The sequence below is a fragment of the Gastrolobium bilobum genome, unplaced genomic scaffold, assembly GCF_033153095.1.
Source record: "Gastrolobium bilobum isolate Gb01-03AN ecotype WA unplaced genomic scaffold, APGP_CSIRO_Gbil_v1 utg9959, whole genome shotgun sequence".
In the NCBI taxonomy this organism is placed as follows: Eukaryota; Viridiplantae; Streptophyta; class Magnoliopsida; order Fabales; family Fabaceae; genus Gastrolobium; species Gastrolobium bilobum.
Window position 1 is genome coordinate 529 of NW_026897658.1, and position 72,089 is coordinate 72,617.

Consider the following 72,089-nt stretch of genomic DNA (forward strand, 5'->3'; position numbering starts at 1 on the left):
GTGGTATATTCAACTAGATCATTCTAAGATATCTTGCTGGAAAGATTTGGCAGACATGTTCATGAATCAATATCGATTCAACTTGGATATTGCTCCGACTCAAGAACAGTTAGGGACCCTACAAATTTAGAATGAGGAAACTTTCAAGCAATATGCCCAAAGATGGAGGACTCTCGCAGCACAAGTCCGACCACCATTGATATTATCATAAATGTGTTCTTACTTCATAGGAACTTTGCTGACCTTATAGCTGCCGGAGATAGGATTGAAATTTTGGCTAAAGCTAGAAAATTATCCATAGAGAGTCCAACCGATCCAACGAATGAGAGCTTGGAATGAATCATGTAGAAATTTGATCCAATATTTGATGTGATTGCTTCCAAAGTTATTGTTTAGTTGTACTATTTTGAACTTATGTTTATTTACTTAAGACATCATCTTGAATGAGTATTTGCATTTTCTTTCCTCTTTCAATTTTTTTTCCATTCTTAACATTTTCTTCGAATCCAATTGCTCATTCTTTTACTTTCTACCTTGTGTCTTCATGCTAGCCTTTCAAAAAACTTTGCCACAGTGTTCTAAAAAAAAAATTGTTAAATTTCATTAATTGGTTATTGTGATCTCTTGATGAAATCAACCATTGAATCTGATGCCATAAATGAGGATGAAAAGAAAAGTAATGAGCCCAAGAAGATAATTGTGCTACTAAATCATCACGACTTAACTCCAAACAATTGTCAGATGAACGGTTCATTTGAAGTAGCATGTAAGGGTATTGAAAAAGCGTCTCAAGCATTGGTATGAAATGCTACCATACAATACCACTCTCTGTTTGCCTCTACCAATCAACACTGACAGTGACAAGAGATCCTAGGCCAAAACAATGATGGATAAAAAAGAAAAAGAAAAAAAAGAAAGCAAGAAGCTCGTTAGATCAAAGTTTCAAATGAATGGTCTAAGCAAAAACCAGGGAAAATCAAAGAAAAAAAAAACTTGTTAGGATGGAAACCTAAAAGGGCGACCTAAGCAAAAATATGGGTAAAATAGACATATGTATCCTCAGGAAACTCTTCAAGAAGACACTGGGCAGAACTTTATTTCAACGCTACACTAGGGAAAAATGACTTAGATCGGTTTAACAAGAATGTTATAATGAATGTAGCAACAGAGACATTGGTTGAATCATCAAGTGGTCACAGAATTAATTTGGTGAGAATTCAAGAAATAACACTGGGGCAAATTTTTGTGTTTCTCTCATAATCTTTCTTCTACTATTCCCTTTCCATCTTCCATAATTCGTATCATTTTCTTTCTCCTACCTTGTAATTTCAATTTTCATGTCAAATACATTCAATTTCTTTGTATTCATCAAAAAATTTCCTTTTCTACCCATGAATATTCATAAAGTTTTGTCTCAAGCAAATAAATTTATGTTGAAGAGTGCCACTTAATAATTCTTTGATGTAATCCTTCAGTTTGGTTGGATCAAAAGAACTCAGGGCAAAAAAAAAAAAAATCAAAGAAAAAAAAAATCAAAGAAAAAAAAAAAAAGGAGCTCGTTAGGCTGAAAACCCGGAAGGGCGGTTTAAGCAAAAGTTAGGGCATAAAGAAAAAATGACTGAAACTGGGGCAAAGTGTTTGAACTCACCCTTTGGCCATTAATTTGGAAATTCACATTCATGCTTCAACTTATGGATGTTGAGTTGGAATTTTTGTCAATTTAGCCGCTGAAACTAGGGAAATTTTTGGATTTGTTTGAGTCACTCAGGATATCCATAGTAAAAATAAAAAAAAAAAAAGCAGAAGGAGAAGAAAGAAAAAGGGAGAGGAAACAAAATAAGGAAAAAATATGGGTGAAAGAACAAATAAAGAGAAAAGAAGATAAAAAAATATGTGTGACATGTAAGAAAAATGGATAAATTGGATCCTACGATTGCGATGTGAACAAAGGTTTGATTGGTCATAGATTTTCCAATTTTCTATTTCATGTGGATATTCGCTTAAACCAAAAGAGAATCAAAGGAAATTGTGTTCAATAACTCCAGTGTGAATCGATCCTTTACTGGGTAAAAAAAATCCAAAATGTCAAAGTTTGAAATTTTCAAAATTTTCTGCATACATTTGCATCTCGCATCATCTTTGCATATCATAAAGGAAAAGAAAAAAGAAGAAGAGGAAATCTCCAAACTTTAAAATTATAAGGATTTTTGCATTACATGACATGCATTGCATATTACATAATCTTTCCATAAAAAAAATCAGAACTTTAAGTGCTTTTGCATTAGGTTACATGCATTGCGTCTTGCATCACCCTTATGCCTCATAAAAAAAACTCAAAGCTAGAATCCAATTAAGATTGTTTGGGTGGATATAGCTCCTCGCTTTACACCAGAAAAAAAAAGTGAAAAGGAGAATAAGGTAATCATGTCAAGCTGGAGAAGTGTGAGGCTGGTCTGAGAAAAATACTCTGGCACAGTGCAAGAAAAAATTTGGAGTTAAGCAAGGCAAATCTCCTTCAGTACATCCTGGCTATACGATGGAGTAACCTTCATCTAACTTGATCAACCAACACAAGGGAACTTTTGAAATGATCAAGTCACCAATACTGGGGAAAATTTTTGAATCTTCTCATCATGGTGTGAACATGGGTTTGATTGGATAAAACTTTCCTCGCATGAGCTTTGATCTAGGTATCTGTCAAGTCAGAGGTAAGTTTCTAAACTCGAATCTCTCAAGCAGTATGACTTTTTGCATTTATCTTCATGCATTTCAGGCTCAAAGGCCTAATCATTTTATTTCGAGTTCAAAGACTCATTGCATTTTAAACTTACGTCATTTATTTTTGAGCTTAGAGGCTCATTGCATTAAATTTTGAGGCTAAAGGCCTAACCATTTCATTCCGAGCTCAGAGTCTCATTGCATTTAATCTTCAGGCTAAAAGGCCTAACCATTTCATTCCGAGCTCAGAGGTTCATTGCTTCTACAGGCTCAAAGGCCTAACCATTTCAATTTCGAGCTCAGAGGCTCATTGCATTTAATTTTTAAGCTCAGAGGCTCATTGCATTTAATTCTCAGGCTCAGAGGCCTTGCAATTTAAATTCATGTCATTTCATTTCGAGCTTAGAGGCTCATTGCATTTAATTTTTAAGCTCAGAGGGCTTGCAATTTAAATTCATGTCATTTATTTTCGAGCTCAAAGGCTCATTACATTTAATTTTTGGACTCATAGGCCATGCATTTTTCTGTCACTTAATTTCAAGCTCAAAGGCTCATCATAATTTAGTTTACTGGCCCGGGTGCCGCACAATTTTCTTTTCTGTTCGTTTGTGAACCCATATCCAGTTGGTTACAAACATTTTATTTTCTGTGTGTCAACCCATATCCAGTTGGTTGAAGAAAAATTTTCTGTCTATGAACCTGTATCCAGTTGGTTACAAACCTTTAGTTGTCAGTCCATTTGTCAACCCATATCTAATTGGTTGCATAAGTCTCTTTATTTTTTCTCTTGCCAAACCATATCCAGTTGGTTGCACTTTTGTTTCCCTCTTGTCAACCCATATCCAGTTGGTTGCAGAAATCTTTTTATTTTCTCGTTGTCAACCCAAATCCAGTTGGTTATTGATTTTATGTTGTGTCCGTTTGTCAACCCAAATCCAGTTGGTTACAAACATTTTCTTATCTATTTGAGATCCCATATCCAGTTGATTTCAAATATTTCTTTTCAACCCAATTTGTCAACCCGTATCAAGTTGGTTACAAAACTTTTCTTTTCTAGTTGTCAGTCTTTATCCAGTTGGTCCCATATTTCCTTTTTCATACCGGGATGAATTCAAGCATTTAATCTCCCGGCTTCATGTCTTCTATTTTCGAGCTCAGAGGCTCACTGTATTTAATTTTTAGATTGCATCTCATCTATATATGTTTTTTGTTGTTCTTGGACAAAATTAGGATTCATGTCTTTATTTGTTTCTTACAATAATAATATGCCAATTGTTATTTGACCTAGTAAGAAACAAATAGAGAGGGGCAACTGTGAACACCCAATTTTGTCCTAAACATTTAAAAATAACACAAAAAAGACAAAAAAAATTGTCCTTCAATAAAAAAAAAGGAAGAGAGCAATGAAAAAATGGAAAAGGGAAGGAGGACCATTTCAGAAAAAAATAACAACTTTGAGTAGAAACTGTTCCAGCCACGATATATCCTTCATCCACCGTCCGATCGAGCTGAAACTTTTTTAGCAAAATCTTGACTCATTTCACATCATATTCAACAGTGGATTTGTTGATTGGAGGCCTGTACCATTCCTAGAAAATTCAAAACCGGAACAGGTTTCCTAGGCGATTTCTACTGCAAGCAGCGTTTTTGGGAGGACCGTTTCTCTCAAACGAACCGTCCGATCGTCCTCAAATTTGGTTAGCGTGTTCTTCGTATATTATACTTCAATCTGACGAGACCGATTTTCAAACGGAGCTTCCTAGCATCACATATGAATTTCGAAAGTTGGGCTATTAGATTTGTTAGAACTGATGCAATTTCGGGCAGCCGTATTGCAGGGATCGTTTCTCTCAAATGAACCGTATGATCTTCCTCAAATTTGGTCGGCATGTTCCTCGCATATGATACTTCAATGTGACCGGAGTGAGTTTCAAGCTAATCTCTCTGGTGGGAATATGGTGGTCGCAAAATGGCTATCCACATTGAAAAAAATCACTATTCTTAATAAGTCCCACATTGCCTATCTCTCATCCCTTCTTCCTCCCTTTCCCCTATATAAGGAGCTTTTCCCCCTTCCTTCAAGGACACCAAAAAAATTGGAGAAAAACCAAGTAAAAAAAACATAAGACACTTGGGCTTGTTTTAAAACTAAGCTACTGTTGTAGTAAAAAAAATTTAGTTACTAATTTTCCTTTTTAGGAAAATTGGAGAGGTTCTCTACAACTTGGCTCCATACACCAAGTTTTGATCGTCTTTGAGGTAAGTCCATTTACTTACCATTTACTTTAATTAATAATTTTCTTTGCATGCTTTAATGTTCTTGATTTTTTTATTTTCTTATGCTTTTCATGTTTTGTTAGAAATTTTCTTATATAGCTTAGAAATTATATTGGAAAATAATTTAGGCATGATGCTTTGTTAATCTCATAATCTTTTTGATTTATTTTAGCTATTGTCTTTAATTGTTCATTTTTGCACCGTTTTTTTATTTAAAAAAAACAAAAAAAAAATATAAAAGAATAAATATATCAATTTTATTTTTATCTACGGAATGATTTGTAACGTTGATGTATGGTCTTCCATCCTCAAGTGTTGTAATATCATATGGATATACGTATAGCCATGCTATCTTATATCGTGTGCAATGTGGATTTATTTAAAATAACAATGATAATAATATTAAATAAATATTTTTAATATCTTGGCAATGATCTACAATGTTGATGTATGGTTTTCTATCCTCAAGTGTTGTAGTATCATATGGGTTTCGTATAGCTATGCTATCTTAAACCTTGTGCAAATGTGGATTCTTTTTTTCTAAAATAACATCTTCCAAGATCAAAAAGATTAAAGTTTACTTATTTAATATTTTTATCCTAAAGTTCCCAATATCCTAGCAACGACGTACAATGTTGATGTATGGTCTACCATCCTCAAGTGTTGTAAGCTTTGTAAGAATTTACGTGTAGTCTTGCTACCTTAAATTTTGAGCTATGATGGATTCTTTTTCAAAAATTAATAATCTTTCTTAAAATCATCTTCTTTCAAGATTAAAATTAACTAACAAATAAATATTTTCTACAGAACGACGTAGCTTTGAGTTCCTCATTGCAGCAGAGGATACGTCGGAGCGGATTTTCTCCGTCAAGTTAAAAAATAATATTTATAAATTTTGTTTTCTTTTATTGTAAATAATTGTAACATCTTGCTTTATTTGAGTTAAACAAATATTCAAAATTATTAAAAATTTGTACGACTAATTTAAGGTAACCATTTTTTGAAACGGATGTGTCAGGGGTGCAGTGGGATTAAGTTTCCATCCTTCTCTGTGCATAATCAGACTCCCGAACCTTTGATCTAAAATTTTAAAAGACCAGTTTGCAATAAAAGGTTTTCCAATTTTTCCAAAGTAAATAAAATTGGTGGCGACTTCATTGTTTTAATTATTTAAATTTTGGGTCGTTACAGTAGGACTAAGTCTTCTATGCAGTCTTCTATGTCGAAGCTTCGTTTAATAACTTTTAAGTTATAGCGCGCTGTGATTCTTTGCTTTAATGCTGCCTCCTTGACATGAGCAATTTCGCACATTTCATTAATTGCATCTACGTTATGCAGTAATGCCTGCGAATTTCTTTCTTCATTTGTGTACATTCTTCTCCATAATGGTTCTCCAATTTCAACCGAAATCATGGCTTCACTACAATAAACCATGCGGAACGGGGTTTCCCCAGTAGTTGAATATGGGGTAGTTTTGTAACCCCACAACACATAGTCTAATTGATCTGGCCAATCTCCTTTAGTTGCTTCTAATCTTCTTTCCAATCCTCGTTTCAGGACTCTGTTTGCAGCTTCTGCCAACCCGTTCGTTTATGGATGTTCAACAGAAGTGTATTTGTGTTTGATGTGCAAATCTTGAAGTATTTGATTGAATTCTTTATCCACAAACTGCGTACCATTATCAGTTATAATGGTATGAGGGACGCCAAATCTACATATGATTTTCTGATAAAAGAATCGGCGAATTTTATTGGCCATTATTGTGGCTAAAGCTTCTGCCTCGATCCATTTGGAGAAATAGTCTATCGCCACCAGTAACCATTTCACTCCTCCGACTGCAATCGGGAATGGTCCTAATATATCCATGCCTCATTGGTAGAACGGCCAAGGGGATATCATTGAAGACAACTCCTCTGGGGGAGCATGGTGCAAATCTGCGTGCTCTTGACATTTGACACAATGCCGCACGTGTTGCTTAGAATCTTCTTCCATACTAGGCCAAAAATATCCTGCGCGAAGCAGCTTTCTGGATAAGGATTTTCCTCCCATGTAGTGTCCACCAATCCCTTCATGAACTTCAGAGATCACATATCGAGCTTGTTGGGGATCTAGGAATTCAAGCAATGGGGAAGAAAATCCTTTCTTATACAGTCGATTATTGATGATAGTATAGAATGAAGCCTTGCGCGCTAGTTCCTTTGCCGCACGCGGTTCTGGTGGTATCACTCCTTTAGTCAAGTAGTTCCAAATTGGTGTCATCCAAGTTTCTTCATCATCTGGCGGCATCATATCATCATCGATCATGGATCGCGCACTCTGAGATGGACGGGTTTTTCGTTAGTGGCGGCCATTATGATGCTAGGATTAGGGACGCTTTGCTGGATGACTGATCTATTGTTTCCCGGTCCCTTTGTGCTGGCTAATTTGGATAAAATATCTGCTCGCGAATTTTGTTCTCTGGGGATGTGCTCCATTTTGAAGCTTCCAAAATCTGTTAACAATAACCGCACCTTTTTGAAATATTTTACCATTAAGGCCTCTTTTGCCCGGTAATTCCCTTGTACTTGCGCAACCACTAGTTGCGAATCACTTTTGAGGATTATTCTTGTTGCCCCCAAGTCTTTTGCCATTGCGAGTCCAGCTAAGACCGCTTCATATTCAGCTTGGTTGTTAGAAGCTTTAAATCCAAAGTGGATAGAATGTTCCACTGTTATGCCTTGAGGGCTTTCCACAATAACTCCTGCGCCACTTCCTTTAACATTTGAAGATCCATCGACGAAAATAGTCCAATCTTCATTTGCCCTAGCCTGTTGTAAGTTCGTCATTTCAACGAGGAAATCGGCTAACACCTGAGCTTTGATTATCTGACGCGATTCATAAACGATATCGTATTCAGATAATTCTATTGACCAAGAAATCATTCGTCCGGCCAGATCAGGTTGCCTTGAAACTTGTCAAAGGGGCTGATTTGTTCGAACCTTGATAGTGTGCCCATGGGAGTAATGTCGCAAACGTCGCGATGTTAGAATAAGCGCGAAAGCCACTTTTTCTATCTGTTGATAGCGCAACTCTGGTCCTTGGAGGGCTTTGTTGATAAAGTAGATTGGTTGTTGTTCTTGGGAATCCTTGCGCAATAAGACGGTGCTAATGGTCTCGTTGCTGACTGAGAGGTATAAAACCAAAGGTTCATCTGGTTAAGGTTTCACTAAGACAGAAGGTTTGGCGAGATGTTCTTTGATGGCCGTAAACCCTGCTTCGCACTCAGGAGTCCAATTAAAATCTGTTTGTTTTCGCAACAATTTAAACATTGGTAACGATTTTTGTGCTGAAGCTGGAAGGAATCGGGTTAAGGCAGTTATTCTTCCGGTCAATTGCTGCAACTCCTTTATATTGCGCGGGCTTGTCATATTGAGGACGGCTTACATTTATCAGGATTGGCCTCTATACCGCGATGTGTTAGCATGAATCCTAGGAATTTTCCAGCAGGAACTCCAAACGCGCATTTGGCTGGGTTAAGCCGTAGTCTAAACTTGTGAGTTTGTTAGAATACATGCTCTAAATCTTGAGGGAGTTGTGAAGTAGTCATTGTTTTGACAATCATATCATCAATGTATACTTCAAGCATTTGGCCAATCTGTTGGCTGAAGATTTTATTCATCATACGTTGATACGTGGCTCCAGCGTTCTTAAGGCCAAATGGCATCATATTATAACAATAAGTGACCTTTTCTGTAATAAAGGTTGTGGCTTCCTCGTCTGGTTTAAACATGGGAATCTGGTTGTACCAAATAAGCATTATTGCAAAATCGGCAAGTATACCGGTCGTTCCAAGTAATAAAGTGATAAGTAGAGTATCGTTCCCACGAGGATTAATGCACCAATTACTAGTTTAACTATTCCCCTTAAGTTGGAAAATAAAGTTGGTTTGAGTTGTGGAGAGAATTGATTTTGGAATTTAAAAACAAAATTTAAAATAAAATAACATTTAAAAATAGAATTTAAAAACAATTAATTTCTAACGCATGCAAGAAAAGATCAAGAACGCGAGAAAGTATTGATGAAAAATTTATAAAAAGGATGTAGTCAGGATGCACTTCACCTCTGATCCTCCCTTATATTCTTATATTGTATTTTATAATTAATTAATCATTTGCTCAGACAATTCATTATTTCCCTATAAAATAGTTGAACCCTAATGTCTTATTGATTTCAACCCTTTAATCCAAATAGAATCCTAATGTCTTAGTAATCCCTCTTGAATTAAGCATTAAGCAAATGAATTATAAGTCTGCAATTTATGTAAGCCTATGTCTAGATTATACACAAATTGTTATTCTACCCTTGTCCAGATTAAAACCCCAATACGTCTATTGTGAATTCTTACCCTCAAAGCCCTATAATTTAAAGTGATCAGTTCTAAACAGGATATGAAAAATTAAACCAGGTAGAATAAAACAAACTAACTAATTAACTTAAAAAATATCAATACATAAAATATAAAGAATTCACATTGGGTCTGTGATCCCAACTACAAAAACAAACTAGTCAGACATAGCTGGCTTAAACAAATTAAAATAAAAGAATTCATAAAAGAAATAAAGAAGAAGAAGAAGAATCAATGATCTCCGGTCTTCAACTCCGTCGGAATCCTGATCTCCAGCGTGAGCTTCCAAGAATTCTCTCCAGCCAAAGATGTTTTTCTCTGAGGTCTGAGTCTCTATTATAGAGTTTATGACCTTGTGTAGAAATCTTGATTGAATCTTTGTCGTAAATCTCTGTCTAATCTTCCGCTGATGCAGAAAAAGATTTAATACTGATTGTCCGCACCTCCCACGCTGATAGCGTTTGAGTTTTCACATTTCTGGAAGCTCACACAACGAGCGTGGTTCCCACGCTGTGAGCGTGGGTTGTGGCGCAACTAGCGTGAGTTTCACGTTGTGAGCGTGGATGTCTCTGGCTGATTTTTGCTTCCGGCGCTACTAGCGTGAGTTTCACGCTAGTAGCGTGGGACTTCGATTTCTTACTTCCAAATTTGGCTCCTTATTGTCCTGTTTTTCCTACAAAATCGAAAGAAAATCAGTTGTACAATCTTTGATTGAGATTTTAACAAATCAACAGTAAATATTGCCTTTTTATTCAAGATTAATCAATATTCTTTCTCTTTTTGACCTAGATTTATATATATGCTGGAGGCATATCAAGCATCCATAAAGGATAGAATCTGATATCCCGCGGAGTTATCGACCAATTTGTCAATGGTGGGGAGAGGATAAAAATCCTTTGGGCAAAATTTATTAACGTCTGTGTAATCCGTACACATGCGCAACTTCTCGTTGGCTTTTTTGACCAAGATGACGTTAGAAAGCCAGGTAGAGTAAGTGATTTCTCTAATCACTCTTGCATCAAGCAGTTTTGTTACTTCAATTTTGACCACCTGTTGTTTTTCTGGGGATATTTTGCGCTTCTTCTGCGCGATGGGTTTAGCCTTTGGATCCAAGGTCAAATGGTGGCATATTACATCAGGGTCTATTCCTGGCATGTCAGCTGCTGTCCATGCAAAGAGGTCTTTATTCTTGAGCAGCACCGCCACCAATGCCTTTTTTTCTACTTATGGTAGATGTCGTCCAATCTTAGTAACATTTTCGGGTAACGGTCCAATTTGGAGACTTTCTAATTCGCCAACAGGTTGGGGGCATGTATCGCGCAGATCCTCGCGCATGTCAAGATCAGTCATGTTGACCGATGCTTTTCCTTTCCCGTCACGCTGGGTTGGAGTTTTTGCTCGCAGGCTGGTATTGTAACAGCTACGCGCTGTTTTTTGATCGCCCCTAATGGCAACTACCGCACCAGACGAATCGCGAAATTTCATTAGAAGATGGGGCATAGAAATGATTGCCCTTAACGCGGCAATGGTTGGTCTTCCTAAGATAACGTTATATGCAGATGCATATTCAATGATATAGAACCGTACTTTGATAGTACGAGCCAGAGGCATGATTCCAAAGGTTACCCACATTTCAATGGTACCTTTGGGTTGTACACACTCTCCAGCAAAACCAATTAAATCTGAACATCCAGGGATTAGATGTTCTTCTGGGATGTGCATCGCGCGGAAAGCATCCCAGAAAATAATATCGGCAGAACTGCCATTATCAATCATAATACGTTTTACCTGGAGATTAGCCATGCAAGCTGAGATTACTAATGGGTCATCGTGGTCTGGAATGATGTCTCCATAATCATCATTGTCAAAACTTATAGCCTGCCTTTGGACACAAGAAATGGAGGGGCGAGCATGATCGTGCATTGTCATTACGGATTTTAAATGCTTTTTGTGTTGGGAACTAGTCGCGCCTCCTCCTGTTGTTCCGCCGGCGATGGTGGCCAACACGCCTGCCGCATTATTGGGTAACTGAAGTGGTTGTTGTTTCACGGTACGCTGTCTATTTTGTGGTGGAATTCCTTGGCGTCTGTCAGTAGGATCATCCCACGCGTTCCTACGATCATTATTTCGGGCAGAATTGTAATCCCTCCTGGGATATGCCCTTTGTTGATTAGGATTTTGATCGCGATCTGGACTTCTATCGCGTCTTTTTTGTGCCTTGTATTCTCTGTAGCTGGAGATAAATTCCTGGAGTTTCCCAGCTCTTATAAGTGTTTCAATGGTATTTTTCAAATCGAAACATTCATCAGTTGTATGCCCTGTATCATTGTGGAACTCGCAAAATTTGGTATCATCGCATTGTACTCCTTTTTTCATTGGGGAAGATTTGTTAATGCGCACATAACCCGTTTGAAATACCTCTTTAAAAATTCGTCTCTAGGATGTGTTCAAAGGAGTGTAATTGTCATATCTTTTCCATTTTCTTTTTTCACGGAACTTTCGTTGAACATTCTTTTGGGCATCTCTTTCAAAGTTGTTCATGTCTGCTTTGGTATTGGAAATTTCACGTGACCGCTTGTAATCTTCCAGATTAATAAATTTTTCTGATCGCGCACGCAATTCTTCAATGGTACATGGTCGCTGTTTGGCTAACGAGATAGAGAAAGGGCCTTCCAATAGTCCTTCAGTAATGAGATGTAGGGAGACTTGTGGATCCAAGTCTTTGACTAGGAGTGCTTCATCAAAGAATCTGTTGAGGTAATCGCGCAATGTTTTGTTTGGTCCTTGTCGCACCGTTTTCAACGCATGCGTGGATTTGTATTGTGTTTTGCTTGTTGCAAACCGTATAAGAAATTGGTTGGTTAAATCCTCCCAACTTTGTACTGAATTGGATGATAGCGCAGAATACCACCTAAGTGTTGTCTCCTTTAAGGTTGTTGGGAACAACTGATATGCTATCGGGTCAGCTACATCTTGTGCCATCATGTTGGTATGGAATTATTCCAAATGTTCCTGCGGATCTCCTTTCCCGTTTTACTTTTCAGTTGTAATCTTGACATCTCTAGGGATTGGGATGTTCATTATACATGGAGTAAACAGGTGGAGAATTCGAGAAACTGTCCTAGAATTCCCATGAGAATTCTCGTTAGTATCCTTCATTTCTTCGCCTTTTTTGTTTTTGTGACCCGAAGGTCCAGGGTCGCCCGTAGAATGTTCCTGCACCGGCTCACTGTCACCAGAATTTTCAAGATTTCTTTCATTCTCAGGCTCTTTTTCTTTTTCTTTTTCTTTTCCTTGATTTCTTTCTTTAGCCTTTTGTACTTTTTTGAATCAAGCTAGATATCGATTTTGTTGGACAATTTTTTTATTCTGTTGTGTGATAAGGTCCAGCAAGTGCTGGTTCATCGGTGGGTTATCTAAATGGATGGAAAGTGGTGCCACCGACGAAGCTGATTTTTCGCGAGAAGCTAGAGTCTCCTTCCGCTTTCCTTTGGAGCCATTCTAGGACTTGCTTCTGGTATCAACCATGTTTTTAAATTGAGAGAAGAGTGGGTTCTAAATGATAGATTCTCCACAGACGGCACCAATGATCAGACCAAATACGATATGGGCTAGCCAATATGTATATGGCCAAATCACACACGGTTGAGACGGGGATGATGTTCTTTGTCTTGGGCTTGGAGTAGTTGTGAATCAGTATGTTTTTGTCCTTTGCTAGCACAGTGAGTCCAGATGGGGGTACCTGCGAAGACACTCTGATGCTTAAGCCAGTATCAGAGGCAAGTGTATGTATGTGAATAATGAAATAGATAGATGTACCTGGGTGTGTACCCTCTGCTTATATAACAGTTGTGATGCCGCCTTCATAAGGCGGTATGGCTTCTGATTGGCCATGTTTGGGCTGCAGGTAAGACTAGGACCTAAGTAGCCTTATCTCCTTAGTATCAGGTTATCCCTTAGTATCAGGTTATCTTGATAAAGTCGTGGTGAGCTGATGTTGTCCTCTGTTTATTAGTTCAAAGGCGCGGTGAGCTTGCCTTGGTTCTTAAGTTAGCTTCCTTATTTCTGGATCTTATATCAAAGAGCGGTTTCATGCGCGATAGGAACATCGCGTCTTGCCATGCACAATGGAGACATCGTGTCTTACCTTGCGCGCGATGTTGACCATCGCGCTTTGCTCTGGACCCTTCATAAGATTGGGCTTCCTTGTATGTTATTGGGCCTCTAATGGGCCTACTATATCTTATCCAGATCGAATTATATTAATTTTTTCAACGCTCTAATATAAAGGCCTGCTTATATGAGTTATATAATTCAAATGTTAAGCCTACTGCTACACAATTCAAAAGCTAAGACGGTGAAACAATTCAAATCCTAAACTATAGAGGCTTATTTTACTATTATACAATTTAAATTCAAATACAAAAAATTTATTAATGTTACAGATGTAACAATTATCAATGATACAATTGTAAATTTGTAATCGTCATCAATGTTGCAATCATAATCACCATTAATACTACAATCGTAATCATCATCAATAATATAATTGTAACACATTAATGTTACAATCGTAACACCTTTACTCATGAAAATCGTGTAACCCCTCTCTGCTGGACTTGTGTCTCGTACTTGGACACCACAGATTTCCCATGTTCAAGCTGTGAGCCAAAACCTATAGCCATTCCATATAGTGTGAAGCTTAATGGTGCGAATCGTTTCTTTGGTCACAGGTTGTTGAGACTTTTGTCGCAAGCCAAGGTATATTGGGCTATTTAGCTGGAAAAACTCCACACCCTTTTATAGATGATGCTTCATATAAGGAATGGAACGTGGAAAATGCTATTGTTAAAGGTTAGCTCATCGGTAGCATGGAAAACAATGTAATAAATTTGTCTACCCACGGCGACAAATAGCATAAACTACTCCCATGATATATAACTTCATGCTTTTCACACACCATAGAAAAGAAGCGTAACTTTTACCATGGTCATAAATGAAGAAATAACTTCTTGAAGATATAATAGAATGTTGATTTTTCCCTTTTTACCACTTTTTTAAGTACAATAATGATGAAAATGATGTATTATAGTATGGGTAGAGTAATTACCACATCCTAAATTTACAGAACATTGTAAGATGCTTCCATCAAACACCTTTATTCATAATGCATGCCTAAAAGCATTAGTCATTTCATTACAAATTTAATGAGTATCAATTTTTTTTTTTTTTGAATTACATCCGGGTATCCTCACAGTCGATAGCCATGAGACTAATCCCTCGCCCCGGGTCAGCGCACAAAGCGGTAAAGAGCTGACCACAGAATGCTTTCCATTCACAAGAGTTGGGGTTCGAACCCCCAACCACTTGCTTAAGAGACGAGATGTTGAACCATCACGCCCACTCACGTGGTTTGAGTATCTATTTGAATACATAGGAGTATTCAAATACATACATATGACTGTCCAAAATATCAAAGATAACTCCTCAATATATTAACCAATAAAATTTAAATATTTCTGTAAATATTATACCATCAAACATCATATAAAACAGGTTATATTTACAAAAAATTTTGTTTATAAACTCTTACAAATTGTACTATATATTTTGAGGAGTATGTACTCCCTGGAGTACATAGTGTAATTTGTAAACAAAAAATTTATAAATATAACATATCTCATAAAACATTATATACATATGATAAGGGATACAAATTTTTTAACGATTATAATATTAGAGTATTACTAATAAAATTATCTCTAAGACTAAAATTATATTGTCGCTCATCACTCATGACTTGTGTTCAAGTATAAGAATCTCCTATTAATAAATTATCTTTAAGTCTCTTGCAAATGCTCATTGAGCCAACAACTTGCCTTAGCCCTAAAATTAATGGGACAACCATCCATCTACCTAAATTTTCTTTCAACGAAATAAAAAAATAAATTCAAAGCTCACTAAGAATATACAATTAGTAAATGACAACTGAATATGGTATTAGTAACCCCTACCCCCCTTTAAAAAAATAAAAAATTTGTGATTTACTTTTTTATCACTTAACTCCTAGGATGTGTTTGGTTGAGGTTTTCTTTTGGAATACATGAGGAAGTGTGAGTGGATATCCCAAAGTACCATGTTTGGTACAAGTTCATAAAAAAAAATTCTATGAAAGAATTTTGCATAGGAAACCATATGTTAGTTGATTTTGTGCTCAAACTCACTGCTTCAAAATTCTATTTGAGGTGTGGTATTTGGGAAAACTGGGGAAGTAAAAAACTAAACGTGAAAATTGTGACCAAAGTGACCCTGCATATGTGTAAACTGAGTGACCCATTCTCATCTACAGATCTGGAGATATGATTGTCCACCGCCAGAAGCTTGGGGTTTTGGCGGGGGAGGACGATGGTGGAAGTTGCGAAAATACAGAAGATAAAAAAAATCAAGTTGTAAGGAGACACCTATCACGTAATCATGAATTTGTTTATGTCAGTGTATTCCGCAAGAGAGTAGATTTCATCTTCATTATCCAATTGATTCATCAATACTTCTGGTTTCCACCATTTTTGGTGGTTAAGAAAATCTTTCTCTGAGAAAGGGTTTCACAAAGATAAAGACAGAAGTATGGTTGATGGAACATTGGCTTGTTGGAGGAGAGATGTCATAGCAAGCTATTGAGATTCAAAAAGTAAAAAGGGTTACTTTTGTAATTTTATATCACTTTCCTATCAATATTTTATCATCAACCAAATATAGACTTACAAAACTTTAGTCAATCCGGTAATATTTCGTCCAACGAAACAACTTTTTTTCAACTTTAGCAGCAAACTTACTTTCTCACAATTTCCCTAGTAAAAAAAATTTCTTCTCTACCAAACACCCTCCTATACTTTTTTCTTATCAATTACTCATTGTGGTTTTTTTCCACCTAAGTTCACCTTTACCACTGTTTATAATTGAGCTAACTTGCCCATTTCACCTTTTATGGATTACACAAGTGATAAAAAAATAAATCATAGGGGAGCTTATGAACTTGCAACTATCTAAACTCCTCCCTACTAGGTTCAGCTCAACTTAAACCAATTCACTTTTAAAAAAAGTATCCCAAAGTATGAGCTTTCCATTGGACGCAAGAAATATCCTAATAACAAATGACGAAGAAAAGTAATTTACAATTGCAAATATATTGAAAAAAATAATGTTTCAAATAATGGAGAATGGAAGAGACATTTACAAAGGTAATGCATGTTTAGAATTCCAAATCTGAGTTAAACTGACCTATTTTCAAGAGGAAACATTGTTTTTAATTGATAAATGTCAATGGAAGACCAATAGTGCCTCCATCATACAACACCAAGGCGAAGCCTGCATCATAACTTGCTGCAGCCAACTTAAAATTTCAAGTAAATGACCTGTAAAGACTTAAATTATTTTTGGACTCTCTTAGCTATTGTTAGACTTTGTTCTTCTTCCTTTGCACTTTTATACGAAGCAATGGCTTTTATTAAAATGACATGTGTTTTCCTTTCCTACTTTTTTGGAAGACTTATAAAAAGAGAACCTACAAGGTGTTACGTATATTTTTCGTCAATATAGACACAAAAAGTATTTGATAAAAGAGTAAAATGGGCAAATTAGCTCAATTACAAACACTGTTAAAGCCTAAAGGTGAACTTGGATCAAAAAAAATTACAAAGAAATAATTGATAAAAAAAAAATATAGAGGTCTAAGTGATAAAAGAGTAAAACAAGGGTTTATGTATTTTTCCCAAAAAATTATTGGATATGCAAAGCGAGTGGGGGACATAGGCACCTCATAGTGAATTGTAGGAAGAGAGGCGTCAAATTATTAGGGAGCAAGCGCACTTAAAAAAGACAATAGACACCGCTATATTACTATTAGAAATTATTGAATATGCAAAGCGAGTGGTGACATGGGCACCTATTAGGAAGGAAGCACATTTTAAAAAGACACTAGACACCACTCCACTAGCCAACCAACTAAAGGTGCTTTCTTTACTGGGCTAGGCGAAAAAAGAACAAATCAAGGTTAGTTGAGGTTATTATCAGGGGCAACGACTAGGCACCACCAGCAACTACAAAAATATCATTGACGAATGGCTATGTACTGGTCTTTTTATAAAAAAGAAAATCATTTTGGCTTCTCGGTTTGCAACTGTAGGTTCCTTTCACTTATTTCTGTTAAGGTCATATATAGCAAGAAAAAAAACATATACCCTTCAAAGATTCAAAGATTTGGAAATGGCAATAAATTATGCTTCTTTCTTCTTTCATTACTTGTTGAAATCCCTAACCTATAACTACGTGTCATTTAATTTCTAGATACAACAAAAGCTCAACGCTTTAGTTTCATGACTCCCGCATAAAAAATTAAAAAAAGATATAGAAAAGAGCGCAATCAGTACTTGCTTACAGAAGACAACAGAAAAATAATCCATGACATCTATGATTCAAAAAGACAAATAAAAAAACACGGTTAGGAAGCAAGCATCATTATTTGGAGCGCCCTTCACCAACATGTTTCTCGTTTTCCAAATACTTGGACCTGCAAGGCCACAAAAGGAAGGTGACAGTATCAGGCTCAATGCCTCACCAGCCATGCAAATGGTTTCTGAACGTCACATTGCATCCAGTCTTCGTCACGTTCACCACGTAATCCTCATCAACCCAGATCATCCAAGTAAGAGCCACATCTGGACACCCAAAATATGCGCCACCTGTAGTAACCAGTTCATGTTCTACATTTTACCTGTATATACAGTGTACAATGAATTTATAGGTAGTATGGTTACATGATTACATTACTGAAGTACAAATTATCCCAAACTCTTAGTAGGTTCTGTTTTCAACATTGGACACTGAGCATGGCTGGTTTGCCAGGGTTCAAGATTTTTTTAAAGATCAGATAGCAGAAAGTTTTGCAAGGCAAAACTAGATTAGACTTTCAGCCTAATAATGATGGCCCCAGATGTCTCATTTAGTTACTGATCCACCTCCTTTTTCGGGCAGGTCGCTCTTGTTTGACCTTTGAATCCACTGGATTTTCAGTTTTGGCAGAAGGCAGTGGTTCACTCTCTAACTTCTTGATAACCTGGGCCTCTTTCTCACTTGGCATGGGAAGCTTGAAACGCTCACTACGCTTCTTCAACCTCTCAACTGTGTCAAGGTGCCGATCCCCCAATTCTTTTGAATCAGCATCCCTACTCTCCGTATCTACAGAATCCCTTCCTTCAGCTGACAAGAGATGTTGGTTCTCAACATCAACTGTCTTAGCAGATTCATCCACAGGTTTCCCAGCTTCTATAGACCCATCATTATTATCCTTATCAATGTCTTTGAACTTCAGGGAAGAAGAGGACTTGCTGATACTAAAATCTCTTTCCTTATGGCTGGTCCAGCGTTCCAATTTAGTACGTCCTCTGTGAGAATCTTGCGGTTCATCATCTGAGGACATGCCGTCTCTCTGTTTTTTGGACAAGCGATGCCCTGGAATTTCATGCTCAGGACGTTCTTCGTTACCAGATCCTTTCAAGCCCTTCATAAATAGAAACTAACTATTATATAAAACAAAACCTATTATCTAATGATAATTTTCCAACATCAGTAAGAGCTTGCACATTGAAGAGAACTCCACAATCACTTTTTGTTCAGAGGGGATGGGGGCAGACAAAAGCAAATTGCAGTTAAAATATAATTCCAAGGCTTACTGCTAATGAAAAAACAAGCTCCAGAGAAATAAGAAACAATAATTCATTTTTCCCAGTATACAAAGTCTCAACCAGAACCCTGCTAAGAACATTAACACATATGTCAAATGCAATAAATCATTAAGGAAATTCAAAAGTGAGCCTAAGGTACAATTGTAGACAAAATAACAAAACCTCAGCCTTATCCTACTGCGTGAAATCGGATATATGGATCAAATGATACCGTTTGATTCTTATAAAAAATCCAATTTTCAATAAATCAATTTAGGGCGAGGTCATTTTCACGGTATCTCTTAAAAAGTGGTTACCCACAGGTAACAACCTAGAATTAACAATTAAATCATTACTACTCCATGTTAAAAAGATTCAAAAACATTTTACACTCCCGTCAAATACATCTTTGAGGAAGGGCGAGGATCTCTAACTGTGACTAAATCCTGACTCGAGATTTGTTTCATAGCCGGCTTAAAGAGTTGAAGCTGGTGAGGATACCCAAGGGGTCAACCTCCTAAAAGAGGTAATTAGAGTCGGTATAAAAAAAATATATTATACGCCGGTTGCCAACTCGCTAACACAACCCCCCCTCTTTTATCAATAATAACCATATTAATAATAATACCCAAGAAAATAATATTACTAATAATAATAATGACAATAAACTAAAGGAGAGTAAGCTAGTAAGTGATAACCCGATTATGCTGAGACACAAGATAACCATAACAACATCGTTTCTTCCAATCACCACTCACTTGGATGATATTTCCGATGCAATCAAATAATGTCACAACAACAATAAACTCTCATTCAAAGCATCATAGATAAGTAACAGGAGATTACCTTATAATTTTAAGATAATAGCTTGCAATAAGCTATCAAGATACTTAAGAGTAGGTCCCATATTGCAGCATGTTATAAATTCCTATTAACATTTGCCGGATTTATTAAACCTCATCATACATTCTTTAAAGAACCACTGAACTACTTTCAAGACAAAAAGGACAAAATCGTGCCTCAAAAGGGCATACCTTCTAATTTCAACCTCCTCCCAATATATGAAGTTGGGGAAAGAGGAATAATGAAAATGTGTCGTTAGTCATTAATGATCAAGCCTTCCTTGCCATACTTTATGTGGCTTGAGACAACACTTCATATATTACCAGCCACTAAATTGCAAAACAAAACTCACCATAATTCTAGACATTCATGATTCGAAGAGGCACATATGGAGAATGCTTAATTTCATGTAAAAAGACTATTTTACACTCCAGATAGAGTTTCACTTTTTACATGTAGGCATAAAGCATACCTTCTCATTGGTTGGACCACTTTGATTTTCTTGACTTCTCTTGGACAGGCCTAAACTATGAAGTTCACTAACATCAGGTTCTTTGCTTCTCCTCAAGCCCTCTTTATGCTTTCTATCATGCATTCTTGGATTATCTGAAGCATTAGCAACACGATCACTACGACTAGTTGACCTTTCCTGCCTTGATCGCCTTTCCTCACTAGTATAATGATTTCCCTGGGAATAAGTATCATCACGCCCCTTATGATGTGGACTTTCATCCCGAATTCGGTCTCTCCTCTTCAATTGTTCATTGTGTCGCATTGCTTCTCTAGATTGGTATTCCTTTTCAGAAACTTTATGTTCATCTTTAGCCCTAACATGGCCAATCCATACTTTATCTTCAACTCCTCGTCCACTTCTTACAGAACTCCGTCCTTCTTCTCTTTCACGCTTGGGTAGGTGCTCTTCATGGGATTGTTTCATCCGATGCCACTCCTCCCTATCTCTCTGCCTATCACCCCTATCCCTCAGATGCCAGGCCTCATCTTTCTGCCGATTAGCGTATTGATCATCAAGGTTATTTCTACTTCTTTGTAGATCATCTCTCTTCCGTGGATCCAATACTTCATCTCTTTCTCGCTTGCGTCGACTAGCATTTTCTCTATAGCCATGCAGAGTTTCTTCTTTGTCAATATGCTCCCTCCTAGGATATTCCTCATCTTTCCTCCTCTTGCTATGGTAATCCTCCACCGCTTCGTACCTAATCCTCAAGCCCTCAGCTCTTTCCCTGTGTCTTGACCCAACATCCTTATCATAAGGAACCCTATAGCTACCATTATCCAACTGTTTCCTAGAATGAAGGCTATCTTCTCTGTCATTTCTCTCATTTTCTCGAACCTTAGCCCTATCCCTCTTCCTAGGCTCATCATTTCTAACCCTTCTGCTATAGAGATCATCATCTCTTCGTGCCCAATCCATGTCAGCCCTTTCTTTTTGCCTATCAAATCCATCAGTATTTGTGTGCAATTGATGAGCTGAGATAGGATGCCGATCCTTGTGAGGATATGAACCCTCTCTACCTTTAAGCACCATGCGATTTCTTTCAGGTTCTTGCTTTCCATCATGCTCTCTTCTATACAATCCCTGCTCATTTTCATCAGGGTGCAGTCTGCTGCTACCCAGATGTGCTGATTGGGGATCCTGAACTACTTCTTCCTCAAAACCCTCCTGCCGCTTCTGGTTATCCCTGCTGCTTGCTGATCTTGCTTTGCTGTTATCACTGCTTCTTGCAGCTTTTGAGTCCTCCCAATCATCAACTTCATCAAGCAAAGGTTGCTCAACTCGAGATGTTAATTTCTGTCTTTTTGCTATCCCATCCTCAAGGATATCTATTTTGTCTACTGTATTTAAATCAATTTCCTCCTTTTCCAATCTGGGACTTTCATCAGCTGTCCCAGTTTCCTCAAGCTCAGTATCTTTGTCCTCCACACTAAACTCCTTCACATCCTTAATGACAGGAGATGACAAAAGTGCACTATTTCTACCTCCCATGCTTTCAACTGACTCTTCTTTTTGGCTGTCATCAGTTGTCAATTCTCGAACAGGAGTAATAGGAGGAGACTGACCACGCACTCTTTTTTGCATCTGCCTGTAAATACGAAAGCAAATATGGTATTCATAAATTGAAGATCAAAATTACCAAGCCTATTATATTCAGACAACAGTTTACTAAAAAAATGCAACCAAAATACACACACACACACACACACACACAAATATATATATATATATATATATATATATATATATAGGGCAGGATAAATTCACACCGATGTAAAAATAAGAAGTCTTACTCAATCTTAGCCATTAATTTACTTGCATCTAACAACTCACATATCTAATAAATCAATGCCGTTAGACATAAATAGGATCAACAACTAAAATTAAAAGTGTAACTTACACTATATATATATATATATATATATATATATATATATATATACAGACATACACACACACACACACACACACACACACACATACATATCTGTGTGTGTGTTTTCTGAATAAATGATAATTTTAACTACACCAATGGATGTACACATGAAAATATTCCTTCAAGCAAGAAATGTAAGTATCTGATAAGAGGGATACTCTTTTTTTTTACTCTAATATAATTTTGAAACAAGAAAATCAGCTTTTCACCTATGGTTGACATCTGATGGTACCGAACTATGTAACAGTAAAAGAAAGCAAACAGAAAAGGAAGAAATACTCTTTATAACTTCAATAATTTGCTAATCTGATACCAAATTGATGGTACTGAGCTATGTAACAGTAAAAGACAGCAAACAGAAAAGGAAGAAATACTGTTTTATTTTTTTGAAGAAATACTATTTATAACTTCAATAATTTGCCAAAGAAATACCCATTGACAATACCAGCAACAATACAAGAAAAGAGCAACAACAGCACCTCATAACCCATTACACAGACTCAACAACAGGACAATGGTAGTGCTGAATAAAAATGCAGAAATACACAATGACAGTAATAAAAAAGACACAACAGTGGCACAAGGACTCTTAAAGACAAATTACAGACTCCATGATTCCTTCAGCTCCCTGATTATCCATCTTCCAACCGCAAGAACCCAGGACCCCAGCTACTGAGCACCACATTCAGCTGCTACCCCACTCCCACAATATGAATATTCTCTCCCCCTCACACCATTCCCCTCATTTTTTTATTCCCTCACCATCCGTGTCTCCTCCCACTAATTTCCCAACATCCCCCTCTCCATTCACCACTTGCCATGTGTCATTCCCTCTAACTAACTGCTCTTTTATATATTTCTTCCTTTTCTGCCCTTCTAAACTTTCAGTATGTTTCCCTTCAGTATTCTCAGCTCTTCTTTTGTATACTATTTTATAAGGTTCCAGCTCCTTGGGCCCAGCTCCTTAGGCCCATCAACATCTTAGTGATTGCATAATCTTTATCTTAGATTCAGCCTTCTTTTTCTCCAAGAAAAGATATGTTGAATATGTTTCATTATGATCTACATCATGTTCATAATTCCTTCTCAAACAACTCAAATTCAACTGATTAATGACAAAGTAAATGAATTCAAGGCAAAATTACTGTGACCTATTATCAGCCATACTCATGCTGTCCTGATTTAGGAAATCGTTTACCAATTATAACAACCCTTAACATGAATTAATTGACTAATTAATATTGATATTTAAATCTCCCCTAGTTCATGGAGCATTATGCATACAAACTAAATACGTAAAGACTCACAGGTGGGATAAATTTCCAAGTCTTAAATTTAATCAGCATTCACTGATTTGTGGATTCCTATCAAATGAAACAAACATGATGGAACAAAAGTACAACAGAGGTGAAAACACAAACATACAGATACAAGCTGACATTGTAAAATTATTTTCTTAGGGAACAATCACTACTGAGTACCTTTCCTCACGAGAGGAGCTGAAATTGCCACCAAAGGACCTAGGATTTTTGCCCCTTGAACCAGTGTAGTTGATTGGTTCTTCCTGTGGGAAGAACAAATTCTGATCTCCGTTAGGTATGTTAGCAGGGTTGGAATTCATAAATGGCATTCTTCTTCCTGCAAGCTCTTTCTTTCGACCATTATAATCCTGTGGAAAACCATCAAAACACTCCGGCTCCAACCTTGGAATTTCATCTCCAACTACATGATCTTCTATAAAATCCTCTTTCCGAGGTTCTCCACCCTCTGGTTGATCTTGGACACCGATTCCTGCAGATGAATCATCATCTTCTGTATCCTGTAAAACAATCTGTTCACAAAAACACTTAGTAGTGCATATACTGCATATACAGGATGCACAATCAAAGGGTTATTTGATGAACACATGCTTTATATGAGAAAATCATCAAATACCTCAATGACTGCATCTGAATCACGGATTCGAGGAGGACGGGTATCAACGGAAGGAAGACGTTCGCCATAGCCACCTTCCACCTGTATTGCTCTACCAGTTGGCTGGTAGGAAAAGAATTTATTTGAGCTTGGAGACAGAATTACAGAAGGGCAAAGTATCTACCACAAACATGTTATAGTATATTGACCAGCAGCAAGTAGGCCAACAAGCAAAAAGAAAGCACACATCTAGATCCAACATCAGAGAAAACGTCTTTAAAGCTGGAAACACAAATACATTTTGAATAATTTTTAAAAAAAATGGTATCTAGACAGATACATACTAGTGGTGGACGCAAACGTCCAGAACCTTTCATGACATCACTTTGTCCAACATCTGACTTCATAGAATTTGCATTTTCAACAGGAACATCATGTATACCAGTAGCTGCAGCTAATTCAGGGGGCAAATCTGGGTCATACTCCTGGAATGAAACCAAATAGATGATTAACATTATAAAAAAAATCAGTGCAACAAAACACTTCAGAGAGGGCATTGATTTGTAAATAAATTCAAAATACACAAGCTCCTCTACCTGCTCTGTTCGACCACTCTCATAAACACGGATCTTACTTTGCATTGTAGACTCCAGGCGTAGTTGCTCCTAAAATGTCAATTGCAAGGGTTTTTTTAGTCTATGCTAAATTTCTGGAGAATATTGAAATTTGAAAGTTAATAATATTACCAGCTGTTTGCAATAATCTTTCCAGCTGTCCTCATTCAAACCAAAGTTGAAAAAATCTGATGCATCAACATTTGGATATTTCCATGGTTTCTCCTCAAAACTCTCAACATCAACATCAAATATAGTCCTGAAAATAATTTGCAGGTTTATGTAAGCACCAACTGAGTGACACACATCAACAAAAGCATCAAAATAATGGAAATAAAAGTATCCTGCGTCAGAGATGCACTTGTGTTGTAAGATTCTAAATTGAATAAATTGGCACGTGATGACAAGCTCTATAAATTATAAATATAAAATCTTATTCATCAGCAAGGTATTTGTCAGTGAAAATGCTCATAAAAAAGAAAGCACATTGCTACATTAATGAAGTGTAGGAGTTAGCAGTTTTATTCATATACCACCAAGGAGATAAACCACAAAACAGAACAAATACAAGTTGTTGGAAATAGTGGTAGTGAATCAGTGATTAATATATCTTTGGAAAGATTAGATTCATAGGAAATTGTTTAATTCTTGATTATTGCTCTTGTAAATATAAGATGTATTCATTTATTCTTTTGTGTATATGACTATATTCATATTAGAAAGCTGAGTGCTACTCACTGATGCATTTCACATCCTTTCCTAGTCTATTTTCAAGTCAAGTTAACAATGAAATTCCAAGAAAAGTAAATAATGAACTTGACGCAAACGGTAGCCTTGACAACTATTTTTTACACAATACTAGAGATGGTCTAAAAGTAATTGACATAACATATTTGCAGTTTATATTATTAAATCAAAATTACCTAAAAGTCGGACAGGTTCTAACAATCCAAAGGCAAAGGAAAAAAGACATGCTGAATCTAGCCTCTTTCCACTCATTAATCATTTCTTAAGAATTCCAAACACTTCTCTCCTAAATTACAGTGCTACTCAACCACTCAAAAAATGCCTTCCAAATTAAGCAAATGATAGCAGTCACTTCAAACACAAATAAAGACAAAATAAAATTTAGTTCATGAACATTTAAACATTACTTGTGAGAAGGAAGTGTGAATTCCAATCCACTACCAAAACCCCGGCCTGCTGCACTGCTTCCCCAACCAGGTAGTCCAGGACCAGCATGAAAACCTTTTTGCATGGCAGCACCTCCTTTTATTCCAGGTGGTCTCCAGTCCCCTCTGCCACGACCGACCATGTTAGCAACTGGACGAATCTGACCAGGAGGTCCTCCTGGAGCAGAAGTAGTAGCTCCAGGCATTGGTGCCGCACCGGGCCTAACATACTATACAACAATAAAAACAAATCATTAGATCTTTTCCATTTCAATAAGCCACAATTCATCATATATTTATAAGCAAACCAAGGAAAGAACTATCATGAACCTATAACAAATGAAAGATTCAACTGTCTCGAAAAAATACAACTAGGTTCTCGTCTTCATTAAAAAATTTAGATCTAAGATCAAAATTAGTCTCAGTAAAACTCCAGAGAAGTAAATGCATTCGTGCAGGTAAAGATGAAAGCACTTCGCTTGAAATGCGTAGGTTCAATTCAAGCTGTCAGCAAATCCCCTAGGTAGGCAATCTATAAATACAACTATAAGCCCTCATCAAGGCTTGAGGCATGCCCTAGCCTTTGAATGGGGTAGCCTGCTCTCCCCCTAAACCTTTTTATAGTAATCAGCAAAAATTAGGTTATCTGATTACTAATATACAAAGGTTTGATGAACACCGAAGCCACTTTTTTGTTCATGATACACAGATAATAGAAATACATAAAAGCAACAATTGTTAATGAGGCTCCACCACAGCAGTAGGTGGCCATGCTAAACAATGAAACCAGTTGAAGAGAGTATACACCTTCCCCTGGAATTGAACATTTTCCAGATTCAAACATAATTAAAGGTTGCCAAGAAGGCACAATACCTGAAAGTAGGCCATGAGTAATTTCATAATCAAGAATAATATTCTTGACAGATGTAAAACTCATCAAACGAGGAAAACTGCTTGTATTCAACAAAAACATCAAGTAGTTATCCATATATTTTAGCATTTTTCTATTGCCTAGCCATTAAACTTAAAACAGAATCCAAAATCATCTACTATCTGTCTCCATTAGTACAAGATAGAGGGTACATACAATGATTATTAATGCTATTGCTTTGTATATTATAAACAACAACAAATTTACAACCAACTTCTTCACCAAAAATTATCTCTATATATATAACATGGTATATATGATGAGGTCACAAGTCTGTAGAAAGAACTTATTTAAGAATAAGTTATGAGGCATCTTTACATATCAGTTTGTCTTCAAAATTCAATGATCTTTACTTTTCAAGCATTCAACACAATTGTTTAAGTGGCATCAATAATTAATGGAGGCATTTTCTTGCTCTTTTTCTATCCTTTTTCACTATGGTTGTGGGTTATAAATTAGATGTAAAACTTACAAGTAACTTATTACATTTAGTAGAGGCACCATATTCAATTTTCACAGCTTTTCTCAAATGACATCAGCAAAAAGTATCAAGCAGTTTCAATTCACCACAAAGTTAAAAAAAATTAAAAGGTGTACCATAAAATAATATTAATTGGTAAAACTGCTCCACTCCACTCTAAGAAGAAGCATTCATTTGTTTGGTTAATAAAAAAAATGAAAGAAACCCATAAATAAAAATTTCAAATTGGTTTATATTTAATACAGTAACCTGCACCAACAAACCTTGGGTCTAGCAACAGCCTTTTGTACACCTATCCCTTCTCACTCCCTAAGGAAACTTAAGAACAAGGGTGTGTGGAAAGGTAAAGATTAAGTCTCCACTCAAGACTCACCAAATGCAGAGGCACGTGATTACCAAAGATCAGAGAACACACTAACTCTATCATTGCACTTACACATATATCATGCCATGATTCTACACTGATTTTTTTATTTTATTTTTGGTTCAACATTTGTAGACAACCACCTCTTGCATCCTTGCTACATCACATCCTCTGGTTGCCCTTTAATACTTCTTGTTTACAACAAAAAAAGGGAGTCAAAGATCCAACTTCCATGTGTAAACACCAAACAAAAATTTCTCCCACACCGTACATAACATTGTCACTGCATGACATCTTCATATGACAACAAACATTTTGGTCCTTGAGCCCAAGCCTTTGCTAGTATACCAAGAAAACGAGTAGAAAGTGCATGACTCCATGCACAAATTATTAAAAAGTGTACATACATTAAATTTAAATGCTTTCCATGCGTGTAAGCCCTGCTAAAAAAATTTCAATGACAGAAGACACCAGAAGTAAAAGAGGATCAGGTAGCCCAACCGGAATCACGCACATCTTAGCCTCCCGATTACCATTAACACATCATTATCAAAGTTGGATTGGTTGCTATTTGTCACGGCCATTTAGTTTTATTTTCCATCTTTTCACAACAAAGGCGTAAGAAAGAAATATAAACCCAGATAATTTAAATCATCAAATTTCATTTGATCAAACTCCAATATCAAGGTTTACAGTTACAAGGCAAAACATGTACACTTCATTCAATTCATACTATAAAAAGAAACCCCAAATACAAGTAATGCCCTTTCAAGACACTGACCTTAAACGGGGAATGAAATGGGTGATACCCATGATTGCCATACCCACTTTTAGGCACCAAGGACACACCGCCACCGCCAGCAGCACATTTCGCCGTTTCTGCAGCATCCTTCCTCTCACCATCCACAGGCAGTGTTGTATTCTCGCCCCACTCTTGCTCCTCCACACCCTGATTCGGATCACCACCTGCCACAATAACAAGTCCACCATCTTCATCTTCCTCATCATCATCATCCACCATCCCACCCCTTTCCATTGCCATGTGGTTGTTGTCATTCAACACTATCTGCAAATCATCGTCACTGTCACTATCCCAATCATCGCCCTCACCTCCGTTGTCACCACCTTCATCCACCCTCAGCGAAACTCCGGCTGCCGCGTCACTTGATAACCCCGGAATAACCGGCTCTGAACCGATGTCGTTGCCGGCATCGTCCTCAATATCAAATTTCACCTCTCTGTCCACCAGATCAACGCCCTTGACCTCAACTTCGCCGCCATCGTCCACGGCAACCCGTTCCGTCGAAGCCCTATCCGCGAATTCTGCATCAAGAACCCTAGCCCCGTCTCCATCAGCTGATTCTTCATCTTTATGGACTCGCGGGTCGCCAGAAGCATCTTCGCCGCCGCCGTCGATCACGGCATCAACGGCGACGGCAGCAGGGATGGATTCGCGGCGGTCGGGAGGAGTGATTTGATCGGGCGCAGAGGAATCAGAGTGGGGAGCGGCGTAGGAGATCTGTGGGGCGTTGAGATTGAGATTGAGATCGATGAAAGAGGGTGCAGGTGAAGATTGGTGGGGTTGAGGCGCAGAGGATAACGATGATGAAGAAGCAAAGGGTCGGAGAACGTCTGTGTACAAATCTCCGAACTCATCGTCCTCTTCCATAGTTTAGTTTTGGGACAAGCAAGGGGCAAGAGAGAGACGTGTGTTTCTTTGAAGAGGGTTTTGTATTGAGGTTTGGCAAAGAGTTCCACAGCCGATCTTGTCTTTTATTAGCTTAGGTTATTATACCACCATTTTAGTTCTCTTACGGTGCACCTAAAATTATTCACTTACTTAGATTTGTTTGGCATGTGAAAATTGGGGAAAAAATTTGAATTAATATCATTTTAAAATATTTTATCTAATTAATACAGTAAGTTGTACAAATATTTGATGCATAATTAAGTGTGCATATGGTACGTGAGCAATTACCATGTAGCAAGCTTCTATGCTCAACTAATTGTGCAATCAAATGAGTGTGTAACTTACTAGATTTTGCCATGTAATATTATTGTAGTTGTTTGTAACATCTATGAACCGATTGCAAGTTTAAACACATTTTGATATGAATACAAAAAAAGATTATGATGATTATAGAAGAGAACCTGGGACGATCCCAACGGTGTCACGTGGCAAAATCCAATTAATTGTTACTTAGGTTTTGTTCTGGATGGCCCAACAACACACCGGCCCAAAGGTCCAAGCCCAACCTCAACTCCCTATCCACGTCAGTCCTACCAACTGTCAACCCCCAATGTGATGATACTCCTAAGGAGAAGCACCAAAATGTCCCACCTTGGAACCTTAACCCCCAAAGGTGGCCACCGTAGATACCATAAGAGAAAACTGCCTTTTGCCCCACGCTGACGTCGCCAGGCGCAGGGGGCGCAGTGCTGCTATCATAGCAGCGTCTGCCACGCCCAGCACTGCCACCCTTAGCAAATCCCAAGGAGGGTTGACCCCCTCCTCACCAACCCACACCAGATTCAATTCATCTTCCCTTATAAATAGCCTCTTGGGCACACCATGAAGGTATCTTATGTATCGTTATTCTGCCCATTTACATTGAGTCACAGATCCACACACCTAACCCCATTGTTGATTGCTTGCTTATACTTGGAATAGTGCCTCTTAGCTTGGTCTCTACCTGTGCTAAGGGTATCATCCATACAGTAACTCCATCCCCAAAGGGTACATAGTGGACTTATAGATCCCAACGGTACATTGGTGCCGTCTATGGGAATCGAACCCACGATTATGTATCCTCTTGAGCAGAGCAGCGGCTGTCAACGACAAGGGCGACCTCTTGGATACCCAAGATTCGGCCAATAACCACTTTCGTGCAATTCAAGATTTCCTGGCGATTGATTCGTTCTGGCACCACCATCTTAGGTCGTCTGAGGTTAGGAAAGATGGAGTCAAGGTCCCTTTCCGAAAACTTGAGTGCCCTGCCGACTGGGATCTCAGCAGGAGAAGGAACCTCCTGCGCACCCGCCGCTGCCAAAAGCCCCTCACCACCAAGAGGACTAGTCACCATGGTCCCACCGTCGCCAGAATCCTCAAGAAAGCCACCCGAGACGTGGCAGTCGCTATCTGTTAGCTGCCGTGACTCGTGTACCTCAAGGCGTGGCCTCTTCGAAGCCCCAGGCTGGACTAAGCTTGGGTCTCCTCCCCTTTTTAGCCCTGAGCCTCCATGCCCAGGCGACACTCCGAATGTCGACTCGCTCGCTGACGAACCTCCCACCACATTCGCAGTATCTTTGATTATAGGGCCAGTCGCCCTCCTTTCTAACTCGCCAGCAGGAATGTCAGCTGCAGATCGGATCTTCTTCCGGCGGTGGTGAAATTCTTTCTTTTTCCCTCTGTCCACATCTTTTCTCTTCAAGGCAGGACTAGGCGCTACCTGATTAGCCACACCTTGTGCAACCCTAACCTTGGCAGCCGCCTGACGAGCCAGTCTCAAAGTATCCATCGACAAGCTCTCAACTGCAAGATGGGAAAAACACAAGTGTTAGTAAAGACAGTTTATACTCACAACCTAGCCATAACTGGTACGAATCACCACCACACCTCCATAACACAACACGTTCTTTGTAGGCCACCGATCAAGGCCTCTCTTAACCTCCACAAACCAGTCCACTACAATGCTTCTTCAGGAGACAAGGCTTCGCGCCCAAATGAATATTGACTGGCGGGAGTCTCATAATGGGCCTTGGTTCAATATAGCTCAAACCAAATTTTTCTACTCTCCCAGTCAACAAAGAAAGGCAATTCCCCCTCGCCAATACTAGTTGAATCTAGAAAATGTCCCCCTCCAGTTCTTATATGAATTGGCGTACTGAGCAAATATCGACCCCAATCCTGTCCCCGCCTTCAGCGAAACCCAGCCAAGCTTTTTCAACGAGGGCGTCACCTAGAAGCAATAAAAGAACAGCCGCACAGAGCACACCTACCCAAAGTATCAACATATCTTTTCAAAGACCCGAACAAACGCCCAAGCATTAGGGTCCAGTTGAGAAGGCGCAACCCGCAGATGGGCTAACACCCCCATCTCGAACTACGATAGCGGAAGCCTAACTTTCTGATCTATAAAGTGAGTCTTGTACACCATGAACCGCCAACGAGGGATCTCCCTATGGCTAGGCTTGTCACAAACTCGGCCATCGCCCCCAACTGCAATGCTTTTCCATTTCGCCTCTTCTTCGGCACTGTTATTGAAATCAAAATTCCCTTCTGATTGATAAACCTGGTCCAAAATAGCTGCACTAGTATACAAAGAGGAAGAAGATGCCACCATTGGGTCTACCCAATCCCTCGCCAAGAAGCGTTCGTGATCTTGTGTAACCGCCATTAGTCAAGAGAATACCCACAAATCAAACCTGGGAGCGACAAACACATAGTCAATCACCAAACACTTCAACCGACGCCAAGAAGATCAACAAAGAGTCGAACTCCAAATCCTCCATATCACCCCACTCCTACTCCCCGGGCACCAGCATTCCCTTACCAATCATTCAATCAAAAAAAAACTCAAACATAAGAAACTTACCAGAAGAGTCAGAGGTTTCCGAAGAGCTTGATGTGTAAAAATCTGAATAGCTTATAGAGGAAGGCCACCACACAGACGGTATCTTATACAGCCCCATGTCTTCATAAATGGCGTCCCACACGCCATACCTTATAAGCCTACCATCCTCTGGGTGGTATCCACCTAAACGATTATCAGTGGATTCGTCATATTTACGGCGATGGAAAGGCTGGGAAATGTTGGGAATATGGCCACGAGATGTGCACAAGGCGACCGAAGATGTAGCACTCAGACGGGTTGTCCTTAAAGGGTGAGGCTTGTAATAATACTCTAATGGACGGTTATGCGGTAAGCGATTAATAGAGGATAAAGGTCGAACAAGTCGCCCTGCCCCAAAATCTGAACGCCGCGAGACATGACGGCGCGAACCGGTCCTCTGATCATAAGAACGACCAGACGACCTAGAATGACTGCGTCATGAAGGGCGAGTGACACGAGCTGTCGAATTCGCGCAAATTAAAAATTATTTTTTATTAGGGTTCAGAAAATTTGTCGTAAAGTGGAAACCCTAAGTCGTCTCTCAAGGAAATTGTTTTGGTAAAAATCGCTTATGATGACAGAAAATTAAAAGGGGGTTTTGGATTTTGATTGAATAATTAAAAAGGCAGAATATAAATTTGGAATAAAAATTCGTAATTAAAAATTAACCAATCTAAGGTTAGGGTTCCATGGACGTCTTTCCTCGGATAAAAAGATATCAGAATCGTGATTGATCGTCAATCGAATCAGAATCCTTATTTCCAATTGACAACCCTTTCTAAGCGATTGCTTAGCATTTGATCAAATACGGTGCTTCTACTCATACAATCGCAGAGTATCATCCCGTTTGATTTAAGGTCATAGGGTCAATCAATCTAACCATCAAATCTGATGATTAATCATTTTCCATAATTGCAATCGCGAACCTCTGATTGAATATCCACGATCGCACGATATCAATCTGAGTTGGGAAGGGAAACGAAACTGATTTAAAATAAAGCGCAGACCCTCAAGACTAATCCATGGAATCCGTTACCCTTAGGTTGATTAAAAGGTTCTTAGCCTTGCATGACTAAGGTAAACATGATTAAAATAAAATAAAAAGAAGAAAAAGAAAAAGATGAAGAACGCGAAGAACGCTCCAGAGAAAGTGCTTTGATCCCAAAATATGAAAATTCAGAATCAATTCAATGTTTCCTACTCTTCCGCCATATACGCCTACCCAAAGCGGGTTAGGGTTCAGTTCTGACCGGCCCATATGTCTAAAATACGAAATAAAATAAATAAAATAAAATAAAACTTCAGCAAAACGTGTCCGACTTGGGGCAAGAAATCGACTAGCTTCCTATCCGAATTGGGCTTCGAGCTCTTCATAATAATTGTAGCCCTCTGTGTTATCTGAAAAACCCAACAAGAACGGAGTCAATCCGACAATTGTGGACCAAGATATGGCCAAATTACAGAAGTGACGTAAAGCTGAAAAATTCTGACGAAAATAAATTAAACCCAATCAAAAACTAAAAATGTAAATTAACTCAAAATATCATTATTTTATTCAAATAAATCCTAAAAATACAAATCAAGAGTAACAAATAAGTGTAATAAAATATGAGTTATCAAATTCTCCCACACTTATCTTTTTGCACTCCTGGGCAAAAACTAGAATAGAAAAAGAAAACAAAGAAATAAGAAAAGAGTGAAGATCAACATATCCTTCCTAATAATTAGTAAGTATACAAAAGATAACAAAAATCACAAGTCTTGAACAGATAAAACAACCAGGACAAAAATTCCTTAATCTCAAATCACAAGATCTGCCAATTTCAACTGCAACTGCTAACTACACAAAAATGGTTCCTCACAGGATGCTCTCAATTTTCTCTCAAGTGTATCAGTTAATTCAGTATATCACTCAAATCAACTCTAGAAAATTATCCTACCATAGGCTTGCTCAAATTCTACTTTTCCACTGCTAATAACACATGCATGCACAAATCAAGAGGGCTTTATACAAGGTTGTAATGGGGCTGAGGTAAAGGTATGGATGAATATGGAAGAAGAAACTAAACACCCCAGAATTTTACAAAGAGCAAAAGTTAAGAACTAAACTAAGAACATGAAACAAAGATACTGAAAAGATAAACAATTTTTTTTTTTAGTTTTTTTTTTAGTTTTTTTGTTTTGTTTTTTTTGTTTTTTTTTGTTTTTTTTTTTTTGAAGTAAAACCACATAAGTACAACCACATATGTCACCCCCCACACTTAAACTTTTGTCTGTCTCGGGCAAACCCCCACACTTAAACACAACACACAGTGAAACCAATGCTCAGTAAAACTCCAAGGTGTGGAGTAATTGGTTTTTCACTTAGACTTGTAATGCGGCTTAAGAAATAACGGATATAAAGGCTCAAAAGGGCTCACCAAGGGATAATAATATAAGGGATGGCTATCTGGCTAAAGTGGGTAAAGAAAGAAAGAATGCCTCAATCATATTCATGCATGCAAGTGAAAAATGCAGTTTCAAAAAGAATCAGAGCAAGTTCTAGAGGACAACAATCAAGAGCAGAATCACACAAGAAAGAAAAACTGGCCTACAGATTAAGACCATGTCTACAGGCTCAAAAACCTCACAAGGGTATACCAAATCATGCAATCAGCAGCACAATATCAAGCAACGAGTAATGCAATCCAAGAATCAAGAACCGAGCCTAAGCAGAAATTTCTATCAAACCCTGTGATTTAAGTATATCCATGTACCACTTAATAATTACCAGAAAGAAAAGGAAAATCTACCTATGAAAAATCATAAACTAAAAGAAAGAAAGGAAAAGAAAAATAAAAATGCAAATAACAGAAAGAAAAGAAAAAGAAGGAAGAGAACTCCCTGAACTCGCTAAGGAGAATAAGCAACATTAAGCAGACTCTCAAACTATTCTGAGCTCTTGCTGGAACCAGTTCATTTTTCTGATTTGCCACTACAGTCACTCCAGACTTCTTGGGAACCACTTGAAATGGGCTGACCCACCAGCTATCTGAAATGGGATAAATGATGTTGGCCTGTATCGGCAATGTCAGAAGCTTTTCCTCCCGCTCAGGTAGAAGGGTCTTGGCCACTATCACAGGTAACTGCTCATTTTCCTCCAAATATGCATACTTCAGATGGTCAGGTAGATCCTTCACTTCCAACTTAGGTGGCTGCTCAATGGATGGGAGAGGTGTAATTGGTGGTGCAAATTCTGCAGAAAACAAATCAGCAGTTATGTCTGTAAACAAATTCTCAGAAGCGGAATTAGGATCATCAATAATATCAGCGGGCAATTCAGATAATGCAGATTCACACTCAGAATCAGATTTATCAATCAGTGCATCATTAAAACTAGAAAGATATGATGTTATTTCAGCACACATAATGCTCTCTTGACTATCACCACAACCACAGAAATCAGAATCATGAGTAGATGAAAAATCAGGAAAATCAGCAAGGAATTCAGCAGAAACATCCTCAACAACTTCATCTATCACATCAATGCAGAAAACAGAATGCTCTTCCCTAGGATGTTTCATGGCATCAAATATATTAAAATGCACAATGCTATCACTAAACTCCATGGAAAGAGTACCAGAATGAACATCTATCTTGGTCCTAGTTGTTCTCATGAAAGGCCTACCAAGTATGATTGGTGATCTATTAGTAGCAGTCTCACTCCCCATTTCTAAAATGTAGAAGTCAGCAAGAAAAATCAGATTATTAACCCTGACCAATACATCCTCAATCAAACCAGATGGGTGAATACTACTCCTGTTAGCTAATGTAACCACAATACTAGTAGCACACAAAGGACCAAGACCAAGAGACTTATAAATAGATGCAGGCATAACATTAATGGAAGCTCCTAAGTCTAGCATGCAATCATGAAAAACAGAATTGCCAATCACACAAGGGATAGTAAATGTCCCTGGATCTTGACACTTTTTAGGCATAGGCTGGATGAGTGCCGATACATTCTGACTCAGGTTAACCTGCTCATCTCCCTTCAGTCTCCTCTTGTTGGTGCACAGCTCCTTTAGAAACTTGGCATATCTCGGAATCTGCAGTATTGCATCCAGAAGAGGGATGTTCACCTCAACTTTCCGGAAGGTGTCAAGTATCTCTTTATCTTGAGCCTTTGCTGACTGCTTCTTTGACTGAGTGGCTCTCTGAGGGAATGGCATAGGGATATGAAAATCAGATGTATCAGTGCTCTGCTTCTTGGAGCTAGTGTCACCTCCCTTAGATGACTCAACAGTAGTGTGGTTTGGCTCCTCCATTTGCTTTCTCGACCGCAGAGTAATAGCACTCTCACATTTCCGCTTCCTTTTGGATTTGGAACTGTTTGGGATGGAAGGGAGCTGCCACTTGCTTGTTGATTTTGACTTATTGACGTTACAAGTTGGCCAATCTGTGTTTGTAGATTCTGGATGGAAGACTCAGTAATCTGCTGGAACTGCAGATTGTTAGTTGCCATCTGCTTCACTAAATCCTCCAAAGAAGGGCCATTGCTACTAGCTTGCTGCTGCACTGGTGGCTGTTGCATTTGCTGCTGCTGCATTGGCTGTAGAGGTGCAAATTGTTGAAAATTTTTCCTCTGTTGTGAAGGTACAAACTGCTGCCTCTGCTGGAATAGTGCACTTTGCTAATTCTGCTGGAATGGTGGACTTTGCTGATTCTGGCTCCATTTGAGATTGGGATGATTTTTCCAGCCAGGATTATATGTATTAGAGAAGGGATTGTTTTGTTGCTGCTGCTGGTACTGTGGCTTTCCAGGAAAAACTGCAGCAACAGACTGATCAACTTGGAAATTGGTGTCTGGAAAAGAAGGACAAGCAGCTGTAGGGTGAAAAATTGGATTCATAGCAAACAAAAGCAAAAATAAATCTATAAAAAAATACTAAATGAAGTCAGAATGATATGAGACTAACTCTTCTAAACTCTAAATGACCCTACGGACTCAAAAATCAAATAAACTTTTTTCGAAAAATAAAATAAAATATTAAACGAACGAATTCGGAAAAACTAGGGCTTGATTTGTGGGGCATAACCCCACGATTTTTGACAGGGATAATCGTCTTCTTCAGGTCACTGATTTTCAGAGCGATCAGAGCAAGTTGAACAAGTTCAGAAATACCCAATACGTCCTGAAACGACAAAGAAATAGCAAAAACGGTTAGTAAACGACAGAATTTGGCAAAATTAAGGGTTACCTCACATCCTGTTAGGGTGTGATTTATGCTCAGAAGGTCGAATTCCTTTGGGAATAGATCTTCCGGAGCCAATCTCTCAAACTAAAATTTTACCGATTTCCCCAAATTTGCCCAAAACTGCCCAAAACGTAAACCATAATGCAGAAAACGCAAAAACTGAGAAAAGATGCGTCTGCAGAATCAAATTCCGATGCAGAATCAAAGGTGCAAAAATCGGAATCAGAAACACAAATGAGCGCAAACACATAAACAAGGACAGATGCACAAAAATAAATGAACTTTTTTTTTTGATTTTCTTTAAGGAAAAACAAAAATTAAAGAAAAAGAAGATGATCAAGAATCAGAAAACGATATAGACCGATGCAATTTCCACGGCAACGACGCCAAATTTGACACGAGCTGTCGAACTCGCGCAAATTAAAAATTATTTTTTATTAGGGTTCAGAGAATTTGTAGTAAAGTGGAAACCCTAAGTCGTCTCTCAAGGAAATTGTTTTGGTAAAAATCGCTTATGATGACAGAAAATTAAAAGGGGGTTTTGGATTTTGATTGAATAATTAAAAAGGCAGAATATAAATTTGGAATAAAAATTCGTAATTAAAAATTAACCAACCTAAGGTTAAGGTTCCATGGACGTCTTTCCTCAGATAAAAAGATATCAGAATCGTGATTGATCGTCAATTGAATCAGAATCCTTATTTCCAATTGACAACCCTTTCTAAGCGATCGCTTAACATTTGATCAAATACGGTGCTTCTACTCATACAATCGCAGAGTAACAGCCCGTTTGATTTAAGGTCGTAAGGTCAATTAATCTAACCATCAAATCTGATGCTTAATCCCTTTCCATAATCGCAATCGCGAACCTCATATTGAATATCCACGATCGAACGATATCAATCTGAGTTGGAAAGGGAAACGAAACTGATTTAAAATAAAGCGCAGACTAGGGCCGGCAAAATGGGCTGAGCCCGCCGGGCTGGCCCGCCCCGCCATCCAAATGGGGCGGGCTGGGTTGAGTCTTTCAACCCACCAGCCCGCCAAACCCGCCCCGCCAAACCCGCCAGCCCATATGGGTCAGCCCGCCACGGGGCGGGCTAGCCCGCCAAGTCATTTTTTTTTTTTTTTTAGGTTACCCAATTGTTATGTAGCTCCGTATCTTAGATTTCTCTGCTTGCAAGTGGCTTTTTTGAATTGTTGTGGACTGCTCATACAACACTTTGTTACTTGTTTTGTTATTCTATTTTATCCTGATATGATTTTATTTTTTTATTATTATTTTTGGATTGAAAGATGCATATTTATATGCAGATTATTAAACACTGATCTTCTTGGTTTCATAAGCACATTAGGATTTTATACAGATTTTTGTATGCTTTTATGCAGATTTTTTTATGTGATTTTATGCAGAATTTAATTTTTTGTATTTTATTTTTTTATTTTTTTTATTTTAGGCGGGCTGGCCCGTAGCCCTCCAGCCCACTCATAAAACGGGCCGGGTTACTCAATTCAACCCATTTTGTCAAAACGGGCCGGGGCGGGCCAGCCCATTTTGTGCGGGCTAGCGGCGGGCCGGGGCGGGCTGGCCCATATTGCCAGCCCTAGCGCAGACTCTCAAGACTAATCCATGGAATCTGTTACTCTTAGGTTGATTAAAAGGTTCTTAGCCTCGCATGACTAAGGTAAACATGATTAAAATAAAATAAAAAGAAGAAGAAGAAAAAGATGAAGAACGCGAAGAATGCTCCAAAGAAAGTGCTTTGATCCCAAAATACGAAAATTCAAAATCAATCCAATGTTTCCTACTCTGCCGTCATATACCCCTACCCAAAGTGGGTTAGGGTTCAGTTCTGACCGGCCCATATGTCTAAAATACGAAATAAAATAAAACTTCAACAAAACGTGTCCGACTTGGCGCAAGAAATCGACTAGCTTCCAATCCGAATTGGGGTTCGAGCTCTGCATAAGAATCGTATCCCTCTGTGTTATCTGAAAAACCCAATAAGAACGGAGTCAATCCGACAACTGTGGACCAAGATATGGCCAAAATACAGAAGTAACGTAAAGCTGAAAAATTCTGACGAAAATAAATTAAACCCAATCAAAAACTAAAAATGTAAATTAACTCAAAACATCATTATTTTATTCAATTAAATCCTAAAAATACAAATCAAGAGTAACAAATAAGTGTAATAAAATATGAGTTATCAGCGAGACCCAACTCCTTCACCAGACCCACCAGATCGTCGCCTTCTAGACCCAGCAGGCAGGCGCCTACCAGATCTAGAAGCATTCTCACCAGCCACCACCTGGCGCCCACCATTGTGACGGGAACCAGACGCCTCACCAGAATAAGGAATCACAGGTCCCAAAGCCTTCTCCGGCAAGAGATGTTGAATCTCCTCTTCACTGAAACCGAGAAGCTCAGGTATCTTACCATGGGGTAACTTCGAAACCCCAGGAACTAAAGCAGAGTGTGGGGGGAACACTACTACTTTCCCCACCACGACTACCAAGGTATTCCTGCATAGCCGGACCCACTGTACAACCATCAAGCACGTCGAAAGCCTCATCAAACTCTTCCTCCTTAACATCCAACTCCGACAAGACCAAACCAGTCAAGTCTGTTAACTTGACCATCACAGGAAAAAGTAGAAGAGAAGCAAAGCCAAAGAAATTTAAAGGAATATCAAAGCTAAGATCCAGAAACATTGTACCTGAGATATGCGCTGAAATGGAAGAAAGGAAGACCGACACGAGCACTTTTACAGAGAAAACACAAATAAGGAGGGCAGGAACACAAAGAGCCTGAGATTTATGAAGAAGGTCCTCAGGGTGGGAAGAACCTCCTTTAAATAAGGAGAGAAGGATCAGGATGGCGTACACGTGTAACACCCCACCATTTCAACTGCAGGATAGCGCAACCGTCAGATAATGGGCGGTTGTGATGAGGGGCCTGATGGTAATTACAGGGGGACAAGACACCCCTCACGTCGCATTAGTGCGCTGTGCTCAATGATGGTTGAGTGTCTGCCGTTATTTGCAATGATGGAGGCACCCATCATTACTGCTCCTCGAAAATCGGAAAGCCACCTTTCGTGTCAGAAGAGGCGAAAGGCCCAAAATACCCCCCGCAGGACAACGCGGCCAATCAAAGAGACAAATGGTATAAAACCCTACCTCAAAGCACTTTAAAAGCCTCAAATACTTACCAAGTCACCAAGATACTGGATATCACGCCTACGTCAACCCCCTATATCGCCAGCCAGGCGTCGCCCAAACCCATTCACCTTGGCGTCACCCAAGCCCGTTTACCTTGACACCAAGCTACGCTTGCTACCAAGCTGGGGTGCTCCTGTTCTGGATGGCCCAACAACATAGCGACCCAAAGGTCTAAGCCCAACCTCAACTCCCTATCCACGTCAGCCCTACCAACTGTCAACCCTCCCAACCCCCAACGTGATGACACTTCCAAGGAGAAGCACCAAAATGTCCCACCTTAGGACCCTAACCCCCAAAGGTGACCGCCGCAGATACCATAAGAGGAAACTGCCCTTTGCCCCACGCTGACGTCGCCAGGCGCAGGGTTGCAGTGCTGCTATCATAGCAGCGTCTGCCACGTCCAGCACTGCCACCCTTGGCAGATCCCAAGGAGGGTTGACCCCCTCCTCACCAACCCACACCAGATTCACATCATCTTCCCCTATAAATAGCATCTTGGGCACACCATGAAGGTATCTTATGTATCATTATTCTACCCATTTATATTGAGTCACACATCCACACACCTAACCCCATTGTTGATTGCTTTCTAATACTTGGAATAGTGCCTCTTAGCTTGGTCTCTACCTGTGCTAAGGGTATCATCCATACAGTGACTCCATCCCCAAAGGGAACATAGTGGTCTTATAGATCCCAACGGTACGGGTTTGTTTGTAACAACTAATTGCAAACCAAACCAAATATGTGCGCAACTCACTAACATTTGCCATGAAGTATTGAATGTACCACATACACAACTAGTCGCACAAGAGGGAGGTGAATTGCGTGTTACTTCTAATGCAAGAACAATTCAAATTTCAACATTTTTCAGCACAACTTCAACCAAAACGAAATTTATAGATTATAAACCTTTTTCCCAATATAAAACAAAATTAAAACAATTCTAATAACATAAATTTCAAAGGTAATATAGCGGAATCAAAATTGAATGGGAAAATATAGAAAATTAATATTTAGGGCAACCATTTTCAAGAAATCATGCAAGAACAAATTTAAATAAAAAACTTATGATTCTCAACTCTCAAACACATTCAATATAACATATACAAAGAATCAAAACAAAATTAATTGATTAAAATCAAAAGAGAGAAGGGTTTAGGAAAAATCATATTGTGATGTATCCTTATTCACTTTCTAACCACGTGAGAGCTACATTCAGACTAAGGTCGATCCATTCACTATTATCAAGCTTCAAACGGGTGCTTGAAGAAACTTTTTTACAACTAGAATTTTACAAGTACATGACCAAACCTTTGATCACACCCAACCTAACACCTTAGAATCACTCCAATTGTCTCACTAACAATTATAGCAGCCAGATTCGTTTAAACAGATATAGAGTCACCTCTTTACGTTCAAACAAAAAAGAAAGAACAGAAAAAGATTGAGAAACGAGAGAGTAATTGAGCTTTTTCTAAAGGATGTGCAAAACTAAGCCACTACGAGTTCAATTCTGAGTTTTCTTTGAATATAAGTTTTCCAGTGTTAATTCTTATGTATAGAACCCTAATGACATGTATTTATAGGTGCCCCAATGAGTTAATAGTCATTTATGTCCGTTAGAAATCAAAATATTTGAAGTACTTCGAGTTTAAGTCATTTATAAGTGAAAGTATTCGATTACTTTTCGGAGAGTATTCAAATACTTGTTCAAACCCAAAAAGTATTTGATTACTGTTCATTAAGTATTCGATTACTTGTTCAAGACAGAAAGTATTCGATTACTTTGCAAAAAGTATTCAATTACTTTTATGCAAAAATCAATTTTCATGTTGATTTTTTAATCTCAATGCATCTAATTGATTTCCAATGACTTCTAACTGATTTCTAGTGATATCTAACATATATATATGATCATGTCTCATACTTATATAACAACTCTTGATGTGTGTGTGATCTTGTATGCATGATCAAAGTGAAAATGTGTCACTTGTATGAGTATATGGTTTAATTATGCATTTCCTAAGATAAAGCTCAATAAACTCATTCCTATAAGTTCTATGACTCTAAATAAATATAACAAACAGTAAGTCTTTGAGTCTTCTTTGTCTTCATTGTTTGAGTCTTTTAGTACTTCTTTTGAACTTTTAACTTTGACTTTGCTAAAACGAGTGTTCTTTTCTACTTTGCTCTTTGTTATAGGCTTCTTGTACCATTTAGGACTTGTTGTCTTGCCTTGTATTGAGAGCATCCATATTGAGTTATGTTGGACTTTTGTAGGTGCTTTGTTATAATCAAAACTTTAATATCATTGTCTTTGTGATCTATGGTTCAACAATCTCCCCCTCTTTTATGATGATAAACACTTAATTGAGATATATAGTTAGTAGCATTAGAAATCAAAATCAAACTCCCCCTACCAATATGCTACCCCATAATAGGATACAAAAAGTCAACAATTCCAATAAAAGTCAACATTTTTTCCCTTTTGTAAAATAATAAGGAAACATAAAAATAATCAAAATTTCTCAATTCCAACATATTTCTCTCCATTTTGGCAATATCAAAATATGCAAAAATATGAATATATCATATAGCATTAAAAAGTCAACTTAAAGTCAAACTAGTTTCATATTTATCAAGATTTTGCATCAAACTTATGAAGTACATCCAAAAATGATTTTATGTCATGTATAAAACTGTTTTTGACTTATTTTCCAAAAAAATTCAGTAATTATAAGAATGATGTTGAATAACAAATATGAATATAATAGCATTTCAAAGACATTTGAATATCGATAGCATCAAATTAGTAACTAGTAATCATCAAAACTTCGTATAAACAGAATCAAAACATCAAAATAAGGTATTAGAGCAATAAAAAACATCAAAGATATACCATATATACAAATATTAATCATCAAACTATAAGAATCAAGAGATTGGATTTAACAATTCTAGTTCCACTTTTAATTTCTCAAATTGATCTCTAGATAATGGTTTAGTAAATATATCCGCTAATTGAGCATGTGATTCCGCAAATTCCATATTGGCATCTCCTTTAAGAACATGGTCTCTAATGAAATGATGCCTAATATCAATATGCTTTGTTCTAGGGTGCATGATAGGATTCTTTATCAAATTAATTGCACTAGTGTTATCACATTTAATTAGAATGTGAGTGAGGGACAAACCATAGTCTTGAAGTTATTGCTTCATCCATAAAGCTTGAGCAACACAACTTTTGGCGGCTACATATTCCGCTTCGGTTGACAAAGCAACACTCATTTGCTTTTTACTATGCCAAGAGACTAGAGCATTCCCAAACAAATGACAAATACCACTTGTACTCTTCTTATCCAACTTGCAATCGAAAAATCAGAATCGGAATAACCAATTAAAGTAGGTGGGAATCCCTTGGGATACCACAAACCAACATGTGTAGTGCCTACTAAGTATCTCAAAATCTTTTTAACTACATTTAAATGTGACTCTCTAGGACAACATTGATATATAGCATATAAGCAAACACAAAACATAATATTTGGTTTAATAGCGATCAAATATAATAAAGAGTCAATCATACCTTTATACTTTGTTACCTCAACCAGTGTACCATCTTCATCCTTGTGAATTGAGATTAAAGTTCTCATTGGAGTGTCTATCGGTTTGGCTTAATCCATCCCAAAGCGCTTGAGTAACTATTTGCAATATTTCCCTTGGTTGATGAATATGCCTTCTTTTTCTTGCTTTATTTGCAATCCAAGAAAATAATTGAGTTCTCCCATCATAAACATCTCAAACTAACTTTGCATCATTTTATCAAACTCTTCACAAAGAAATTCATTAGTAGAACCAAAAATAATATCGTCAACATAAATTTGAACAAGTAAAGTATGATCATGCTTTCTTTTAATGACCAATTTAGTGTCTACTTTACCTCTACAAAATTCATTATTAAGTAGAAATTTGCTCAATCTTTCATACCAAGCTCTTGGAGCTTGCGTTAAACCGTTTAAATCCTTTTTCAATCGAAAACATGATTAGGAAAGTCAAACCTCTCAAAATTGGGTGGTTGATGAACATATACCTCCTCTTAAATAAAACCATTTAAAAACGCATATTTGACATCCATTGGTATAACTTGAAATCATATATACTAGCATATGCAAGTAGCATTCTAATAGCTTCAAGTCTTGCAACAGGTGCATAGGTTTCATCATAGTCAATTCCTTCTTCTTGATTGTAACCTTTTGCTACTAGTCTTGTCTTGTTCCTTATGATTACACTATTTTCATCAAGTTTGTTTCTAAATACCCACTTAGTGCCAATCATTTGATGATCTTCCGATTTAGGGACAAGTTCCCAAACATTATTTCTTGTAAATTTACTTAGCTCATCTTTCATTGCAAGCATCCAATTTTTATCTTGAATAGCTTCCTCAATTGTCTTGGGTTCAACATGAGATACAAAAGATAGATGATTGCAAGAATTCCTTAATGAATTTCTTGTAGAAACTTCCTTTGATAGATCTCCAATTATATCATAGGGAGTGACTTTGAATACTTCCAATCCTTTGGTAGCTCTTGTTTCTCACTTTGTTGATTACCTTATCATCAATATTTTCCTTTTCCTTGTTGCTAGTATTTTTATCTTCCAAAGTATCTACGATATCATCATCACTAGACTTTCTTTGCAAGAAAGAGTTAGTTTCATCAAGAACAACATGAATAGATTCTTCAATAGACATGGTTCTTTTATAATAAATTCTATAAGCTTTGTTAATAAGAGAATAACCAAGAAATATATCTTCATCGACTTTAGGATCAAACTTACCTAGTTTATCCTTACCATTATTCAAAACATAACATTTGCAACCAAACACATGAAAATATACAATGTTAGTCTTTCTACCTTTGTAAAGTTCATAGGGGATTTTCTTAAGGATATGCCTAATTAGTGTACGATTAATTAAATAAGAAGCGGTACTTACCGCATCGGCCCAAAAGTACTTAGAAAGATTGCTTTCACTAATCATAGTTCTAGCAAGTTCTTCTAAAACTCTATTCTTTCTCTCTACAACTTGGCAATATCGTTGCAGCTACTGTCGTCACCATTACCGCTACCATCGTTGTAGCTACTGTCATCACCATCGCCGCCGCCACCACCGTCGTCATCATTGCCACCGTCATCGTTGCAACCACTGCCATCACCACCACCACCACTACTATCACCACGCCACTGTCACCGCCTCCACCACCATCGTCGCAGCCACAACATTCACCACCACCACTATTATTGGAATGAAAATAGAACATGTTGTAAAACATATTTTTTTTTCTCAGAAACTGTTCCAAGGCACAAAAATAGAAAAGAATTGTTTCTTTTCAGAAATAATGCTAGGGAATATAATTGTTGTCATGCACACCTTTAGATGTTTGTATTTTCCGAAATACATAGTTGAGTTTATAAATAAAATTTTTGTAAACATAACATTTTTCTATAATATATATTGAAAATTCATGATGAAATATGATAGCATGTAATATGGGTTGACAGGTGGTTTTCGGGCCAATACAAATATGAATATCGTCACTACGAGCATTACACAAATAATTATTTATATCAAAACTCTCGACACTAACTCAAATCATTCAGGACACGAATTGACACGACATAATACAAATAATCCATCAATTTTACTCTTTTGAAAAAATTACTTAAATAACCTTAAATTAATAAATAAATATGGGATAAATAAGTAATTATATTATTATTAGTTCACTTTTTGGTCAACATGAATACAAATACGAGTTAACATTAACACGAAAAATCCGTCTCATGTTTGTGGTGAAAATAGTTATCTCTACCATCTATTATATAAAGGAAAAAAAGATATGTTTACGAGCATTGATTGAGATACGCGTAAATGAAAAAGATATAACGAGTCTCGTTGTAACGTTTTTTGTCCTTTGAATTTAAAAGCCTAGGCAACCAATTGAAAAACAACAACATTCTCTCTATATATTCAATTTGGCAATATTAGTGCCTACGGTATAGAAAAGCACCTAGTCCGCATCCTCAATTCAAAGGCGCCTAGGTTTGGGAATAAATACAATCGGTACTTTGTCTTCCTGGGTAAGCAATTTTGGAAAATTTTATTGATACGCCTCCTAAACTCATGCTTTTCATTTTTTTCATACTTTTCACAATGCAGTGAGCGTGTTGCCATAAGGTCAGGAATTTTCACAACCTATCTTATTAAACAGTGCGGTGAGCGTGTTTGCTTTAAGACCAGGAATTATCCTTACCATTAATGTACAAAACTGTGGGACAGTGACCAAAGTAATATCTTTGTACAAAAAAATTACTAGACGTGGCCAACAGTAAATTTTGCTAAAATGCCACGCGACATAATTCGTAGCGAATTATGCCACGTCAGAATGCACAGAACCAAAAATAACACATGTCAAATTTTGAGAAATTCGCTACATAGGGTAGCAAATTTCTCAAAATTTGACATGCGGCATTTTTGATTCTGACGTGGTATATTTCGCTACACTGTGTAGCGAATTACTTGCATGCATAATTCGCTACACTGTGTAACGAATTATGCCGCGTGACATTTTGGCAAAATTTACTATTAATGTGGTAGTTTAATAATTTTTTTGTCCAAACGTGACAAAATAGTCACTGTTCCCGTGTCGTGTTGTTGTTAACTTTACGTCATTAAAAGAATTTGGATAAGATAAAAATAAAAACTGCTTCAATAATTCTTCACCGCCTATTTTCATAATTATTTATTTATTTATTTTTCTAAATAATGCTACCCTTTTGGTTGTGTTCGATCCAGGTCCAAAACAAGTTGTTTCCAAGAGAAAGATCTAAATTGATTTAACTCGTGTGCGCAGAAATATCTAATAATCCAGCAACATTATTAGCTTAAAGTAGCTGATACAATGGTATGTATATACAATATAATAAAACACTCGTGTGAACTAATGTCAAATGCATTCTATAGTACAAACTAAGATATTATCACACAAGAGGCTAGAAGAAAATTGAAGGGTTAGAGACCAAGATTGCAACTAGGGAGAGACCAAGATTAGCAGCATATCTCCAGGCACCTGAAGGAGGTGGTGGTGTAGGTGCAGCACCAGGATTAGTTCTATCCTCATTAACCACTGGAGGAAGAGGTGGATCAACAACGTTTGCAACCTCAAGAGGTGGAAGTGGTGCTTCTGCTGGTGGCAGTAAATGAGGTGGAACAGTATTTTTTAGTCCACCAGGTTCAGCTGGTAAGATGGCAGGCACATTGTTGGGAATGCTACATGGGCTTCCTGCATATTAGAGAAAAGATAACCAACCACATTACCTTTTCATGGGAAAATTAAGATCTTCTATGACTCGTACAAAGGGCAAACTTTAGTGCACAAGACTTCCCAACTTATAAGGATAGAGGTGGTGGTCAATTCCTATGAACGGGGGTCATAAGGAATAACTTTACCTCTGCTCCAAAAAGCTCGCCCTCATACGATATGAATGAAATCATAGTTGCCTGGACTAACTAAGAAAAGCGAAGAGATTGAATTACTTACTCATATATCTGCTAACAGTGGCTGGAAAATCTGTCACTATTCCATCAACCTTGGCAGAATGGATGTAAGTAGATATCTCTACATTAGGGTCTGACCAGTAATCAAATGCCAAGGATATGTACTCATTTCTAATACTACGGACAAATACTGTTAGGTTTGCATCTTTCAACTCTTTAACAATATTTGTCATTCCTGTTAACAAGGAACCAGATACTTTAACAACTGAGGTTTTTGGAAGATTCACTGCTTCTGCATACTTCTTAATTTCATCCACAGTCTGACTTGGTGCATCCCCTATTTTATCTTCAATTAACAACACCCTTTTGTAAGATGGGATATCCTTATACTTGGATAGCACAGAGCTATCATCGGATTGGACCAGAACTTGTTGTGTGACTTGCTTGTCAAAGGTGGCATTGCTTAAGGCAGTGCTTACAGCACCAACTATGTCAAGTCCTTTCTTTGATGCAAGATAAGCAGCATTCTGTGAGGCAAATAAGGAGAATTAGCATTGGTAAAAAGTTTTCAAAGTCAATTACTATAGGGAATTGGAAATGCATCCTGCTTACCTTTATGTTAACCAAAATACCAGTAACTGCCTTTGTCTTGGCCAACTCCAAAAATTCAGAGAGCGTTACAAATTTACCACTATTCTTTTTTGCTGGGTTTCTTTGAAAGTCTTTTCCATCAGGGTTAGCAATTTGAGCTGAAACAGAAAGTTACCATAAGTTCATTGTGCAAATATTAAAGGCAAGATTAGTATGTGAATTTTTGTAAGTCCTGTGGAAGCATTACGTTGCAAGGTCTGAATCTCATTCCATGTGAGGTCGAAGGAGAAGATTCCGCTTTTTGGTTGAACTTCTGGAACATTGGAAGTTCGAGACATGAATTTAGTCATTGCTGTGGTATCTCCTATCAGGTCTGCGGTATTTGAGCAGAATGCAATTCCATCTTTTGTCATTTGAACTGAGCAATCTATAATGTCAGCTCCATCATCTATTGCTTGCTGATATGCAAGATCAGTGGAACCCGGATAAACACCACTTGCTCCATTGTTGCCTATGATCAAAGCTTGTCCTGCAAAAGCAAATGTATTTATTGTTCTGTTTTTGCACGTCTAGTAAATGGTTCAACTGTTAAGAACATTTCAACAATAATACTTTTACCTTGTTTTGGCAGGGTATTGTTGTGTACAAAGCATGCTGGAAAAACAATAAATTCATCAGAATATGTCTTGGGTTCAAAATAACTACTTACTTCTTTCAGATTAGTGTCGTGAGTGAGGGGATTTTGCAATTTGGAAAGTGTTAATAAAAGAAAGGTATGAAGATTGAAAATTTACCTAAAGCATTTGATGCTGTTGGAGCAAAATCAGTAACAAAACCATCAACAGTATCCCCATTCTCTATAAATTTTAAGTACTCGGCTGTAGAATCATAGTTATAACTATAACTTGAAAAGAAGTCATTAGCAAAACCAGAAGCATACACTTCTAGTCCTAGTTTGTGAGCATCAGTTACTAGTGTTGTGGGAGGCCCTAGATATTTGTCTGCTTTAACTGGCCATATGTATTCTTTTGGTACCATTATGCCTGATGCAAATGCCTTGATTGCCGCAAGATCCTTCACAATGGTACCATATGGTTGCTTGGTTGTTGGTTCAACATCATTTGCATGAAGAAGTTGAAAGACAACCTTAGTTGCCTTGTTCACTTTCCCATTGATGCTCCTTAAAACACCAATCTCTGGAGATGAAACAAAGTCTATTTGATAAAGTTTCAATATTTCTAGCACATTATCAACTAACTTTACTCCGTGTTCATTATAGAATGCTTCATACTGCAACAGACCAATCAATTACAACATAACAAAATGTTAGAGAAAGAATGATGTCAAGAAGCTTTAGGATTTTCAATTTTCACAGCACACATATGCTATGGATCTTAACATTCATATGATGAGATAGAAAGAGAGAGAGAGAGAACCTGAACGTTCAACCAGAACATTGGTGGGGATTTATCTCTTAGTAGGGCATCAACATTAAGTACTGGGGACATGCCATCATAAAAACTAGGTCGAGAAAAAATGGCCTGATTCACTGTAACAAAATAAAAATATCAATTTTATTCATCTTACTATCCATAACTGTGTTATGTATGGTGGTAGTGTGCCTAACTAGTTCTGAATTTTGTAGTTCGTTGGCTTTAAGATTGTTATCTATGAAGGATGAATAATGTGCTGAAGAGTCTTTTTACATGCATCAATAATCCTCACATTATTTTCTTTTCTTTTGTAGCTCATAATGGCTTACTTTTTCATTGTGTATACACGTTTTTGGTTATGCATATCCAAAATATAATTGGTTCTATAAACAAGTTATGGTTTTCTATCACTATAAAAAAATGGTTTGAATTGATATAAAAAACTTATTCCAAATCTTCTGTTTCAAGCAATTAATTGACTATGTTGGGAATAGAACCCATGTACCATGATTAATGTGCTAGTAACATGTATCAGTCTCTAAATTTATCATATCATGTGAAAGATTTTAGTCATTCATTCATAGATTAAAGGTCAACAATTAAAGTGATAATTTATACTTTTTTTTCATTTTACTCATTTTGCCTGAAACTATGTAAAGCAACCATCTCAATCCAACAAATAAATCTTTAGTGCATCAGATGCACCGAAGATTCAGTACATTCGCCCATTCATTTTATGACACGTGGACAAAAAATATCACATCATCTACTTTTTTTCAAATGATGTGATGTTTTCGGTCCACTTGTCACAAAATGAATGGATAGATATACTGTCACAAAATGAATGGATAGATATACTGAGTCCAATGCATTTGATGCACTAAAGATTTATTCCAACTCAATAGCTTAAGCCGGTAATTGAACACCCGTCAATAGTTTTTATATTTCTCTAACATATATCTCTCTAACAATTGACCTATGAATGAATTAATGAGATCTATTCACCATTGGCTATTAAAGACCAATGCAGTTGATAGCCATAGTTGTTAACGTACATAATTATTTTAGATATTGGCTCAAGACTCACATGACACATTGTGGTCAATCTCAGCACCAGTGTAATCCACAGCAAAGTGTCCTTGCACATCTTGTCCGTTAATATTGTAGGTTTTCTCTTTTGGGTCGAACATTGCTATAGTTGTTGCATTGTCAAGTTTAGCTCCAGTCAAACAATAGGCACCAGCATCTTTTGTCATCTGAAGATTGCAGAGAAAAATGCTAATGTCCTTTGTTATAGTAACTGCGTCTGCACTGCCTTCTGGGAAGAGACCCGAGAACCCCCCACGAGCTATTATAAGGGGCTCGTTGCCTACAAGTGATGATAAAGAATCACCATCACCAAGAACATTGTCATAACCAAAAGAATAAACAAGTTTAGGGAAACAAAAATCACATTATTACCAACCGCTTAATGTTGACCATTTTTTGGCAGGGGCAGGAGCATGTGCAGGTTTCTTTGCTAATGTTGCATGGATCAACAAGGAAACAAGAAAGAAGCTTCTGATCATGTTGTTTTTTTCCTGCCAGAGTTTAAATTCAAAGTTAGTATAAAGTAAACAAAATAGAAACACAAAGAACACATGAAGCAAGCTATTCCCCTGGCTAATTGTTTGGAAAAACTATTGCTTGTTATCTTCATGCCTTTTAACGTTATTTTGGCATTAAATTCCTTTGTATCGTTTTCATTGCTTATATAGTGGTTACTAAAGATTTGTTTTTCATTACCTGTAAAATTTTCACTAGGATGGTGGACATCTAATAATACCACGTTCTTCCTTGTATAAAAAATAAATAAATAATTAAATAAAAATAAACTGAATACTAAAATCATAACAATCCAATTCTTTTTTCCAATAAAATACATATATAATCCTTATTACTCATTCTACAAATTCTTTTTTTTTTTTTTTTTTGAAATCACTACAGTGAAATCTGGAAACAAGATAGTTGATGGTGCTTCACTTTTATAATTATCTAACAAAAGCTCAAATCTTGAATTTAAGGAAAAAATAAAATGAAAAGAGAGATAGAATAACTTTTGAGTCACAATTTGAGCATGCATTTGATTGATGCCAACACCCTTATACCACAATGGAAATTATAAAGAAAAAATGTTATCAAATGTCACATGCATGCGTACCCAAAAATCCACATCCATACCCTGATCTATTGGATGGATGAAACAGACATTCCCTGTGAAGTTTCTATGAAAACCCTCAAGGGAATGTGATTAAAAGAAAAGGAATGAAAAGTAAAGGAGAGAGTAGAAAGGGAGTAACGCAAACTAATTGCAATTGGGGTGTAGCGTTAATAACAAAATGGAGTTTTTAATATTTACTTCCACACATTTTCCCGTATGAATAGCTGGTCATCAATTCCTCTCTAAAAGGACAACCAATTAATAATAATGTCATTTTTGAATTTTAAATTTATTTATTATGCTAATTTCGGTTAATCTTCATTAGTTTTTCAAACTGAAATTGTTTGTAATTTATATTTATTTATTATGCTAATTTCTGTTAATCTTCATTAATTTTTCAAACTGAAACTTTTTGTAACTGATTTTTTATTTTTTATTTTTTATTTGGTAATCTAACTGATTTTGTATCTTAATAACGCCTCGTACACAGAAACAAATATAGGACAACGCGTCAATTTTATTTTTTCTTTTAACTCAGCAACGCATCAGCTTTAACAGAAATCAAATTCTTTGTTTTTTTTTTTCCCTCTGTTATTAAGTATGTTCCTTAGGCAAATCTCACGCTAACTCACACCATAAATCTAATATTTACACATGTATTTTTGTATGTTATTTTATTTTATTTTATTTTTGGTATCTTACTTTCAAGATTTGGTCTTTTACTTATGTGAAGCTCTCATGTGATCGTTAATTTATATTGTTATTGGTAGAATCAACCTCGAAAATATATGCTGAGTTGAAAATATTTTTTCAAGAATCTATTAAAAATTGCATCTTATCATAAAACATTTTTCAATTCAATGAAGTTTAAAAAAAAAAAAATTAAAAAATGATTAATCTTCTTCCTTTAAAAATTATAAAAAAATAATATATTTTTATTGTGAATTAGGCTACTAGTTAATGAAATTTGAATTTTAAGCAGGGTTACTTTGTTGTTTTAATAAAAAGAGATTTGGGATGGACAGTGATCCCACCTTGCTGCAAATTGAAGTAGCTGTCAACAAAATCAAACTTGGCTTCTCGACTTTGTTTTTAGGAGAAAAAGAGAGAAAAGACTTTCGAATCATATTAAAAAAATTCTTATCCAATATTTTAAGATTTTTGGTTGGAATAAATTTTTACATGATATCATAGTTTTAGTGATTACAAGGTTACAATTCGATCCTCATCTCTCATTTGAGAAATTAAATAAGTATAAAGTAATCTAAAAAAAAAAAAAAATTGGCTTATACAATATCCACATATTTGAGGAGTATGATAGAAAATAATATAAATCATTAAAAGATTCAAAATCTTAAAATTTTGAGGTGAAGTGGAACATAGCTTCAACACACAACTATTATTCTAGCAAGGCTCGCAGGCCAGCGCTGAAGGATGTCATTTTTGCATTTGACAAAGATTGAAAGGGATTGCACTCATGGAGCAAGAGTGAGGAGAGCAAAAATGGAAAGAGGGATCACATTCCAAGCTTTAGATTTCTGAGACCCTATGAAGATTGAAGACAAATCCACAAAGCAAGCTCTGCCAAGAGATCTTTCCCCTATAAGTGTAAGGTGAGGCCAACGCTTTGAAAGTGGGTTGGCAGAAATTAAAAATGATTAAGAAGGTGTTGCAAAATCAGAAGGGGTTTTTTGATTTGAGTGAAAGGAGAAAGATCAATTTGGGTGGTCTTTTCAAAATTGTGAGGAGTGAAATTTTCTATTTGTATTTGAGAGAATTTGCTGTATATAATCAAATCATTGCTGGAAAAGGATTACAGTTTGTTTCTCAAAGTCATCGAGGAAATCTTCTATTAGGTAAAAAAATAAATTAGATATAGTTTTGTGGGGTAGTATATTGTAATAACCAATTAGTGTTACTACCAATCAATTTTACCGTTAGATCGATTATATTGATCCAATGGTTATATTTATTTTCATCTTTTTATGGTTATGATTTTTCATATTTAATGTGAAAGAATTAAATATGGGATGAGAAATCATAACCATACAAAGGTGAAAATAAATATAAATTATTAAATATGAGAAATCATAACCATACAAAGATGGAAATAAATATAACCGTTGGATTAACATATATAATCGATCTAACGGTGAAATTAATTGGTAGTAACATTGGTAATAACACTAATTGGTTGTTACTTGTTACAATATCATTCCCCTAGTTTTGTTTCTTTTATTTTATTATTTTATTTATTATTATTAGGGTTTTATAATTCTCATTTAACATGAGAATTCAAATTTTCCTACACACACTTCGATTTCCGTGCTGACATGGGTCTTACATATAATTTTTTCTAACACATGGGTCCCACATGCTTTTTATTTCTACAACATGAGAATTGAATTCTCATTTAACATGAGAAAATCAAACCCCTTATTATTATTATTATTATTATTATTAGATGTTGTCCAAAAAGGATATGTATTAAGGGTAGCCAGCATCTGGTTGTGTTTTTCTTTTCTTCGCTTTTTTCCCCCCTTAATTATCTTCCATATTATTATCTCTTTGATAAAAAGTCTTAGGTAGTGTTTGGTTAAGGAGAAATTTTTTAATACTAGGGAAATGTAAATACTAGGGATCTGCATGAAAAGTGAGTTAGATAGAAAAGTTTTAAAAAAGTTGTTTGGTTGGGCAAAATTTTACCAGGAAAATTGAATTAAATTTCTGAATGTGTGTTTGGTTGAAGATAAAATATTGATAGAAAAACTTAAAGAAATTACAAAACTATCCTTGTAAAAACACCTTGGTTTTATTACAACCTTCGATAATGTGTCTCTGTCTTCATTTATCCGATTTCTCAGAGCAATCCCACTTGTTCAAGCGGCTCTCTCAACAGTGCAGAAACCAGTTTTTTGCCTGTCTTCATGATTTGCTAGGCAAAGCTCTTTGATGGGAAAATCTACCCAAAAGCTTCAACCAAACGTGGTTTCATCAGATACCCACATGCATTTAGCCAGCAAAATTTTCACTTTCCTCAGACCAAACACTACCTTAATGACTGTTAGAGGCAACATGTACTTAGTTTAATACTTGGGCTTATCGGTTTGATTTTGTTGCATTAAGTAACATAATAAACTTACTAGTTTAGAACCATTTTTGTTAACTCACATTTGTGCTAACTCACATTTGTGCAGTCCTTATTTAATAGTTTGTTTGAATGAATCACACTTGAAGGGTAAAGTAATCTTTTGAAATTTTATCTTTTTGCCACGTGGCTTTAACATATTTGTGATAGGTGGTTCAAATGAAATAGCCTGTGTTTTCTAGAGATCAAATGAAACGCTTGCTAATTTATGGTCTTTAGTTGAATTTTAGCATTTGGACATCTGGTTAAATAAAATACATGCTCCATGTTTTGATGCAATTTGTACATGATTAATTAGCTTGTGCGCGCCACATTTGCTGGCAGCATCCAAATCATGGATGGACGAAAGTTAACGTAGATGGCTCTAGTATTCATGAAGGGAAGAGCTCGAGCTTCGGTGGAGTCATCAGAGATGAGACTGGCAAGTGGATTCTGGGGTTCTGTGGGAGGCTGGGTCATGGTACCTCCCTAACGGCAGAGCTCGGAGGATTCTTGGAAGGGATTCTTCAGGCCAAAAAATTGCAACTTCAAAACGTTTGGATAGAGGGAGATTCATTGGTGGCTATCAATCTTATCAACAAAGGTTGTCAGGAAAACCACCCCCTTCGTCGAATCGTCAATAGAATTCGGCACCTTATTGAGCAAGACTGCAACATTGTCATCTCACATACTTTTAGAGAGGGGAATATAATAGCTGATTGGCTAGCTTCCTTTGCCCATCATTGTAACGATTGGGAACTCATTTTTTTGTTGATCCTCCAGTAGGATGCCTTACTCTCTTAGCTAGAGACTCTTTGGGCATTACTTGGCCCCGTTTCTGTAATATGTAGTTCTTATTTTCCCTCAGTTTTCAAAAAAAAAAAAAGTTATCTTGTGCGCATATTGTATGTTATACGCTTTGTCCAGTTTTTTTTGGATCAGCCTCTTTATAGAAATATGAGTTTATTTACTGCAATGCTTTTCCTTCCAATAATAATGTATAACTCGTTTTCTGAAATGATATTTTTTTAAAAAAAGAATTAAAGTAAGAGTCTTATGTACATATTTGTAAGCTAATGTCTTTCAACCTTTTTTTAATACTGTAATTTCCTTCTACCTCTAGCATAGCTTCTATAATTCTTATTTTTCAGTACCATGTAATTTGCTGTGTTTCCATTTGGAACAGTCAAACTTCAACTTGATTCTCTTTTCAGTGTTCACTTATTGTCCCTAATGTTATGGGATCGTAACACATTAACACTAAAGAACACTAAAATACTTTTGAACTAAAAGGAATTCTTGTTTGTGGCTATATTCTTGTGGATATGACCTGGGCGACTTAATTTTATTTTTTTTGATAGACAAAAGGGCTAAAAGCCCAAAAAACAAAGAAAACCAAAAAGAAACTACCCAGGGAGTGCCACAACATGCTCCCTTCCTACCAAAGCAAGATCACCCAGATATAACTTATGCACACCAAGCGAAGGTTGACTAAAGAAGCACTGATCAGCTTGCTTAGCAGAATCTAATATAAAGTTAGCTAACCAGTCTGCACACGAGTCGCCTTTCCTGAAATTGTGATGGAGAAGAACCTGCCAATCCTTTCCAATCGACGTCCGTATACGAGAAACCAGCTGCACCTCATGGACTGCTGCACCACTTTTGGTGAGCACAGTAATTGCCAAAAGCGAATCACTTCCTAAAATAATTTTCCTGTAACCATTGCTCCAAGCCCTCTCCAAGCCCCTTAGAATACCCCATAATTCAGCTTTAAATAAAGAACAGAAACCCAACTTATAAGCAAATCCATCCAACCAAATACCTTGAGAGTTCCTAATCACACCACCACAAGCTGCCAAGCCAGGATTACCACGGGAAGCTCCATCTGTATTTACCTTTACAAAACCATCTTCAGGAAAGGTCCAAGATACAAGGACGTTGCTGATGAGGGACCATGATTATAAGACTTTTGATTTGTAACAGCAATATCAACATCTGAAACAAATTTTTTAATTATTTATGTTTTACTCCCAACCGGAGGCACATCTTCTCCATGATTCAACATGTTCCTCCAGCTCCAAATCTTCCAGGAAGTAACCAAGAAAGTAGTCAGCCATTTATCGTGGCTAGTATCCATAAAATCAACACTAAAATTAATAGCAATCCATTGAACAATCGAAGAATTAAAGAAAATAGCGCTGTAATTAGTTGGAATAAGACAATCCCAAACTACTTTAGCCCTGTGACAATCCCGCAAAGCATGAATAGTAGTTTCAGGTTCTCCAATTCCACAAGAACACATACCATCACCATCATTCCAAATAGACATATTACTATTTGTTAGAAGTCTCTGATGGAGTAACTTCCATATGAAAATTTTTATTCTTTGAGGACCCTTCCAAGTCCAAAGCCTACTCCAAATCTTCTTAATAGCATCATCAATGACTTCATTATTAGACAGATAATCATATAGAGCACTCACAGAAACAGAATAGGACTTTTGAATCCCCCAAATCTTTTTATCAGGACCGTCATTGACTATAGGAGGTAAAACACTTCGGATAATATCAACAATATTCAAAGGTAACCAACTATTCAGCTTAGAAAAAACCCACTCGCCTGATATACTTACAACATCAACAACCTTTACGTTTTCTAGCCGTTGAATATCCTCATTTTCAGCAAAATCGTCCAATTTACAGGAACCTGGAAGCCAAACATCCTTCCAAAACCTAACCCCCTCGCCATTGCCAAGTTCTATTCCATATTATTCTCCATAACATGCCACAATCTGCAAACATTTTTCCACAAACTGGAATCATTATTTTTGGCAACAAAGAGAGAATTTGACCTTGAACCAACCTTGTATTTGGCTTGGAGCACTTGCACCTAAAGTTGCTTTGGTTCTGAATAAATTTTCCAGGCTTTTTTTTTCTTCAGAAAAACATCATTCATCCTAACTAAATTTTTCAACCCCAGACCACCATGAAGTTTAGGAGATGTGACTACATTCCAGTTAATCGAATGATGTCTACGGGCATTAATTTTATCTCCCCAAATGAAATTTCTTTGCATCTTCTCTATGTTCTCACACACCAACAAAGAGAGTTTACAACTTTGCATCTGATAGGAAGGAATTGCAGCCAAAACAAATTGTGAAAGAGTGATCCTTCCTGCTTGAGAAAGGCATTGTTGCTCCCAACTACTAAGCTTGCTCTTAACTTTTTCCACCAGCTCACAATATAAATGCTTAGAGACTCTACCTTGCCTCATCATAGCTCCAAGATACCTTCCTACATTGTTAACACGCTTAAAACCACTGATTTGAACAACTTTATCCATGATCTCCTTAGATGTATTCTTTGAAAAATAAACATAAGTTTTTTCCACACCTAGTTTTTGACCAGACATCTCCTCAAAAATCTTAAGGCACTTGAAAAGAGTTTGAATTTGATCTTCAGAGGCTTCTATAAACAACATAAGATCATCTGCAAAAGCAAGGTGAGAAATCTTCGGACCACCTTTTCCAACATACATAGGCTTCCACAAACCCCCATTTACAGCAGTTGTAATAATAGCCAGAACAAAAAGATATGGTGACAAAGGATCCCCCTGCCTCAAACCTCTTGTAGGAATAAAATCTTCAGTTTTGGCCTCCATTCTAGAGAACATTAATCCCAGTAGACGAGATGCATTGCATGATAATATTGACAAAAGACTCAGGAAGGTGAAGTTCATCTAAAGTTTTGCGCATGAATTTCCAACTCAACCTATCATAAGCCTTCACAAGATTAATTTTAATTACCATATAAGCCTTCTTTCCTCTCATCTTGCTCATAGAATGAACAAATTCTTGGACAATTGTAATATTATATTGAATTTTTCTATTTGGAACAAAACTTACCTGATAAGGAGACACCACCTTTTCCAATATATGCTTTAGTAGACCCACAATAATTTTTGAAAAAATCTTATAGACAACCGAACAGAGAGAAATCAGACGAAATTGAGAGATGAATTCAGGTTTCTTAACCTTTGGAATTAAAACCAGAAGAGTTGAATCAACCTCAGCAATTGAAGCTGGGTTAGACCACATGTTCTTCATAGCAGAGCAAACTTGAACTTTCAATCTATCTGATGTGCCTCTGGCATGTGATGTTTTCCAAGCCAAAAATAATAAGAAATCAGTCATAAAAGAGCATTTCTTGTATATTAATTACTTTTATTAGATACATTTCCTATTTCAGTTTTTTTTCATCTTTTATATCATTTTTCCACGTTAAAGCAAGGAGAAATAGGAAATTTGAGAAAAATTGAAAAAGGAAGGTGGCGCTACCCGCGCCACTTTGGCGCTGTTGTAACGCCGGAAGCAGTACAAAGACCAGAAAGTTGGCGCGGGAGCCGCGCCAGTTTGGCGCTACCCGCGCGAGAAACCAACAAAGGCCAAGATGTTGGCGCTAGACCCACGCCAGAATGGCGCTACCCGCGCAGATTTCAGCGTGGAGGCAATTTCAAACTTTAAAGGACGCTACGAAGGTTCTTTAGGTTACTTTTGACGATGGAGCAGAACAAGGATTCGTGAAGGAGGAGAAGAGCAGAGGATTGTTCTTAGTTTCTCATTGTAATTACATTCTTTCATCTTTATCTTTTATAATTTTATGTCAGCCATGTCTATGGCTGGCTAATCTTTTTTATTGTAGTTAGGGTCACAAACCCTATGTGAACCCTTGTTACGACGGATTGGTTTATAATTCTTCATTTATATAATTGTCTTTATCTCTACCCTGTGCGTATTTTATATCTTCTTTGTTAGACTTGATCAATCTAATAGTTGATGATAGTTTGAGGGTTAGAACCCTAGATAGGAATATTGGGGTTTTGATCTTGAAAGAGGGTAGGATAACAATTTATATGCATGCTAGGAATAGATGTGTATTTAATTGCGGATGCTTAAATTATTGAGTTCATTGCTTAATGCCATGAGAAACATTGCAAGGAATTGGGGTTTCAATTGGGATTAAAGGGTTAACCTTGCAAGGAATTGAGGGTTAACTATTAATATCTTTAGATAATAATTTATCTGAGTAATTATATAATTGAATATTATAAATCAATCCAAAGTAAGAAGTGGGGATCATATGGTGAGTGTACTCTAGCTACAATGCTTTTTTCTTATTTACAAAAATCAATCTTCGTTCTTATTTTTATTCTTCAATATAGAAATTCAAAAACAAGTCTTTATTTTCAGTTCTCATTTTACACAAATCGACAATATTTGTCACAAACTCTTTGAACTCCTCCATTCTTGAAAGGACTATTAATTGATATACGATCACAATCCCTATGGAGACGAACTTTTCTTATCATTATATTACTTGTGCGATCGATATACTTGCCGGGAAGCATCAAGTTTTTGGCGCCGTTGCCAGGGATTGGAGTATCTTTTTATCAATTAATTTTGATTTTTAAGATTGGGCTTTTATTTTATTTTTATTTTTGATTTCTCTGTGATTCTTGAACAGTGCTACTAATCCCTTTTCTGAGTTGTATGCGAGGTAAAGAGCCAGAATTTTCACTTGACTTGGAGATCACAAAAACAGAGAAGAGAAACAGGAAACTTGCTCGGAAGAAGCTTGCATTCAACGAGTTGGGAATTCTGTCTGAAAAGCACACAAGATGGCAGGGAATAATGAAGCGGACAATCCACTCATGACACCATTCTGACGCTACTATTTAACATGCCCAATTCAAGTATTGTCCATCCTGAAGTTGGCAACAATAATTGGGAGCTCAAGTCTGATAATATTCGACTGGTGGAGAGAGCTCAGTTTGGTGGAGAGGATGATGAAGACCCTCATAGGTTCATAAACAGATTTCTGATGATCTGTGACTCGACTAAACATCCTCAAGTGTCCAATGATGCAGTCTGGCTGAGACTGTTTCCTTTTGCTCTTAAAGGAAAAGCTTTGAATTGGTTGGAGAGGCAGCCTGCGAGAAGTATTCCCTCATGGGAGAATTTATCAAACAAGTTCTTCACGGAGTTCTTCTCGATGGAAAGATACAATCAAATGGTGAATGATATCACCAATTTCACTCAAGCTGAGAGTGAAACTATGTGTGCAGCCTGGAACCGATTCAAAGATCTAATGAGGAGATGTCCTCATTACCCCATGACTAATGGTGATCAGGTCCGAATCTTCTTCAACGGTTGCAAACCTGAAATTCGGATGGTTCTGAATGGTGCAGGAAGTGGTAGCATTAAATCAATGAGAGCAAATGAGACTCTTGAGTTGATTGAAAGAACGGCTGCCAATGAAAATGAAGGGTTGTCATCTAAGCCTAAGAGAGGCATTCTTCACCTAGACAACAATGATGCAGTATTGGCTGAAAATAAATTGTTATCACAGCAGATGGCGACTTTGACATCAAGGCTTGATAAGATGCAGCTCTCTAGTGTCCAAGCTCAAGCTGCTTCAGTTGTTTGTGAGTACTGCAAGGGTGATCATGAATCCAATGAATGTTCATCTTTACTATCTTTTGACTCTCCTCAACAAGTACAGATGAATGGCGTTTGGTATGATCAAAGATCTCCGCCACGAAACAGTCCGAGGAATCAGAATTTTCCTTCTGGAAGTAGCAATTTTCATAGGAGAGGTCAAGGAGGTGGTCTTGATTATAGTTCTAACAATTATTTACAGCCTCCACCAATCTAAAACAAGGAACCTTCTGATTTGGAGAGGTTAGTTGGGCAAATGGCTCAACACTCCAATGCCTTCATGGAAGAGACTCGGGCCAATACTAAAAACATGAGTGCTTCTATCAGGAATTTGGAGAATCAAATTGGCCAGCTGGCTAAGCAAGTTGCTGATAGAACTTCAGACACTTTCCCTAGTAACACAGTCACCAATCCGAAGGAAGATTGTATGGCCATCACAATTAGAAGTGGAAAAATACTTCCATCTCCTGAGGTTAAAGAAAAGCTAGACACTGCAGGTGAGCCAGAAAAAGAAAAAGAAATTAAAAAAACCTGTTGAAGTGGTGAAGCCAGTGGAAAAGAATAAGCATGAATTGAGTCCCGAATATGTGAGGGCTATGGCACCGTATCCTGAAAGATTCAAACAGGACATTCAGAAAAAGCATTATGAAAGGTTCTTGGATATTTTCAAAAAGCTTCATGTTAATATTCCATTTGCTGAAGCTTTGGTCAATATGCCAAATTATGCTAAATTCATGAAGGATCTTTTATCAAGGAAGCACGAGTTACAAGAGTGCCAAACTGTAGCACTTACTGAGGAGTGCAGTGCTATCATTACAAGGAAATGTCCTCCTAAGCTTCGTGATCCTGGAAGCTTCAACATTCCTATTAAAATTGGTAGCACAAAAATCAGCAGGGCATTATGTGATCTTGGGCTAGCATTAATTTGATGCCTCTTTCTGTTTGCAAATCCTTAGGGATCACAGAACTAAAACTCACTATGGTTTCTCTTCAGCTTGCTGATAGATCTTTAAGGAAGCCTAGTGGAATAATTGAAGATGTTCTTGTGAAGGTGGACAAGTTCATCTTTCTTGCTGATTTTGTGGTGCTTGATATGAAGGCAGAAAATGAAATGCCTCTTCTTTTGGGTAGACCTTTCTTAGCTTCATCTCGTGCAATGATTGATGTTGAAAACGGGAAGCTCGAGCTAAGAATGAATGATGAGACCGTTACTATTAACGTCTTTGATTCTATAAAACATTCTTCTCACAAAGACGATTGTTTTAGTCTTGAAGTCTTAAAGGAAGAAAAAATGTAGCGATTGAGGTTCTTGAAAAAGTAGATGATTACAAAGAAGATGGTACCTCAAAAGTGGATTTGAAGAAGCTTTCTCAAACTCTAAAAGATATCTTCTTGGGTAATAAGGAGGCGGTAATTGAAGCACTGAAGGAACAGGAGACTGAATTGGAAGATAAATATCCATCTTCCCGTACCCACAAAATTCTCAATGAAGATGATGACAAACTTGGGAGGAAACCCCAAGGGAAGCGTCATCCTATACTGAAGAAGGTATTGAGAAAGGAGGTGGTCAAACTTTTTTATACTAGTTGGACGACGTGTGCGGATCACCGACAAATGAAGGCCTAAAAATGAAGAGTCTTTGACAAGAGATACCGAGACTCTATCTCTCAGAAAAATCAATGCTTCAAAGAGTTCTTAACATGGCTTCATGGTCTGGACCAAATCTGGGAATGGTGGTCTCATGTACCAAGGCATCCAGCACCACCAGATCCTTCATTTGCTGAGTCATCCCATACTGCTGAGGGGGATGACATGGAAGGTTGATTATATCTCCTTGCTGACGGAGATTTTGTATATTAGTTTATTTTTCTGTTTCGTATTTTTAGTTACTTTGTGTTGGTATATCTCTCTATGATGTTTTAATGTGCGCATTATAGTTTATCCTATATTCCACTGTTTGTTCTGTTGTGCAGGTTTTTCTTCCTTCTTTGGGTTTAATTATTGTTAGGGACAACAATTCTTTAAATCTGGGAATGGTAGGCTTTTGGAAAGTGCTCTGAAACTGCAATTTTTTCTATCAGGGGAGATATTCTAAACTTTTTGCATTCTATTTTTAGTTAGTTGTTGGTTTGTGTTGCTCTTAAAAAAAAAAATTGGAAATATATTTCTGAAGCAATTCTCAGGTTTAAATGTGCTTACCTAGTTAACTTGTTGGATTGAATCTTAGGAAGCATGTTTGTGTGACATTCTGGCATAACATTGCATAGGTATAATTGGATTACATGATTGCTCGTTTGTCTGAATTAATGTTGTAAAATTCTGATAATGTCTGAGGTTAATTTTCATGAGTCTATGTTGATACCACAGCTTGTGAGGTTTGAGCTTAAACACTGTAATTTCTTGTTGAGAGACCTCACTGTTGTAACATTCTAGAACTTGATTTGTTTCTCTGTGATGCATGCATTGGTTGAGATGATTAAGGCATTTTTTTTCTTGTTAGCCTATGGCCAAAATTGTCCACCTGTATGAAAAATTTCCATTGCTAGCCCCTTGAGCCTGAGCATATTTTGTTGATAAATGACCTATTAGCCTGATTGATGGCTTAGCTTATATTCATGTGACTTACCCTGTTTGAGATTGAATTACTGATGTGTTGAAAAAAAAATTGAGGTAAACTCCACAAAGGTTAAGTGATAAGGGGTTGCGCAAAATAAAAATAAAAAATAAAAAAATAAAAAAAATAAAATTATTTATTTATGCATAAAAGGTGGCTGAAAGGAATTAATTCCCGAAATTCTGTGGGAATGTTAGTGGAGCAAGACCATTGAATTGAATGTGCTAAATTGTAAGAGTATCAGTTTTTCAATCTCATTGTTGTTTTGAGCTACTATTCATATATTCCTACCCTTTTAACCCGGCCAAGATACAACCTGTGAAGTCCTTTTGATCAACTAGTGCATGTGTCTGATTCTTCATTTTTGAGAATTTTGAGAATATAATCAAGCTTATGGTAGTCTTATAGCTATGTTGGAGTGAGTGCTCATGATACCCTAAACACTGAGTGTTGAGTGAATATTATTTATCTTTGTGAGGGGTAATCAATGTAGACTTGCATATTTAAGAAGCTGATGATATTGTTGGAATTTTGTGATGTTGGATCAGTCATGCTTAGTATATTGCGTCTGAGAGTGTCTATGTATTGTTATGCTGGAATGATTGTTTATTTCCTGGATTGAGTCTTGTTCGTTGCTAGGGACAACAACGTTTAAATCTGGGAATGATTTGATGTGTCTCTGGCATGTGATGTTTTCCAAGCCAAAAATAATAAGAAATCAGTCATAAAAGAGCATTTCTTGTATATTAATTACTTTTATTAGTTAGTTTTCCTATTTCAGTTTATTTTTCATCTTTTATATCATTTTTGCAGGTTAAAGCAAGAAGAAATAGGAAAATTGAGAAAAATTGAAAAAGGAAAGTGGCGCTACCCACGCCACTTTGGCGCTGTTGCAACGCCAGAAGCAGTACAAAGACCAGAAAGTTGGCGCGTGAGCCGCGCCAGTTTGGCGCTTCCCGCGCGAGAAACCAACAAAGGCCAAGGTGTTGGCGCTAGACCCGCGCCAGAATGGCGCTACCCGCGCGGATTTCATCGTGGAGGCAATTTCGAACTTAAAAGGACGTTGCGAGGGTTCTTTAGGTTACTTTTGAAGAAACTCACCAACAATGGTATAATTTGTTTAGGGTTTAAGAGAGGAAAATTGTTGATGAAGATTTGAGAATTCTTTGGGTGGAAGATGAAAAGAACAATAGGAATTACTCCCACTCACAATTTCAGACCTTACACATAATGTAGCTTCAATGATTCAAACACTTAAAAATGATTTTTATTCTTAGAGAATTATGTTTTCTAGATGGAGAGACTTTTCTTTGCAGAGAAAGAGAGAAAGCTGTGAATGAAAAGTTGTAAAAAATAAAATAAAACATAAATGCTGATTTTAAACAATTTTGCATTTGCTCGCTGTTTCGGTCACTTAAGTGAGCTAACACACCTGAGCAAGCCTACAACTAGCTAGGATGCTCGCTGATACAAGCTTCTTAGTGGCGAGACCAATAATTCGTGAAAATAACTAGATGAAGCAAGTATAACAGCGAGAAACAGGTAAAATACAATTTTAAGCTTTTCATATTCAACATTTAAGTATTCACAAATCAAGTTGTAATGCATGTCAATCAACTTTTTAAATCAAGTTTTTATTAACATATGCAATTCAATATAAGATGCATGACATGTTATGCACTGGAGCTTGGGATAATGCTTAGTGATATACCTAAGTGTGTTACTTTCAAGAGAAAAATAAGGGACATTGGATAAAAAGTTCTCTTCTCATAAAAATCCATACATTCACCAGGTACAGAAGATAAAAGAGAATCTTTAACTAAGGAGAAAAAGATCACAATACAAGCATTTGTACAAATCCACCCTTTTAGAAACTCAGTTCTATCATAGGGATTGACCCACTAGCTTCCACAATATGTTGCTTAAGCTGCAATAAGATCCATAAAAGAAATATAAGTTACAAATCCAAAATGTTCTTTAGCTAAAGATTTTTATCTAGTTATCCCAAACAGTGTCTCGAGCTTATTCTTTACAAGGCAATACTCTTGCTTCACTTGTTGCAGACATCTAAGGCACCTGCAGCAATTAGAAACTTTCCATGATCAGACCATGAAATTAGCAAAAATCATGATGATTCCTTTATAAAAAACTTTATCATTCAAACTTTTGAACTCATTCTTCATTCTTCAAGAGTTTAAAATTACAAACAAGTTGTCTGGAGATTAACAACTTACACATTTGTGTTCTGTTCCTCACAAAAGTTACAGAAAGCAATGCGATCATTTTTTACCTTTTGTGCGCCTATGTTGTGGATCAGACATACAAGTTATGAAACAATGTGTTATGAATGAAGATTTCTCTATGCTGTGGCATCGGAGATTGACATATATCTCTATTCAAAGATGATATGCATGTTAATGTTGGCATGAAACAATGAGTTATGAATGAAGATTTCTCTATGTTGTGGCATCGAAGATTGGCACATATCTCTTTTCAAAGAATTAATAGATTAGTAAATGTTGGAGTACTTAGTACTTTGGATTTTGCTAATTTTGAAACTTGTATAGATTGCATTAAGGGAAAGCAAACAAACAAGTCTAAAAAAGGTGCCAAGAGGAGTACAGAATTGTTAGAAATCATACATACAGATATTTGTTGTCCAGACATGGATGCATATGGTCAGAAATACCTCATCTCTTTCATAGATGCTTATTCACTATACATGTATCTCTACATGCTTAATAGTAAGTAAGAAGCATTAGATGCCTTTAAGGTATTTAAATTGGAAGTAGAGAAACAATGCGGTAAGAAAATTAAAATCGTGAGATCAGATAGAGGCGGAGAATATTATAGTAGATACATTGAAGATGGACAAGCGCCTGGTCCATTTGCGAAGTTTCTTGAAGAGCATGGGATAGTTGCCCAATATACCATGCCTAGATCTCCAGATCAGAATGGTGTAGCAGAAAGAAGAAATCGAACATTAATGGATATGGTTCGAAGTATGCTCAGTAGTTCCAAGCTTCCTAAGTCCTTGTGGATTAAAGCACTTAAGATGTCAATGTACACATTAAACCAAGTTCCAACTAAGGCTGTTCCAAAGACACCATTTGAGTTATTTAAAGGTTGGAAACTGAGTTTGCAACATGTATGGGTTTAGGGATGCCCGTCAGAAGTCAGAATCTATAACCCACAAGAAAAGAAGTTTGACCCAAGGACCATTAGTGGGTATTTCATTGGATATATCGAAAGGTCTAAGGGATACAAATTTTATTATCCATCTCATAGTATGAGGATTGTGGAATCAAGAATTGCTAATTTTTTTGAGAATGACTTGATTAGTGGGAGTGATCAATGCAGAGATTTTGTTTCTAATAAAGATTATTCAGTTGCTCAACCATCCACTTCAAGTTTGAGATTGGTTGATGTTAATACCCCTTCACATCAACTGGGTATTGTACAACTATGTAGCACCGATACGGACACGAGACACGTGACACGATACGACAAGACACTCCGACACGTTAATTCTAAAATTTTTTAGATTTCGACACGTTAGGACACGTTTTGATATTACATAAATTTTTAATTTATGTAATATATATTGTATGTAATATTTAATAATTTAACAAAAAAAATTAATTTAAACTTATAATATTCATAAATTTTGAAAAGAAACATAAGATATCCCAAATATTTATATTAAACTTAATAAAATGGTAATCGTAATTTAACGAATCTAATAATTGAAACTAAAATCTCAATGCAACGCAACCTTTGAACCTTTTTTTGAATTTCTATAACACGTGTCGGAATGTCGAGGAGTGCCGGAGTGTCCGAGAGTGTCAGGAAGTGTCGGACATGACACGTCAGGGTTTTTGAAGTATCGGTGCTTCATAGTTGTACAACCAGTCATTCAAGATCCACAACCTGCTGATAATCTAGTAGATCAAGCTGTTCATGAGGAACAAGTAGAAATTGTTGATCAACTAGTTGAACAACAAGTTCCTAAAGAAAATAATGAAATAACATTGAGAAGATCTACCAAAATAAGAAAATCAACGATACCGAGTGACTTTTTTGTGTATCTACAAGAAGCTTACTATAATATTGGAACCAAAAATGATCCTGAAATGTTTTCGCAAGCCATGGATTGTAAAGAATCAAATTTTTTGTATAATGCTATGAAAGATGAATTGAATTCTATGGCATCTAATAGAGTTTGGGATCTTGTTCAGTTGCCTGATGGTGCAAAAGCCATTGGATGTAAATGGGTCTTCAAAACTAAGAAAGACTCATTAGGCAACTTTGAGAGATATAAAGCAAGACTCGTAGCCAAAGGATTTAATCAAAAGGAAGGAATCGACTACAAGGAGACATTTTCTCTTGTATCTAAGAAATATTTTCTTCGTATCATTCTAGCATTAGTTGCACATTTTAACTTGGAGTTACAACAAATGGATGTGAAAATAACTTTTCTTAATGGAGATCTAGAGGAAAAGGTTTATATGAAATAACATGAAGGATTCTCCTCTAGAGATGGTGAGCAATTGGTATGTAAGCTTAAGAAATCTATATATGGATCGAAACAAGCCTACCGTCAATGGTATTTAAAATTTCATGATGTTATCTCTTCATTTGGTTTTGTAGAGAACATCATGAATCAATGTATATACCAGAAGGTCAGTGGGAGTAAAATTTGTTTCTTTATTCTATATGTGGATGATATTTTACTTACAACCAATGATAAGAGTTTACTATATGAGGTGAAACAGTTTCTCTCTAAAAACTTTGATATGAAGGATATGGGTGATGCCTCTTATGTTATTGGCATCAAGATAGATAAAGACAAAATAAGGGGTGTTCTTGCTTTGTCTTAAGAGACCTATATCAACAAAGTTTTGGAAAGATTTATGATGAGTGATTGTTTACCAAGTGTAGCTCCCACTGTGAATGGTGACAGGTTTGATTTAAACCAGTGCCCAAAAATGATCTTGACTGGGAACAAATGAAGAGCATTCTTTATGCTTCAGCTGTTGAAAGCCTAATGTATTCTCAAGTCTGCAAGACCAGATATTACTTTTGTGGTTTGAGCATTAGGAAGATATCAAAGTAATCCAGGCTTAGACCACTAGAAAGCTGCAAAGAAAGTGATGAGATATCTTCAAGGGGCTAAGGACTACATGCTTATGTTTAGACTGACAACTTGGAAGTAATTGGCTACTCAGATTCAGACTACGTTGGTTGCATTGATTCCAGAAATCCATTTCAGGATATATTTTCATGCTAGCCAGTGGAGCTGTGTCTTGAAGAAGTGTCAAGCAAACTTTGACTGCTACTTCCACTACAGAGGCTAAGTTCGTTTCTTGTTTTGAGGCTACCTCACATGGTGTATGGATGAGGAGTTTCATTTCTGGTCTTAGAGTTATGGATTCTATATTTAGGCCATTAAAGATATATTGTGATAATTCAGCTGCTCTTTTTATGGCTAAGAATACCAAAAGTGGTAGTCGAAGCAAGCATATTGACATTAAATATCTAGTCATAAGAGAACATGTAAGAGATAAATCAATGGTTATTGAACACATTAGCACTGAATTAATGATGTTGATCCTTTAACAAAAGGCATGCCACCAGTTAAATTTATGGATCATGTAGAAATGATGGGATTTGGTTCCCATATGTGATTTTCATTATAAGAATGATATTGTATTAATGAAACTCTATTTGTGATGTTTCTCATTCAGTTTATGCGCATTTAAGTTAATTATTCTGAGATATATCAATAAAGTTTGGACTTAGAATAAACATTGGGTTTATTCATTAAGTTACATGGGCTTGAGAAATATAATACAATGTAAAACATGGAAGATAATACTCGCACAAATTAGAGGACCTATTGTCATGATTCATGTATTTTGTTTCTCACTATAGTATATGATGGTATATGTAGACCAAGTGGGAGAATGTTAGTAAAAATATGTTAGTGGTGGTGTGACCCTATGTGGTCCACTTACATTGTCCGGTAATGATAATAGATTGCATAATGGAGTACCTGCTTTTGGTTTTGGTCTGCAATCATTAACTAAGTTTTTTTTAGTCTACCATCAACTGAGCCCATCTTCGGTTCACACTTGAACGGACTCTATGATGGAGGAGTCTATAAAAGGGTGCATCTTCAGCTTCATAAGTCCCTGAACTCACTCTAGTATATAGCTACAAAATATCTGAGCTGCAGAGAAGAGTTTGGAAGGCTCATAGAAGTTTTACACGTCACAATTATGCAACCATTCAAAACAAGGAAAGTAATGGCGGGAGGTATTTATGATCTATATATTCCACATTTCAGTATATGTTAGAACTTACAGAGGGAACAAAGTATACTACTCATAAAGCAAAGATTAGATCTTTGAGAAGCCTATTAAAATCTTCAAAGAGAGACACCACTTCAAACACAAACTTAGGGTTGTTCTCATCTTGTGGCAAAAAAATTAAAATAATGCATTTAAATTAAATAATTACGCATTTAATGCTGTTTTGTAAAAAATTACACATCTGTTGCACAATGAGACGCCCCCTTTGGGCGTCACATGTGACGCCCCAATGAGGCGTCTCTCCCTTGGGGAAGACGCCCCATTGGGGCGTCTCATGTGCAAGCTATATATACCCCACTTTCCTTCTTTCACTCCTTACTCATTCACCTCTCTAACCTCTCTCTAACCGCGGTTCATAGCGAAGCTCTGCCAACGTAGGTAAGGTCATAATACCTCATATGTATACATTTAAATTACAGTGTTAGTTAGTAATACATGTTAGGATTGATTGTATATTAGAGACTTGGAACATTAGGATAGTCACTTAGAAATTTTGTGGCATGCTATGAATGTTGTAATGATATAGTAATTTTATTATTACGTAGCTATTATTATTAATTTTTAATTATGCATTAGGGTTTAGCATATTAATTAGTGATTTATAAATAGTGTTAGGGACTTCGTAAATTTCGTATGTATGATGTTATTAATGCGGGAGTGCATAACTTTGTAGTTAGTTAGGTGTGATGATTAATGCGTATTGGACAAGTTGGTAGTGACCTAGGGTTAAGTATTCAGTTAGTATTATATTGTTTTT

General features: G+C 36.9%; 2 protein-coding genes across 2 annotated transcripts; both read right to left on the reverse strand.

Annotated features, from left to right (window-relative positions):
* Positions 1–17,688: 17,688 nt before the first annotated feature.
* On the reverse strand, positions 17,689–29,656 carry LOC133309109 (FIP1[V]-like protein). The gene is made up of 9 exons (XM_061509848.1): positions 28,649–29,656; positions 26,074–26,321; positions 25,052–25,178; positions 24,902–24,970; positions 24,650–24,790; positions 24,327–24,428; positions 23,873–24,222; positions 20,414–22,043; positions 17,689–18,935 (listed from the first exon to the last, which is right to left on the reverse strand). The coding sequence occupies exons 1-9, from the start codon at positions 29,534–29,536 to the stop codon at positions 18,378–18,380; spliced, it is 4,113 nt and encodes a 1,370-aa protein (XP_061365832.1). The 5' UTR covers positions 29,537–29,656; the 3' UTR covers positions 17,689–18,377.
* A 14,570-nt stretch (positions 29,657–44,226) lies between these two features.
* Positions 44,227–52,089, reverse strand: LOC133309113 (glycerophosphodiester phosphodiesterase GDPDL7-like). The gene is made up of 10 exons (XM_061509851.1): positions 51,987–52,089; positions 51,609–51,890; positions 50,525–50,637; positions 49,883–50,378; positions 49,707–49,742; positions 49,336–49,617; positions 49,110–49,246; positions 48,541–49,024; positions 48,020–48,282; positions 44,227–44,253 (listed from the first exon to the last, which is right to left on the reverse strand). The coding sequence occupies exons 1-10, from the start codon at positions 52,087–52,089 to the stop codon at positions 44,227–44,229; spliced, it is 2,223 nt and encodes a 740-aa protein (XP_061365835.1).
* Between the last annotated feature and the right edge of the window lie 20,000 nt (positions 52,090–72,089).

Coding starts and splice junctions, on each gene's coding strand:
- LOC133309113 (XM_061509851.1), bottom strand. CDS start 52,089: ATGATCAGAAGCTTCTTTCTTGTTTCCTTGTTGATCCATGCAACATTA. Junction 50,638..51,608: donor GATTGACCACAATGTGTCAT/GTGAGTCTTGAG, acceptor ATTTTGTTACAG/TGAATCAGGCCATTTTTTCT. Junction 48,283..48,540: donor CACTGTTAGCAGATATATGA/GTAAGTAATTCA, acceptor TCTAATATGCAG/GAAGCCCATGTAGCATTCCC.
- LOC133309109 (XM_061509848.1), bottom strand. CDS start 29,536: ATGGAAGAGGACGATGAGTTCGGAGATTTGTACACAGACGTTCTCCGA. Junction 25,179..26,073: donor TTCACACTTCCTTCTCACAA/GTAATGTTTAAA, acceptor AATTATTTTCAG/GACTATATTTGATGTTGATG. Junction 22,044..23,872: donor AGCTCCTCTCGTGAGGAAAG/GTACTCAGTAGT, acceptor TCGTATTTACAG/GCAGATGCAAAAAAGAGTGC.